Source organism: Clinocottus analis, unplaced genomic scaffold (assembly GCF_023055335.1).
Source record: "Clinocottus analis isolate CAN_PGR_092001 unplaced genomic scaffold, fCliAna1.0.p SCAF_8, whole genome shotgun sequence".
Taxonomy (NCBI): Eukaryota; Metazoa; Chordata; class Actinopteri; order Perciformes; family Cottidae; genus Clinocottus; species Clinocottus analis.
The window spans coordinates 11,890,968-11,955,069 of NW_027176240.1; the positions used below are offsets into that span (position 1 = coordinate 11,890,968).

General features: G+C 38.8%; 2 protein-coding genes across 3 annotated transcripts; both read left to right on the top strand.

The window, feature by feature from the left end:
- Positions 1 to 6,954: 6,954 nt before the first annotated feature.
- Positions 6,955 to 27,948, top strand: mlip (muscular LMNA-interacting protein). Of its 2 annotated transcripts, XM_068567151.1 has the most exons (12): positions 6,955 to 7,108; positions 12,855 to 12,980; positions 18,382 to 18,519; positions 18,867 to 20,462; positions 20,911 to 20,982; positions 21,482 to 21,577; positions 21,655 to 21,738; positions 21,827 to 21,877; positions 22,740 to 22,787; positions 23,113 to 23,175; positions 23,294 to 23,419; positions 26,087 to 27,948. In XM_068567151.1, the coding sequence occupies exons 1-12, from the start codon at positions 7,079 to 7,081 to the stop codon at positions 26,285 to 26,287; spliced, it is 2,631 nt and encodes an 876-aa protein (XP_068423252.1). In that variant the 5' UTR covers positions 6,955 to 7,078; the 3' UTR covers positions 26,288 to 27,948. The 2 variants fall into 2 exon arrangements, with proteins under 2 accessions (XP_068423252.1, XP_068423253.1); XM_068567152.1 differs by lacking the exon at positions 6,955 to 7,108 and having other exon boundaries at positions 12,903 to 12,975.
- A 19,273-nt stretch (positions 27,949 to 47,221) lies between these two features.
- On the top strand, positions 47,222 to 52,226 carry fam83b (family with sequence similarity 83 member B). The gene is made up of 4 exons (XM_068568550.1): positions 47,222 to 47,671; positions 48,917 to 49,081; positions 49,731 to 49,855; positions 50,216 to 52,226. Exons 1-4 carry the CDS (start codon positions 47,222 to 47,224, stop codon positions 52,224 to 52,226), a joined length of 2,751 nt encoding a protein of 916 aa, XP_068424651.1.
- The last annotated feature ends 11,876 nt before the right edge of the window (positions 52,227 to 64,102 follow it).

Below are 64,102 nucleotides of genomic sequence, written 5' to 3' on the forward strand. Positions count from 1 at the left end.
GGCCATTCCAGGCTTCAGCTGGTTTTCAAACAAAGAGCGTCAGCAGGCAAGACCTCAACTGTTCCCGGCCAGCGAAGGTGTGTGTGGTCGCTCCGCCAGTGCAGAGCAGGAAGCAGAGGGGATTGAGCAACCTGAGGAGGTCTGTTTTCAAGTTTAGGTATATTAAACGGTTCATGTTGTTTATTTAGATTTCTTTTTGATATGGAGATGCATATTTTTATCTTCCACTGCAGACGTTCATCGACTGTAGTTCTGCTGCAGATTGCCACTTAATCTAGAACAATCACAATAACATGTCAAAAAAATCTTTAAAATGATGCTTGTTCATCTTTTTATTAGTCTCATGTTCATGTACATATGAATTTCAGGCTCCACGGCTGTATCTCGCAGACTGACTAGTACAACAGCCTTGAATTATCTCTAATCACCAGGACGATGGCGGCCGGCTGTCAGAGAGCGGTGCCTCACCGCGACGGTTTCGCCATCAGAGAGGTGAAAGCAAAGAGGGGAGGAAGTTACAGCGTCACAGCAGAGCTCTTAATGCGGGGACCGGTCTCCATGGAGACCCTGCCACCAACGTAAAGGCCTCCTCCACAACCGAGCATCTGAAGTCTTTGCTGACAGAGAGAGCCCTTCCTCAGAAATCAATCGTCTCCAATGTGCCATTAAGAGTAACCGAACACTGTCTCTTTCTTATATGTCTAATCCTCTCTGTGAGGTTGCACGAGATGCTGCTGCAAATTGATTGTGTGTATATATATGTATGTATGTGTGTGTGTGTGTGTGTGTGTGTGTGTGTCTAATGAAACACTTTCCTCTTAGTTACAGATCAAAGTGTCTGGCCAGAGAGGTAGTTTGGGAATCAGCATTGCTGGTGGGATTGGCTCTCTGCCTTTTAAAGACCACGATGAGGTAGGTGCTGGGGGAGAACATGTATGCGTGTTTTGTTGAAGATAATGAGAAGCAGCAGCCTTGAGCAACTAAATTCCTCCAAGTACCCATTTTAATTTACCAACAGGGAGTTTTGAACACAATCTTATTCCACAAGTCCCTCAGGCTAATGTGTCTACTTCCTTTCAGGGCATTTTTATTTCCAGAGTAAATAGAGGGGGGGCATCAGAAAAGGCTGGGGTCCATGTTGGAGATAGATTGCTGGAGGTAGGCTGGGAATCCTTTTTCTCATGTTTGCATCATACGCTCCTGTTCACCAACTGATAAATATACAACCCAGCATGTGCAATTATGTTGACTGAATGGAAATCACAAAGCACTTAACATTGGCTGTCAGAATGCCATTAATAAAACTTACTGGTGTTCCTCTTGTGACCAATAGAGGGCATCCTAGGACCAGCAGAGGACGCTCTGCTGGGACTCCCCTCAGTGATAAAGCCAATAAGAGGCAGCCAAATTGAAAACATGTAAAAAATAATATTTAGATTCACACATTGTTAGGTTAGTTGATTTAGAAATCCTCCTTTAGAGTCTGTAGTGCTATGTTCTATTTTGCGACTCAACCCTGCACCTCTGACTCCTGCTCCTACTCTCACTGACCCCTGATCATTTATTGTGACCCCGGTTCAAGGTCAATGGCCTCAATATGCAGGCAGCGACCCACCACGAGGCAGTCACCGCCCTCAGGAATGCTGGGAGCTGCATCAAGATGAAAGTACTCAGAGAAAAGCTGCTACCCAGAGAGGCGTGTGACCCAAATGAGCCTCGGGATCCCCGCGACATGACCGGGCGACAGCCGTGCAGCCAGCAGGGCGGATGCCAAGGAGACAAACAGCCCAAGATGGAGAACGCAGAGCACTGTTTGTCCAAAAAGATTGAGGCCGTTGTCTGCAACGGCAATGGCATTGTGGGTGGTTTACTCAAATCAAAGCACGAACAGAATAAAACTTTTCAAATGTTACTTTTGTTTTACAATGTGCCTAAAGCCATATGTGGATCACGCCTTCAAAATAAGTCTTTCTTTTACACTCATTTTCTCTATTGTCTTTTGGTGTTTCAGTCTGATTTGGAGTGCGAGTTGAACAGAAGCTTGTCTGGGATGAAGGCACAGGCCTTGATGAAAAATTATTCACTTCAAGGGGCGATACACACAATGACAGTAAGCAGATTTCATCCCTGAGTCGCATATACCACCGACAATATCATCTTACACCAAAAATCTATTTATTTTAGCAATCCCAGAGAGTCCCAGATGAAAACTTACTTATTTTCCTTCCCAATCCCGTTCCCTTCTCTGGCAATCATCTGACAGATCCCACGGATCATCCTCACTCATCCCTCTACCTCAGATGACGATGTGGAGCTCTTGACACAGATCTCCAGCAGAGAGGCGCTACACGAGTCTGACATTCCTGACAGACACGTGCACTGTCTCGACAGCGCTTTCTACCCACCTTGACTGCAGCGAAGAGGTATATATAGTATGGACACGGACCGTTATCACCCAGCTTTTTTTTCCTATGTTACTGTGGTGGATTAATGTAAAACAAGCTGTGGGAATGTGTTTTTTTTAAGCTTTTTGTCTTCAAGATTCAATTGCTGCTAATAGTATTTGGTGATATTAAGTCCATTTGCAAGAATGGCCTTTATTTTCATGACTAAAACGACAAGTTTTGCCTGTGCAACTACATAGAACAGAGACTGTAAAGCATGAACAGATTGCTCTCTAATGTCCAAATGAATTCCTAATATTAAAAACAGTCAATTTAACAATAAACACTGCTGGCTACCTCTACTTCACACCGCTGTGCTGTAAATTATAGATGTGCTGCTAAATAATGTCTACGTCAACGTGAAGCCCAATTTTATATGCACTCTGTTTTCTGAAAAGTCAAAGAGAACAAATATTTTGCTTGTCAAACCCCTTCTTTGTATTATTTCACACTTTTACATTCTCACAGTCTCAACACGTGATTGTTTATTGTTCACTTTCTCAATAAAGTACATCAATATTGCTCCAGAGATTTTTCTTTTCTTTGAGCTTTTCAATGCTGATATTTATAGCTGCATGGATGCCTGCAGAGTATACAGCAATTTAGTGAAAGAGCCCCACAAGGACCCTCACTTTGATTCATTTTTGTTCAGACAGGTGATTGTTTAAAAGATATTTTGAGGTTGTTATTTGCACCAAGTGTTCCTGCTATTGTGTCAACAACCCACTGTGTGTTTGGTCTTGGCCGCACAAATACCGTCAGGAATAGAACTTGTTTTATCAGTGATGCCCTGCATGAGGACTGTCTGCTGGGCGATAATAATCTGGGGAAACAACTTGTGGAAAAGAACATCCAGTGTGTGATATTTCATACTGAGTCGATTACCGCCTGGTCCTGCTCATACTGTGAGACTCGAGTCTTTGTGTCTCTCAAGAGGCCTTTGTGGATCTGAGGAGGGTGAGCACGGATCTGTTTGACAGTAATATAACAGGAATTCATGGACGTATTGAACTGAACCATGCAACTTTTGATTGAATTTATTGGTTGTAAATGATTTTGTGTAGATGAAGTTTTATGTAGTTTTAGTGTTGTAAATGTGTCACATACGTCTTGATAACTTTTAGAAGAAGCTATAAAAGTATAAATTGTAAATTGAATTTGTAAGATTGAAGGACAAACATTCTCTTGCTCAGCTTAACAGAATTAGGTGGGTTAGATTAACCCACAGCCTTTCTTTGTTTGGTATGATCAGTAGCTTCTGATACATACATTATGATGCATTTAAAGAGATATTTTAATGACATAGTTTTCTAGTGTATGCTGCAAAGGTGCTCCCCTTTAAGTGGAAGCTGATGATGTTCCTCTTTAACCTTCCTCTTGTGTTAGGGTCGACACCGACCCATTTTAGTTTTTAAAGGCATAAAAGAACCACATACAGTTTGTTTATTGCATTAAGGCTTTTTGACTTTATCAGTAACCTCTATTTTCACAAAATACCAAAAAAAAACAAAAAACGTTTCACTCAATCATAAAATGCTCTGGTTGAAATTAGGACCTTTGTGTTGTTAGGATCGGTTTTGACCCAGTTATAAAAATAAGATTATAAAGCAATAATTTAAGTCAAAACTTAAATGATAAGCGCACTGTCAGCCAACACACTGACAGCCAGCTCCTCTCCAAATCATGTGAGCTTTAGGGGATTCTCATTTTCTCAACACTAAGAGCATCACCTGTCATCCAATCACCGGCCCACTTTGCACATCGGTGAGCATGTGCAGGAATGTCTGTAGGAACTAAGGGTTTGGAAATGTCAGTTATTGTTCGGTTAGTTTGGCATATGCAAAAAGACTGCAGCTTCAATAAACAATGCAAAGAGAAAAAAGAAAGAAAAGGACGGCAGTTAAACACGTCAGCAGTGACTTAACGAACAGCTCTCTGTTAACTAAGCCGGTGGGAAAGCTCAATTGACCATGGAGTGTTTTTGTAGAGAGGATTGTCTCTGTGATGGTCATTTAAACAGACCAAGACAGAGATGAGGAGCACCAAGTGGTTTGTCTTTGAAGGACTTCTCTTTGGCTTTGCAAAATGAAAATGAACTGCTTGAATCAGTAAAAATCAGCGTAAAATATCCATGAAAAAGTACTTGGTGAGTCAAGATGTTCGTTTTATGTAAATGTTGTTAGGTAAACGTCCAAATTGTGACATCTTTAATCATTTATTTTGATGTTTATTCAATATTTTACATAATGATACCCAATGATAAAATCAAGCTACATACTAAATTGATGAATCCATTTTTTTTGTCTTCTCATTTGAATAAGAATACAAATTTACACTGTATATTCACACCCACACCATCGTGGCAACATGCGCCTGGAGAAATGTATTTTGCAACACCCATACATGGCCAATGTTTAGGCAGTAATCCTATTTTACACATGGACCTGCCAAGAATTCAGATCTATCAACTGATAGTGAATGCTCTCATGCCGGCTCGCCATTGACTGTCACATTTATATCTTGTTGCCTTTGCAAAAGCCTCGATGATCGACTGTTGGAGGATCACATGGTTTGAGTTTTGGTGCTGCTGCTCTCTGAGTAGAGTCATTGGTAAAGCTGCATATTCTGTTGGATTGTGAGTTTTAAGACGGGGGAAGAGATGTGTTGTGCTTTCATCTTTAGTCCCAACATGTTAGTCAAACACACATCCCTTTGTTCATGTTCTCTGGCTCTTCTTTTTCATTTGATTTAAATGAATGAATCACTAAATTTACATTATGTTTTGTTAACAAGAGTGGCTATGCTTCCTGCTGGGGTTAGAGCTCCGGGGGTAATTACTAGGGCTGTAAACCTACACCTATACGTTATTGAATATTTATAAAATAACTATTTTCAAAGAATTTTTTAATGGATGCTCATATTAAATATATATATATTTTTAAAAATGGAGTGCCTTCACGTACCCCATTTGAGAACCATGCAATAGTCCACTGGCCTCCACCTTGTCTTCCCCTCTCTTATGCACACATTCTGCGAACAATGTGGCACTATATCTTCATGTCTAATAATTTCAGTCCTTATCCAAATAAATATCAAGTCAAAATTCATTGAACAATTCACATTTTCTTTATCTAGTGAAATATTTAGCATCTATCGATATTTGTTGGTATTTAGCTTTGTTAAATCAACATTTTTACCGCGATCTTAATCAACGGCCATCTAACCACACCATAAATGACCAAAGCCTTTTTCTTCCTGCAACAGTTTCAAAATGAACTGAAAACATTTGTGCACTTCTCAACAGGTGGGCTGGCTGGCCCTCTGATTATTTCTCCTGCAGGTTCACGGGGGTCGACTCTCGTTCGACTGGCGAAGTGAAAGTGGCTCGCGGCTCAGTCCTTGTTAGCTTTTGAGCTAAATTTAATATTACAGTATCAGAGAATTTCCTTGGAGCTACATGTTAGAAATCAAAGCAAATAGATGTGACTTTTTGCACTTTTACAGATACTGGATCTTGATCAAGGGAAATGATTAAATGAACATCAAGTAGTGGTTTAAGGCTATAATATAATAATTGCTGCTATCAAAGACGTTTACATATTTAAGGAACATGTCAGATGCTTTTCATCACAAGCTCCTCATAATACCAAACTCCAGTGAGTTCACAACAGCAGAGGTAAACTCAAGAGGACCAGGCGGCGCTGTCGGTGTAAATCTTTGTTGTATGGTAATTTATTTCTGTGTGTGGGTTCCACAGTGAGACAGAGGGATTGGAGACAGACACCAGGGTAGAAATAGACGAGAACAGCTGTGACAGAAATGAAGAATGTAGTGTACTCAAAGGATTAGTGTCCACTTCAGAGGTCTGCTTTCACTCACGGATAAGGGAACAGAGAAGTCGATGCAGATTCAAACAAGCAAGTAAATTAATTTGTTTCAAGCACCCCGACAAGTCATTATTGGAAACATGCCTCTCCCTCTCTCTCATATATCAGACATGCAAGTTCAGACAGACTTTGTGCTAAAAATCTTTCATTAATGTTTGATATGATGATCATAAAGCGAAAAATAAGACACCAATGTTTGACTTTCGTGTGTTTCTATGACAACACACATTTTCTAGGCACGTTTTTCTCAATTTTTTATCAATACAATCATCTCCACCTCTCTTATTTATGATCTTTGCTCAGTCAGTCAAGATATTGGTCATGTTTTCAGCTGTATGTCAGTCATATTGTAGCAGTATATATTATATATGAAGGGCCCCTTGCTGGAGAGGTATACACAACCTTTGAGTTGTTTGGGGATTGGGGACGAAAAGTGTTCAACTTGAACCAGAAGTCCTTCCAGGGACACAGAGCTGGTTTGTTTGTAGCTCTAAGCGTAGACATTGCTGCTGGTGCCCAGCAGGCTGACTGCTGTCTGCAAGCTATTTGTGGCTATTATGTGGCTATAAAAGGAAATTGGCAGGGCGATACACACACCAACAGTAATACACTTTGAACTTTGCGAGTCGGGCTGAAAAGTGTGCATCTCGTTTTCTGTATCTGCTTTCATCCACATCTTAAGAATCGAGACATTTTCTAAATCGTGGACACACAACACTTCCGGATGGAGAGGCTTTTGAAGCAGAAATGGACAGTTTGAATAAGAGTTTGGGGAAGGTAAGAGGGTTTGGAAATACATGTAATTCTTTTGAAAAGTAATACAACGGTCTTTTCTTTCCTATTCCTGACCTTGAAAGTTACAATGTTTCTGGCTTTAGAGTTTTTAGATAAAGACTTTGACCTCATTAATCTGATCAATGTGTTAACATGTTGTGAAAATGGCTTCACACGTGTGTTTTTGACGTGGTATAGGTCATATAGAAACCTTTGTATAATGCAGTATACAACTATTCTTCCCAGGAAACTTTACCGATAAAAAACACTTAAGTAATTCTGAGATTTCAAACAAGCATCTCTATTGAATCACTCTGGCATTGTCTCCTTTAATATGCTGTTCTTAAAAATGACATGCATTGATTGCAATATGTGTATTCTTGTTGTCTTGACCTTGTGCATGAGACTGGGAATGAAAGCATTTGTTCGAGGTAGATAACCCAATGTGCTCGGTAGCAGCTGGCAGTGGGCTATATTTGCATGCCTTATCTAATGTGGAGGGAGGGGTAGTGTGTTTGTCTGTAATTAAACTCTTTACTCACTGACACGCCCAACTGTTTATGCTCTTACTGTGTCCCAACGTGAGCCGCTTGGATATGTATTTTCACAGATGTGGAGCACAGCGTTTTCAGATTTACAACAGCAGTTATGTCCTCCTTTCAAAGAGGAATAGCTCACGTGCTGAACTCAGCGTCATTAAGGGCAAACCGCAAATGTAGAGCGCTGCTTGAAGGTGAACTTGTGTTTTGTAGAGCAGCTTCTACAGAGGACACATAGGAGAAGGAATAATGTCCTTTGCATTTATTCAGTAGGGCGTTTCATTGTATTTATAAGTATATTGCATATATATATATATATATATATATATATATATATATATATATATATATATATATATATATATATATATATATATATATCACTTTCTGGTTGCTAACTGTTTATGCATGCCCCTTTTAAAGGTCCCGCATCGGGTGGTCTGCTTCAAAAAATGATTTAGTACTTCTTGTATTTGCTCTTCGGGACGAGTTTGACACGCCATGAAATAACTGTGTGAGTGAGAGCACTCACACAGTGCTCTGACATGTAGCACATGTGAGGCAGTGGTGGTTGGAAATGTGATCAGTGAGGACGTCATGACCTCAGCGACACTCAAAGCAATCAAACATTTAAGAGCTGGGGCTCCGACGGGCAAGGAGGAAACGCAAGCTTTGACCTTTCACAGTGTAAATTTACTCTGCTTTGACTACAGAGGACATGCAAACAAGGAGGTTGCATAAGAGCATGAAAACATAAACAAGTTTATATGATGGCACATGATTAGTTTAGCTGAGGCATTTGTTCTCGTTATCTATTTATAGCTGATTTCAGATACGCTGGTATTACTGAGTTAAATATCTTGGCCCTCCGAAGTGTAAGCGAACCTGCTCAAGCTCAGCAACTAGGTGCCTATTAACTAGGTGTTTATTAAATAAAAACTACTCATTATACGGGCAGAATGGCCCATGCCGGTGTGTTACATTCTTAATATATAAGTTTGCGAGTGTTAAGTATGGTGTAAATTCCAACTATTTCACATGCTATTGAGTATTTTAATCTATAATATTACGTTTTTTTAAACTCACCATGAATGTTATTTGGTAAAGTCAAATGTGTACATACCTTAAAACTGTATTGCACTCAGAGCTCCATATTTGGTTGAATAATTATTGATGATTTTGTCAGAAATGACTGCAGTTATTTTTATGCCCAGACAAACATATAAAACCAAGGTTTTTGACATGTTCTGGCAAATGTTGTTTTGACAGCTGATTAGACTACACATTGTCCCTATTGACTGATTTAAATCGAGATGTTATTTCTTCTTTGTGATTCTTATTCTGTCTTTTTTTTTTACAGTAGGATTTATTAATTTTTTGCCTTAAATGTCCATGAAGTCCCCAAAGATGATATATTAATTGATGTTTGTTGATTATTTTCTCAATTTATGTAAAATACCTCACTGTTTAATGTACTCAGATGAATCCTGTTTGTTTTATCCTAAAACGGATGCAATGTGCAGAATTGTCGATTTATAGAATTAAAAACAAAAAGATTGCATATGAGTCAGCTTTTCTTTCTTTGATGTCAACCCGCGAGCTAGAATAGGCGTGCTTTTGTTCTTTATCTATCCAGCAGATTAGCTTTTATTGCCAGTTCTGTAGCTCTTTCATTTATTTTATGTGAAAAGTTCAAGATGTCAAAAACACTTACCAAATATGCCTCCTTCTTGTGAACAGTGTTGTAATTGTCTAGAAAATGTGTGTAAAAAACAAAGTGCAGCAGTGTTTATAAACATCTTAAAATTATCTTCTTGCCGTATTAAACTAGGCTTTGTAATCTTGAGAAACTAGCAAGACTAAGCTGTATGTTTAAAGAAATTTCCATCTGAAAAACTTAACCCGGTAGTGCCAACTCTGAGCACAGACTCTAACAGTTGCAAAGTGGGCAACACCGACAGCTCGTCTCTTCAGGCCTCCTCTCCTAAAATGATCATTATGAACATAAACCACAAACATAGTTTGAGGAAGATTCCGGTGACATTCAACAAGTTCTTACCTGTGAAGAGGTTCTGGATAGTTTTATTTACTTTGTCAGAGCATTTGAGGACAAATGTTTAAAAAAATAAGACCAACTCTAGTTTTAACTTGCCACACATTATTATGTTGGACCCTGGCTTATGGAGGACAGAAAATGACTTAAGTATAAATAAATAAATTCATGAATAAATACAGCAATAAATAAAGAAATACTTAAATAAATGTATGAATAAACGCGGAGCTTGCGGCGCGAGGCTGCCGGTGACCGCTAGTGAAGCTTTGAGAGGCGGCATGTTAAGGACAGAAACTACAGAACAATACGTGCTTTCGCGTCTGGCTCAACTCGGCAAATAGTCCGGTAATGCTACGGAAGCGCGAGGACGGACCTAAATTATCGCCTTCAAAGTAAAAGCACCAAATTATTATAATTTTTTTTAAAGAAAAAAATGCAGTTAATGCATGATGAAATAATTAACGCCTTTAATTGATTGAAAAGTTAACCCGATATTAAAGCGTTAACTTGCCCAGCCCGAATTTATTTATTTATACTTAATTCATTTTCTGTCCTCTGTCCTGGCTGGCTGGCTGGACTGCAGTGGAACTCTGAGATGAAAGGGGAAAAATAAACGTTTGCCTATTCTTTGACATCAACCAGCAGAGGTTGTGCAATATCTTTTTAATAGAGTTTCAAGTGTGCGTTAATCTCCACTGATTATACAAGAAAATGTTCGAGGCCTTACCAGTTTTCATTTCGCACATAACCTGTCAACTGGAGAAAAGGATTGTGATTAGTAGGCAGCAGATGCACTTTGAGTGTGATTGCTCGAGTGAGAATAAATGGGAAACATTTCCTCATTTCCAGACTAAGAATTGCCATTGAACTCAAACAGCGGTGTGGCCACCTTAACAAATTGCAGCGTTGGTTGTGCGGTCCCTCCTCATTGAGCCCTCCTGGTGGAGTATGTATTGGTTATCTGCTTTATCATGTGTGTTTATTTTGATGTCAAGGAGGACTCTGATGTGACGAAAACACAAAATAAAAAGTAAAAAAAAAAAAGAAAATTGCAGTCCTTGCATTGCTTTACAATCTTTCTGCAATTTAAGCATTTACATCTTTATTTACTTTGAGATTATAACCACAGAGACATGTTGCTGTTTTTCATGTATGCGGCAAAGCTGTTATTGTTACCACAATTCACTGCTTGACCTCCTCATACATTTCAGCATGGGTTGCCCCAGTGAAAATCGACCCATAGTGTGAAAGCTGCAATGACACCGACTGAATGAAACAGGCTCAGGAAAAGCTGAGAGCTGGATGTCTAGATCACTTCTGCAGACACAGTACGGAGGTTTCAGAGACGGTTCTCCTTGTTGCAGATGTTGTGTTATAATGGTAACAACAAAGTAGTTTTTCTTTACGTTTACAGATGACATCACATGTCTGTTTGGCAATGAAAGTACTGATTATGGATAACTGCAGTTTGGATTTCAAATAAACCTACTATTAGTATTCAAAGGATAGAATGACATTCAGGGTGTTAAAGAATATGTCCAAAAATCCCAGGTGGTTGTGAGGAAAGAAGTACCCGAATCAATAAGATTTAATAAAAGAGATGATGAATTCGACAGATACAGCACCTGACTCAAGGCCCTTTAAATCTCAGCTGGAACCACAGACTGCACACAGTTAGCTGTCTCTCTACGTGATCGAAGGAAAGAGGCAGAACCAAGTTACGTTTTCAGTTTCAACACAACTCATTCACTTGGCTATTGATTCACATTTATGGCATGCAATTGGCTAAGAGTCACACAGGGGCGGAGTCTCTCTTTGGCTATGGCTCCATAACGTTCCTGTTTTCCGGTACCTGAAGTCCTCATGCCGCCCTCCTGTGTTTGCTAACAACATATTTGACCGAGAAAGAACTTGATATTCAGTTCTACAGGTTACAGTGCAATAGGAATTCTATATTCTGAGCTACAGTCATTCTCCATAAATCCCCATGCATTTAAAGTCTCCCCACTTCTGCAGCCGTTCAAATGCAAATAGGAGCCCCCCTCCTGTCCTGATAAAAACAGGAAGAAGTTCCCCAGACCACAAGTGGTCCAGTCGTTCCTTTTGTTCCTAAAACCAAATGCTCTCCTGTCGACACTCAACCCTTATCTGTGTGTAAATGACCTCTTCACTCTCCAGTGCAGACTTCATGTGACCTGATCAACACTATGGATATATTTTGCTTCAATACATTCCATGAATCACTATAAAGTAATGAAAAACATACAGTGACCTTCTTATGCATACAATTACATATCCTTCATAATAATATTCATTATTAATTATCATATCTCTCTTGTATTTTAATATGCACATTAAACAATTCTTTATTATATACGTGCAAGTCCAATATTCACACCCCACACTTTTACAATTCTACAAAACCCTACCGTGTTAAAAGCTGGGCATCAGTCAGGAGTTGCCGCAACGGCCTGCAGCCCAAATGTCTACACAGAGACCACTTTTAGAGAAAGTTAGTTCATCAACTTCAGCCTCCCAAACAATGATAACAACAGGTTTCTCCAGCGTGTGTAGATTGCTAACAAGGCGGCCCTTAGGGTCAGGCAACCCAACAGCGCTGCGGTGGCCAATCACAAAACCGATAAGGCAGACCTATTCAACCTGTTGAAGGGAACAAAAGACAGTAATTGTCGTGCAGTCGCGCTCTGCCCATTATTGACACTCCGTCGCACAACCCTGTTGAGAATCGCTGCAACGCCAAATCTGATGTGAATACCGCCTTCTGCCAACGTGGGCATGAGATGATTTAATTGCAACTCATTACTCCTCATTGAGTTTGGCAGAGGCAAGGCTTTAATCTACAGGCTGCTGAAGGGCCTGATCTGTGTGTTTGTGTGATTATGGCTCATGGGTGGCGGGATACATTTACACAACCCTGTGAGGCAGAAAGGAATAAGTTCTAAATCTAAAGTTCAGTGGTATTTAACCGTGAGAAGAGTGAGGAGACTCAAACAAGGACTTTGTGGAAAACGCAACAATATCCCAGAATACGTCTCATAATGATGTGTTTGTGCTCATCAGGAAAGTTACAGGGAACTTATTATAAAGAGCTTGGAACAAAAAAGATGATTTGTTCCTCTCCTGTCTGTTTTTACAGGTTTCAATAGGAGTGCCACCTAAGTCTTCTATTTTTACATTTGTGCCGGTGGTGCAGACGTTACCAATTAAAAGCATTGTTACAGAGAAGGAGAGATCTGAAGCTTTAACAGGAAAACCAAGTAAGGTACAGCAGCAGCACGTACACACACACACACACACACACACAGACACACACACACACACACACACACACACACACACACACACACACACACACACACACACACACACACACTATTTGTATCATAATCATTACTCTAATTACAAGGTGTTTATGCATGCTCTGACTTTGTAGGTAATTAAGCTGATTGACTTTTCGTCGCATTGCCACCTGATGCTCATACTGTTGTTTTCTGTCTTGCTGTGTTTGCAACCGGTAGACAAACTTGCTTATGTTTTATATTTTGGTGAAAATTCTCCAGTTTACCCCATGCATTTATTAACAGTCTTATGCAACGTACTAAGATTACCAGTTTAATGCACCCAGACGTCACTGTTGAAGAATGACAGCATACGAATATGACCATTTTATACTTATATTTGATGTGGAAGATATGCCTTTCTGTTCCTCACTTTTCTCAATTACATTTAAATATATTTTTTATGAAGCCTTTGAGCCTTGAGTTACAAATGATTGTAATTTCAATTTTGATAGTATTCATTCAAGCACTTTCAACAGTGAAGACAAAAAAACTTGATGAATAACGATTTTGACCCAAGTAATGAGTGTGACATAATAAAACTTCTCTTGAATAGAAAGTGAAATTAACACTATAATATTAGGGTTCATGAGCCAGACAATATAATTCGGCAATTTGTAGTCCCTTTTGAAGGACGCTAGTTTCTAGTGACCAATCATGTCAGTGGCGTGAGTGTTTAAGGGCAACACTTTGAGTCTGGGGAAGACTCAATCTCATTCTTACCATTTTAGCATATACACCACAGCTTAATTCTCAGCCAGTGGAACAGGTGTCAGTGTGACTCATCCTCAAGGAGAAATAAGATGAATAGATTCCCAAGATGTAATTATTTTTTCATTTGAGAATATATATACACACACACACATATATATATATATATATATATATATATATATATATGTACAAATAATGTTAGTTACATGCTTGAAGCTGTCAACATGGAAAAAAATAATCTTCCTTATCTTGAGTATTTTTTCTACAAAGGTTTTACCACAAGTGGGAATGAACATCATTGATATGATTTGACATCATCCAATTATTTTGTCTTCTCGACGCCTCACTGCACATATCAATACATCATGTCCTTTCAAGATGTGTGTATCAATATCAAACATAATCCTGAACAACCTCAAGGGATCAAACCAGATTTACTCTCTTTTTGCATGTAATATTTGGTTGATGATATGAAATGCTTGATAAGTAATTGTGGATCTATCAGATGTATTAGGTCACTGCATAATAGATCATTCTAAAGAAGACAGGTTTTCTTTTACTTTAAAAAAAAGTGAAATAAAATAACTGAGGCAAATACCAAACTTTTTCCCTAACTCTGATCTTAGGGTCAACTTAATGTAGGAACTTTAAAACTGCGACTACTTTAATAATTAATCCACCCAAACTACAAATGCTCAACAGAAAGTTATTGAAAGCAACTGTCCTGGGGGCAGATGTGGACCATCATTAGTGTCAATTGCAGGAGGAGTTTATGTGCTTTTAGATGTTCATCCAACATCAACATTACGGCAGCAGCACATCGCTGGGGGCCTCGGGAAAGAGGACTGCTTCTGCTGCCTAAAGTCAGACTTCAAAGGCGTTTTCAGTGGCACCATTTCTCAACCTCCCCCACTGCTTTTGCCAAAAAGAGAGACAAACCTTCATCTTATGAGCCAGCAACACACTCAAAACGCAGAACAACCCCGTGTTTCAGCATACATAGAGAGCATTATCTTTTATAGATGCACAATGTTATATTGTGTGATACTATGCATGACTTTGTGCTCATTCCTCTCTGCCATGTCTCAATTTGCACACAATTTCCAATTCATTGTTTTTTTCTTCTTCTAAAACTCTATCTCCATCTTTCTCTCATCGATGGGAAGACAGAATATTACATTATTAGTATTATAATGTTGCATTGTTATTGAACAACATGTAGTTTAAGCTGGAGCACATTTTATCAAGCCTACTTTATATCTTGAGGGGCCTTTTCATATAACCATAGAGCATATTTGATGACATGACATGTTGAAAATTTCCATCTTTAAAATAGAAGTACTAGAAGTAGTAAAAGTAGTTCCAGTAAAATGTCTGTGGACAGATGTTTTGACTGTGAGAGAGAATGACAATCATGCAAGATGCAATTGAAAATGTACAGAAAACTGAGATCAAATCATTGTTAAATAGAGTTTAACATTGGGGCTGGTTGGATCCCATTACAAGATAGTTTCCTACAATCTTGTGATGTTGAACCGGATCAGCAGCTCCTGGGCAGATGAAGCCCGATCCTCTGCCTCTCTCCTGATGGTGTACATATGTTGGAAGTTCACTTTTACCATCTTTTAAATGTAGGAGAATAGACATATAGAATAAAGTAGAAACTCTCAAGTAAAGTGATAGTATCTCAAAATTGTTCAATAGTTGTGTAAATGTTAGATTTAGTTACTTTCCGCTAATGATAAGTAGGACTATGTTATGTCAGTGTATGAGGACTCATTCATCGTTCTGAATCCATATTTTGTTGCGAAATATATTAAACTGTATGAATGCAAAAAGTGTATTTAACTCCCCTCTTACAAAACCTTTAGCGTTCTTTTCTTAATATAAAAAATGCCTTCTAGTTTGTGCTGCTGAGGTATGCTGATAAAGTCTCTTTATGATCACAGAACAGCACATTTGATAGTAAATCACATTATTGTAGATGTAGCAGTCTAATTATACACATAATATGCACGGGTTGCTGGGTTTAGTTCCCACGCTAACTCAAAGACATCAGCAGCCTGACGTTCACCTGCTGTGCAGAGTCAAGCTCGTGGAGAATATCTCTAAGCTGTCCAACTGATATGGATTTGCAACGGCAAACCTTATCTCAGTCATTGCAGTTGGACTAAAAAGTAACCTGTTTTTGCTCTGATACACTTATGGAGCGGAGTTGTGGCACATGGTCGATTTTGTGCTTTCTTACACCTGTTTTTTTTTCACTTCAACGCCTGACGGATAAGTAGCATTCCCTGTGGAGAGACAGACTGCATATTTAGTCACAAAACGGCAGAATGTGAAGGATTACCTTTGAGACAGCTGGCAGCTTAATACACCACTATAATTCAGAGCAGTCCTGTGCATCTCAATATCTGCTATTGAGAAGAAATAAATGGCTCTGGAGCCATATTTTTAAATTAGTAAGTATTTATGTAACCTTGAGTGGCCATTATCAGTTTGCATACTGAGTGGCCACCATTAATTTAAAATATGTGGTCCTACTATCAATCATCTTCCTGCTTCAAATGTGAGGATTTCTTTTTTGTTCACAACTTATGTGCATCACAGAGCTTCAAACAGACTAAATTAGTTAAAGTTGTAGCAGATATTTCCTCTCTGAAATAGCCCATCTTTTTAGAGGCATTTTGTTCAGTTCTGTGCCAGAAGACACATATCAGCTAATGAGAAACGAGCCGATTAAATCAATCAGAGCTTAATCATCCAGAACTTTGCCTGAAGCTAGAACCATACTAAATGTGATTAAATAGTCAAAATAATGAATTAATGCCAAAGTAGCCGTAATTTACCCAATTGCCTTATTGTGCATCTAAATTACTCTAATGAAAACTTTAATTTCATCCAGACGTCCAAAGTTCTCATGGCATTATTACATGTGCAGTCCTCAGACATGTCAATGGGTTTGAACATGAAAAACTGCATCTGATTTCAGTGCTAAATATATAACTGCTTTTCACACAATGTGTGACGGTAGTATTGAGCTGTCATTCATTTTAAATACAGTCCTAAGAACAAGAGTGATTCTGTCTGCCTTTCGCGTGTTTGATTACTGCTTATCTACAGTAAAGTAACAGAAAAGTACAGAGATCATTATATAATTAAAAAAGCAGGGTGTCATTATCATGTGGTGTTGTATATATTTTCAGGATCATAATTACCATAAACGTGGGAGTTCATTTCAATAATGATGCATGTCATATGAGTTTACTCTGTAGCTCCACGTAAATATCACTCATATGAATCTTAAACTTCAGATGGTTGTCATACAATATACCATTATATTCAATCATATCCTACAGGATGTACAGGAATGGCCTGGATTTATGTTTTGGTCAAATGATATACAATTTCAGTTACAATTATTCACAATAATTAGTTAAAGTAAGTTATGGGAAGTTAACATAAAGACTGGCAAGAAAAAAATCCAAATGAAGCATACCATTTTAAATAGTGAGCTGTCGAGGTGTTTACATAAATATATAATATAAAAAGCACCAATGACCAACAATAAAACCAATAATGCAAATAAATAAATACTCAACCTATAAACATACGTATATGTAAAGATGTCTCTCGATATGTATGGTGTGTAGGATGTATACTGAAAGTGATGAATGACATGATCATATTGAAAAGCAAATTTGTGCATTGACAACTGTTTAACTATCATCTATAATGGCAGCAGTGGATATGTTGGTGTTTAAGGGTTATTGACAGTGTTTGACTGAAGAAACTGTTTCACTGGAAGAACTGTCCAGTGCTTAGTTTGATTCTTCCCGCCCGCTGGCGGACTCTGAGGTGACGAAGACCTGGATGCAGGGCTGGCGGGCACCAAGGATTCTCTTGTTGTCGTCTGTTCCTGCTGTTCGGTAGCTGATCCAAACCACACATTGATGCTCTGCAGAGAGCCGACTATTCTTGTGATGTTGAACCGGATCAGCGGCTCCTGGGCAGATGAAGCCCGATCCTCTCCTAATGGTGTATATATGTTGGAAGTTCACTTCAGGTCCTGGGAGATGGTGGCTCCCAGAAACCTGAAGACTTCCACAGCAGACACAGTGCTGTCCAGAAAGGAACAGCACGTTATCTTTAGAACGAGCTTGGCTATTAGTTACCTCTGTTACTTTCTGCTTGCATTTTTTTTTTTTTTTTTTTACAGTGCCTGGCTATCAAAGCAGGTGGAAAGTAAGTAAGTTAACTATTTTCTAAAGTACTTAAATACTACATATTTATAGAGTGAGTCAAACATTTTGTTTCATTAGTTTTGGGACACCAGCAATGCTCAAATTTGCACTAATATTTAATCAAATTGATAGAATTTGGGAACAGGAGGAGCTTGCGTTAAATGACGGGTATTGGCAGGCCTCTCCTCAGTTGTCCAATCCTGCACATGCGGCTTGTACTACTCTGACGTCAGCATGTGAATTATATGTGGTGGTGAAACCAAGCACACCCCTGAGCTCAAAGAGGCTCGCTGAGGTTCACCTCGGGTTTTCTCAGGTTTCACTTGCTGACTTCCTGCTAAACATTTGCCTGATTTTCTCCTGTCAGAACGTCGCTGTGTCCCATGAGAAGACAACTGGGCCGACCATGTCGAGCAGGGAGATTTTACAAGCAGAGAAAGTCTTCATCAAAGACACGGCAGAGGGAGAAGCAGGAAACACAACCCAGACAGGGACAAAACTTCAAGTGAGTACAACATCAGCACTCTCAATGTCGTCTGAAAACTATGACGGAAAGCTTTGTTGTCACCAGTTAGAATATTAATATTTGCATGTGTCAAATAGTGTGTCTCTGGGGATCTTGATAAGGTAAATATGCACGTATCAAGTGTGCACATATCTGACATTGTCAGGAGATAAAATAAATGAATGCAACAGTCGATGATGGACATTTGTCGCTTTTCAAATGTATAATATTTTCTAATACTTCTGCACTACTTTTGATCACTCTGGCTTAGAAGAATATAAAGCTATTCACAGATACGAAACAATAACTACAGTTGCCATTTATACACTTTCTTGTTTGTTTTTCAGCCCTCACTGGATCACGTGAGCGTCTCTCAAACCAAAGTCTCTCCTTCAGTCGCTGTTCAATCTGAAAATACCCACGGCCACAGAGCTGCCAGGACAGCCTCCATGGAAACAGCTGTTGAAAAACACAGGGGCATTTCCCAACGGCAGTGTCATGGTACCTCTGGACTCACTGAGCTTAGCTCTGATTACTTTGTGAATAAAGCGCATGTGTCAAAAGACATAATGAGCCCCACACACTCCGCGGACATGTTCCCCACCCCGACTTCCTCCAGAGAGTCCATCCTCTCAGAATCCTCGGACGGAGAGAAGAGCTGGTCGGCTGTGCGGCTTTCCAATGTGACCTCTCCTGTTTCTTTCAGTCGAATTGCTTCCCCCTGCTCATCTGTCTGCTCTGGCATCTTCTCCCCTGCTGTGGTCCAGATCAAGAGGCACTTTCTTGCTCCTGGATCTAGTCTGGTTCACACGCCTTGTTTCTCATCCTGCGAGAGCTTGTCCTCTGTCTGTGGCCAATCCCCTCCTCCTCCTCCTCCTCCCCGGCACCGGCCTCCTCTCACCCGACTCTCCCTCCTCACAGCCATCCTAAGAAAAGGCCGGCTTCCTGTCCTGTCCTCGGCACTTCAGAGGCCTTACACCCCCTGCTGGCCTGTTAGCCCTGTGACCCTATCTTTCTGTAACGCATGCTCAGCAGCCTCCAGCGTGGCCTCCATTCCCCTTGACTTTTCTTCACAGTTCTCCTCATCAACATCTATAGATAGTCAGAGCCACGTTTACAGGGAGCCTAATAGATGCGTCACAGCTCCTCCACCTGTGCAGTCACATGAGCTCAGCAGAACATGCCCTGAAACCCAAGTGACAAGATGCTGCGAGCCAATTCGCTCATCCAGTGCGCCTCGATGGGAGAAGGTTGTTTCACCAGTCAGGACAGTGAAGAACACACTTCCCCGAGCTCCAACTCTATTTTGCTCCAACTTTAAATCTGTTTCTCCACCTAAGCATGAAGAAATTGACGATGCAATTTCCAAAAAGCTGCAGCAACAGATACACAAATGCCCTGAGCAGAAGCCCATCAACACTCACATGCACCTCAAGGGCCCTGCAGATAACAACCTTAAAAAACTCATCTCCCCATCCGCTAAAGTTATGTATGAGCAAAATCCCCAGAAATGGAGTCGTCCGCCAAATTCATCTCTCTCAAGGCTTCACTTGCTTTCTCAACAACTGAAATCTACACCTGTCTGCCTCCCTCCGCTTCAGCCCTCTCAATCACGCTCACCCCATGTCACAGATTTCTGTGACGCGGCATCATCACATGCACAAAACACCACAATGGGGTATGAGTCAGGGGGGAGCTGCCCTGATTCCAAAAGTGCCTCAGATGGTTTTCACAAGGCTAACTGTCTGTCTCCTTCCCGCTACACACCCATCGCTTTTCCCGGATGGCCGTCACCCACCAGCACCCTGACGCCTACGCCCTCTCCTGCTCCACCAATCAGAGACTTCACCCCGTCCCCTTCTTTCTCCATGCGCTCCACGCCCTCCCCAAGGCCGGGGAGTGGAATATCAGACTGCAGTGACAGGGAGGGTAAAAAAAGAAAGGTAGCCGCTCTGCTTGGCATATGCATGTTTAAACTAAGAATAATATTTATTATGCTCCCTGTGACATACTGTTGTCCCTCACTTATGGAGTTAAAAACAGATTCTGCTTATTGATAGCTGGATATCAAGTGCTGTTCTCAGTCCGAAGCTCTTTTTAGATTAATGTTTTATAGATCTTTGCTTCGCAGAGATATCAAACTGTTTGCAAAATGATTGACATATCCCACATGTCATATGTTGAAGCAGGAGGAAACCAATCCACAAAAAATTAATACGGAAGCTTTTTAAAACTCTGGTTTCTCGGTCAGACCTATATACTTAAAGCGACCTGAAGAAATGTAAAACTCATACATTTTCACAAGACATTCTCTAAAGTCTATCTAGTAAAATAAAACTATGTTAATTCATTCATATTAATTGTCTGATTTTCTCTCTCTCTGAACTGAAGACAAACAAGATTAAATTAAGCTACAAATCGCTCGCTGCAATTCCCACGAACATCCTTCTATTGGATCAGCAGGTGAGTCGACTTCTTTGACCCTAATCCCACAATTTCTTTATCCTGTTACACATCTACACATATGAAACCCTCAAGGAAGTTTGATGGAGGCAATAAAGCTATTTTTACTATGTGGAGCATTATGTGAGGAATATCTAAGTGTAATAAACTCCTGAGGTATAAAGCTTGAATTATGTATCATATCTCTAATGATCCAACTTTATAGAAGAATACATTTGTATTTGTACAGTATTTGAACAAAAACTTGTTGACAGGAATCTCATTTCATAAAGCAAGATGTATGTTTTTAAACCTTAAAAAAAACTAATCAGACTCGAAGAGGTTCAAACATGGCATATTGCTGTATTATCAGCGTTGTATACTTAGAGCTGGATAGCTATAATTTGTCTAGAGGGGTTTTTGCAATGTCGTCTCAGCTCAATGTGTAATCACTCACAGAAAGCAAAAGCAGCAGACGTGGCCGGGAACTCAATCTGTCCACTCTGCTTTGCATTGACAGGCAATAGATGAGCAGGTGGAGAGAGAAGTGAGTTCATGTGACAGTTTGGACACATGTGGAACATCTGACAGAGGTGTCGCAGACACCCACACTGAGGTATTGCTGCACACATCACTGTTGGTTTTCACTGCACAATTTATACAGCAGTCCGCTAACTTCAGTCATTTCCACAGATGTGTTCACCTGCTGAGCGCCGGCAACAGTCAGAGGAGCTTTATGCAGTTATTGATGAGATACTGGCTAATTCCATTCCAGCTGTGAGTTCATTTATATTAAAGGATTAAACATGTGCAAATGTTGAATTGTATTATTGATTAACATTTCATATTTTTTCAATCTTTTAAGAGCAAGTCACAGCAGCCCTCCAGGTCATTAACTACCAACGTTGGTCTGCAGGTACATTTTGATTCTTCATGTGATAAAATTCACAAGAGGATTTATATACCACTCTCATGCCGGTGTGCTTTTACAGAGAATGTGCTTGATATTTCATGTATTTTTACTTTAGAAAATGGTCCCATAAAATCAAAGTAGTATGTCATTTTTACATTTTGTTAAACAGTGACCTTTAGAGGTGCTAAGCTAAAATGACTGCTGACTCCAGATTCATATTATTTGGACATAAATAAGAGGAAAGCTATTCATTTAATTTCAGACATTCTTATTAGTAACTGTTTTTTACATTTACCTGACATATTCTAACATATTTTGTATCCTTTAAAACTTTAATGTAGTAAGTTTGACCAACATTTTCACACCCAATTTAAGTTGTAAAAATAACCGTTCACACCAGAACTGTCACACACAAAATATCGGTGGAATTGCGTCATCTCACGCTAGGGCATGTATATGTCTGTTGCTTTAGGAAATAACACATTTATTATTTGCTCTGGGACAGTTTTATCTACAACAACAATGTGAAACGATGTCATAAGCTGATAGTTTTAACATCAACAACAGCACAGTTATGGAACAGCTAACATAAAAAGTGCAATAATGTTGTAAATCATATAAGTAAAATAAAGTATTAAAAAAAAAACTGTACTAAGGTGCTCTGTACTGTTTTACTCAAACTGGACGTGAATAGTGACTGCTAATGACTCTGTAATCATTAGCACAATAAATGCAAGATATCTGTTCAGTATTCATCAAAGGTGAACACTCAAATGAAAATGCAAATAGATTTTTCCCACAACAGGAGGTTTATGTCTCCTCTCTTTGGTTTTTAAATATGTGTGTCTTTCTTTTTATCTTTTAGCAGAACAACTCATCATTTACTAAATCATTGGGACGTGAGACCAAATATGTGAGTAAGAGTTTTTTTGTCTGTTGAATTAAAGACAAACAATATGTTATTTACTCCCACTGGGCCAAAGTGACAAATCATTTTATTTTAGTATTCTTCAATCGCTGGATCGCCTATCAATACTCAAGTTGAAATAAATAGACGTCTTACTGACCAAATAAAATTTGGCACTGAACACTGCACTTCTTTGGGTCAGCAATACACCCGTCAAGTGAGAAGTGGATCTAAAGGAATCAAAGGACATAAGTACATGAATATAGAGACTCCTTCCATTCTATGAGATACTATGCTAAATTTATGTTTTTCTTCAACACTGTTCACTCAGGCATCTGTAGGCAGCTTGAACCCATCAACCGGTGTGGAAAGAAAGCTCATGAGTCCTAAAAAGGTATATATTCAATTATTATTTGATCAAGTGCAGGCTACTGCTGGATCTTCTACAACACGGATGATGTGAAAGAAGTAGGATTTAATTCCCACTCTGCTGTCAAAATCCTTCCGTCTAGACAAATCCCGGGATTATTCGCCCAATGACGGCCATTCCAAGACTGACAGTTGAGGATAAAGAAGAATTTTATTCAAACCCTTTGAGGCGGATTGTCATCAAGCAGACCTCGCCGGACAGCAAAAAGGTATACATGCTGGTTTAATAAGCTTATATCATAGTGCAGGAATCTGTGTCTGCGTATGTTTTCAAACCTATATAGTGATCACATTAGAAATAGTTAGGTAAACATTTTAGTTAAAGAGAAATGTCTCATGTTTTTCAAGATTGTTTCAACTGCTCCCGCTTTGACAAGGTTTGACAGCAGAAGCAATTCAAATGACTCAAGAAACTTTTCAAACTATAGCCCACTTAGCTGCCGTCCATCCATATGCCATGGTATGATCCAAAGATTAATAGCATTTTCCCCGTTAAATAGAACTGGTCAGCTAGGTCTGGGCAGACAGATCCATGACAATTTTATAATTCTCAAATATCTATCGGTTTTCGGTCTTTTTATTTTTATTTTTAATGCAGCAGAGTGCCGTACTCACACTCCTCAAAACTGCTTTCACAACACTCTTTACTTGCGTGAGTTTACATGCCAGATTATTTATGATAGTTCGCCACTGTTAGCTATTGTATTGTGTATTTGGGCGGCGTTCTAGGAAGCAGTGCTTGAGTGTAAGTTTCTGGGGCTTTTATTCTGAAGGGGGAAAACGGAAAGAGAGGTGCGGAGAAATGTTTCTAGTGATAAGAGAAAGACAAATAAAGCAGTTGCCGGCTTGACTGAACTAACAAAGTATCAAGTTGTTATTTTGTTATTATTATGCGCGTCTGACTTCGAGGTGCCGGTGCTACGACTTAAAAACTAGTGGCAGAGGCCCCGGCATCTCGTAGAATTAGTGGCAACTGCTCCAGGTGCCCCGGTATCTGAGGTGAGAACCGGAAGTAAACCGGAAGTGCCGCTACGTAATTAGTGGCTTCTGAGGTGGGAACCGGACATGCCTATCTGAGGTGCTGGTGTCACAGTTTGAGCTTGCACTCTCTCCATTGGATACCTTACATTTCTTGGCCTTCAGCTAGCCAGTATAGCTGAGTAGTCTCATCTTAAAAAAACAAAGTTTAAAGCCTTCAATAGAGAAAACAACACTCAAATAACATGAAACTAGTTGGCTCCCTTTGTTTAAGTCTTTTCAAAGCATATCTTGAAAATAAATAAACATCTCCAACAAAAAAGACACCAGGAGCAATCACCTGAGGGAGGATAAATGATTATGGGGCGATTCATCTGCCAAGCCTTTTATCATATAATGTCTGTTTTCTGCAGTTTACTGATGGTAAAATATGTCCATACATATCTTACCATCAGTCAAAAGGGATCCCGTATACAAACATAATTCCAAGCAGAACGTATTTTAGGTTTTTTTTTCAGGGTTTGGTAGAATTAAAGCAACATGCAAAGTAATTCATTATGCAATCTGCATGATGTAAGTACATTCACTCGCTCTGTTCTTTCTTCCTTTTGCTGTTGTCCTTGGCTACGCTGCCTCTTACCTGTTCTTTCAAAATCCTAATTGCGCCAGCATCTCAAGCCTCACTTCACAGTGTTTCTATATTTAAAAACTCAGCCACGTGTCTTCTGGGTTTAGTTCATATGGTACTGTTTTATTATGATCTCTGCAGAACTCACACCTCAACAATTACTTGTATATTTTTGTCACACATTATTTTGTTTATATCTCTCTATATATATTCCCGTTAGTGTTGGGCAAGCTACTTTTCTCTCTACTGATAAAAAGTTATTAATTACTTAGTTAATGTTATAGTATTAATTTACTTATAAGTTACGTTCCTCGTTATTTTACTATAATATTCTAGCTACACTTATCAGACTGGTTTGTTATAACTCAGTTTGAAGGAGATGTCGGTTGAGACAATATGTAATAATCACCACACCTGCTGATCGATATTCACCTTCATTGAGCCGTTTTTGCACTTCATGCTGCTGCAGATACTGTACATGTACCAAAATAGAAGGTGCACATGCAGGTGCCTGTACCGATTCTTTGCCTACCTCATTGCAGTTGGCATTTGTACCTTGCATTTCAGATCAGGGTGTAACGTTCACTGAGCTAAACCCGGCCTCTCTTTTCGGTTCACCGTCACACAATGGGATGTTTACCCAAAAGTTCACCAACGTTAATCTTGTCGCGATGCAATGATGCATACTGACATAACACTATGACATCATCGTTACCTCAGTTTACCTGGCAGATAAAAACAAATCACGTTTTATTAACGCAGCTTTACTTGGATTTATAGCTCACATATAATTATTGTTTTGGAAAAGATAATCGCTTCCAAAACTTGTTACTGGATAAAGGAATACTTTTACATTATTAATGAGTTACTATGTTACTGATCATTACGGATCCCTGTGTCATAAATCTGCTGAGAATATTTCTCAATTATTAGGTAAAGAATTAGGATTGACCATGAGTATTATTTTACAAGACAGTGACTGAAGACAAAGAAGAGAAGGAGATAAGATCAGTCAATTAATTTGAGAAAGACCAAATAGCAGAGAGAAGAACCTTTTTAAAAGTTTGACAACACCGATGTGATTCGCTTACAGAAACTGCACAGATTCAGATTGGTTAAATTAAATTGTGCGCCCTCTAATCAGCTGATGGAGTAATCGTTGGGACAATTAGAAACTGACAACGAACATGAGTGTAAAGAGTGTTTTCCTGACTGAACTTCCACTTGAACTTTATTAATCTTAAAACCAATGTGTCATTTTTTATTTCAGGTGGACAATAGGAAGCACAAAGAGGCAAGACAAGATTATTACACAAGTTCAAAAAGGCAAACGTTTGGAGAAGAGAGGATGCCAGAGAGAAGAGGTCCACTCTCAGTATTTGATCTGCAGATAACAGAGCCTGGCGACCAGAGGAATCCCACTTTCAGTCCAACTGGAGGGCGACAGGAGCTTTTTATGACTCATATGTAGAGCATTAACACTAAAGCATTAACTCTTTACCCCACAGTATTATTTTTTTTTAATGAATTACTAAGACACAATCAGTAAGTGACACTTTGCTAAGCTTCGTCCCCAGCTGCTAATGGAGCCCACACTGACACTAACCTGCACTCCCTGAATAAATATTATACATTTTTGGGAAAAAAAAAAACGTGATTTCAGAGATAAGCAAACAGAAAGTTATACAACATTATTTCAGAGAGAAGCAAATAGAAGTTTATACAACATACATTTGAACAGTGACGGGCCGTGGTTTTAGGCCTAGGTCTTCAATGAGTGCCGCATCACACATCACAGGCGGACTAGGGGGAGAAAAGTGTCCCGGGAGTTACTGTCACAGACAGACCCACTTAATACACGGCGCGTTCACACAGTCCACATGTGTGTTGACACCTGACCCGTGCAGCCACTCCACCAGTATCACCTGGAAAAAAAGGAGACACTGCTGTTGAGCAATGCGCAGGGCTTGGGACCGACCGACAAAGCCACTCTAATCCCCAGACTCCCCCGCCGAGCAACGCTCAATTATGCAGCGCCTCTCAGTCGGCTGGGCGCAGCGCGATGCGCGTGCTCGAACCTTCCCCTCTACCCCGCCCGCCAACAAGCAAGTCATAATCCACCAACAAGGTAGCTTTTTGGTGCTAGGTTAAAGCTCAAAGTTTCTAGTAGCTCTTAGTGCCCCACTGACCAATCACAGCGGCATGCTGGGCCACTGACCAATCATGATAGGGAAAATATTAAATTATAAAAAAGCTATAACTTTGTGATTCTGTTTAGGCCTGCAGTGAAGGCTTAGAAGGTCCTGACTGCACTTTAAGAATATAACCAGGAGGGCAAACATTTTGAAGTTGAAACAGAGAAAAGATAGAAGCTAAAGCTGCAGACCGGTGTAAAAGTGAACCACCATATCACCTGGCAATTGAGACAGAAAAACAAACACCACTGTTCCTTCAAAGATGGGTAGGCCTTTATTCACTATCAAAGTAGCATATGTATACATTATGTGAACCTTCACTAACTAGCTTAGTATATAACTACTGCTTACTTACGCCGCTTTTGTTAATTCCACAAGTTTTTAACGTAGAAATGTATTCGAATTTACATTTTTGAAAAACATGTAACTCCTTACAACCTCTCTGGGTAACTTTGAAGTATCAGTTTTACACAATGTTTAACTATGACAAGCACGAAATCCACATAACAAGCCTGAAAAATAAGAAATTCAAAAAGCATTGCTTGAGAGTCTCTGGAGCAGAACCGTACTTGCTGGAGCTGGTTGATGCGACGCTATCAGTCTGCATTCGAGGGTCACGACTCAGCGAAGCGTTAATTGGACCTGAATTATGGAATCCAAATAAGCGAATGCTTACCAATTTGTACAGCTCTTTGTGCAGACATCTATTGCTCGACAGACCTGCCATGTGTAGTTATTGAGATGGTTTTAGCAAACATTCAGCTGGTGCAAAACATCCAACAGCAAAGAGAGAAAGTTCAACGGCGATTTGACCAAAACAACATAAAAGTAATCAAAATCATGTTACTCATTCACCTCTAAGGAAAATAAAATGTATATGTTGTAATGATTGGAAGAAAGACTGAAATATTTAATAAAGGACATCGCATTTTACCAATGCACTGAGTTTTATCTCCATCTGTTATATGTCAACTTGCAGATTAGTAAAGAAAATCACAAGCTCATGACAGGATACATGTTCAATGATGCTTGATCAAAATGTATGGGGAAAAATGGGTATGCAGGCATTTCATTCACGGGTTGGATGATTCTTCATGTTCTCATTTGCTACAAAGCAAGAAAAGGCAAGTTTATTTCATGAAGCACATTTCAGAAACAATCATCTGTCTTAATTCAAGCCTCCCAAGATGAAACATGAAAAACATGGAGAAAAAGTGCAAAATAAACACATTATATATATATATATATATATATATATATATATATATATATATATATATATATATATATATATATATATATATATATATAAGTATACAATATACACAAATGGAACCTACTTGGGATTAAGATCATCCATTCAAAAATAAATATAGTTGTTCCATAAATATCCAATGCAATATAAGTGTGAGTTAAAATATTGTATACTTTCTATATTAAATCAAACACTGATGGCACATCGTTGTTTATGACCTTTTTTTAAAACCAAAAATTATTTTTATATTAGGGCGTACTTGGCCCTAACTAGTGTGTAACCTGCCAATATTTCAGAGGAGGTGAAATAGGTTTATAACCACTAGTCTACATCAAAATAAGCAATTTTGAAATTTATTTACAGGCGGATCATTTGATTCCTCTCTTGACGTTACCTACACATGTTTGTGTCAATGCTGTGATTAACATTTGATGTCCCTGTGCTGATCATTTTGATTGGCTTAAGCCCCCTGGAATCCTCAAAATACTTACGTATGTGTGGATGTCATCACAGCTGATTAGAAATCTTCAAAAAAAAAACCTGTTCAGCATTGAAAGGGTTCATGGAGGAAGGGGAGTTGGTACAGAGCAGATGACTGATGCAACCACAGCCTCCACTTCACAGCATAGAACAACAGCAAACATGTGATCACAATCAAAGTCAAGTATGTTGAGGCAGTGTTATAAAAATATCTTGAATGGCAGCTCTCTAATTGCCACGACCTTCAATTCAACAACTTGGAGAGCTGTCATTTTGTTGTTGGACTTGTAAGCTTAATTTATCTGTTTGGTATATTTTAAACATGGTTAATTTCAAAGAAGTTTAAATCTAGGTCTGTTTTGGTCAAAACAAATATCATAAACGGAATTGCTTGTTGGATTTGAGCTCTGGTTAGCCTAATTTTATATTTTGGGCTCAACAAACGTCAAATTACTGAATTAAGTGACTGACTGAATCATCGGCCTCATCAGGAACGGTGATGACTCTGCGTACAGAAGAAAGGTTAAACAGCTGGTCCTCTGGTGTGGTCAGAACAACGTGGAGCTGACCAAGTTCAAAACTGTAAAGATGACAGTGGACTTCAGGTGGAGCCCCCAACACTACCCACCCCCCTCCCTCACCATACAAAATAGCACTATGTCTGTGGTGGACACTTTCAGGTTTCTGGGATCCACAATCTCCCGTGATCTGAAGTGGGCCTCCAACATCAACACCATCCGCAAGAAGGCCCAGCAGAGGTTGAACTTCCTGTGTCAGCTCAGGAAGTTCAATCTGCCTCAGGAGCTGCTGATCCTGTTCTACTCCGCCATCATCCAGTCTGTCCTCTGCTCTTCCATCACTGTGTGGTTTGGATCAACCACCAAATAGGATAGAGACCGACTACAAAAGATAGTCAGGTGTACAGAGAGAACTAATGGTTACAGCTTAGCCTCCATCTTGGACTTGCATACCTCCAGAGTCAGGAAGCGAGAACACCAGACACAGAAACAGCTTCTTCCCGCTGGCCGTCACTCTAATGAACAGTTAATCTCCTCCATCTGCACTACTTGCACTAGTACGCTGACTAATGTTGTTTTTAATTGTATTTTTGTTTTTGTTTTCTGTCATGTCTTTTTTTTATATGTATCTTGTTTATTGTATATTGTGTATGCATATAAGTACGAAGAGCTACGTGAAACTGAAGTCAAATTCCACACGGCCAATAAAGCTGATTCTGATTCTGATAGATGTGTATTTGGATTACTGCTGCTGGCTGGAGAAGAGACCGTTTGACTCATATGTGGAATTATAAAAAAAATGACACTTCAATTAGGAGAGACCAGTCAAAAAAGAAAGGTTATTGTTAAATGTTACAACATGATATGTGATAATAAAGTCTCAGAGTCTTTGGCGCTTGGACTCTACAGGGTGACTGTAATTGAGGGCTGTCTGCCCGATCAGCAACAAGATAAAACCCCGTGCAGTCCATACCTGGTGGCAGCTGATGATGCTGATAGAATGATGAGTTGATGAACCTGATGGATCAGCGAAGACTAGATGGAGAGGTTGAGGGGTGCGTAACAACAGCATGAATGAACTGAAGGTAGAGAGACAGTCATGTTTAAACGAGACAGCAGCAAGATGAAAGACTAACAATGTAATTGTTTTGTTGTGCTTATTGAGTAGAGGAGACCAGAGGATCTAAACAGCTGGTCTCGAGACATGACAACAAGTAAACAATGAATGAGCACGTGTGAGAAGTGATTGCCAGATGTATGAGAAATAAATGACGGGCTTGCAAGAGTATGGTTTTTCGATTGAACTTACGTTATAGTGTAGCTTCATGTGATTCCAACCCGGGTAGGCACAAGCTCTTGCTCTTAGCCCCAGTTAAAGTTGCATTCCTCCTCGTGGGTGCCCAGATAACAGCAAAGGATCCATCAAGCAAATCTCAGACTTTCCAAGATAGCAATATTGAGATGTTGGTATCTACCTTTCTTGCCTTCTTACACCATGTGCACAAATCACAGCCTGCATCAAAGGACAAACATAATTAGCAAATCTGCAGCTGTTTCTCGCAGCATGACAGGTTGATTTCATGAAAGGATGAGGTGTTATTCTCATACACTAATTGTTCTGAAGCACGTTGAGTCTCTGTTGTAGTGCTCCCAGCCAGGGTTTGATACTGCTCTCTCTTGTTTATCAGATCAACTTTGACTTTCAAGTTTTTTTTCAAAGTTTTCACTTGTCTCTATTGAGTTTGGCTGTAGCAAAGTTTGCACTAGTCTGTGGATAATGTTAAAATTGTATTATTCAACCTCATGAATTAAGCCATTATCAACAGATTAAATCAGTACAACTTATCTGCACACAAGCAGAAAACTGTGCATATGAAATCAGGGATACAAAGACACATTCGTCTTGTTGCCGGAGGTGATTGTTCCGAGCAAAGAATAAACAAATCATAGTCGCTGACAAATTCAAGGTTGACATACTTTTATTTAATGTCAGGTACGTTTTCTGATATACTGAAAATATTCACCATGTACCCAACCAAGTAGAACATTTTTATAAGTTGTGCTAAAAATAAATAAGCCTGTCATTCGATGTATACAAATCCCACTCTTATAATTCTGCATATCATATAACCGTGAAGCTGAATTTTGTGTCTCCCTTTGTGAGACAAACAAACAACATGTATTCATGTGTGTGTGATGCCAATACGAGCCGTGCTTTGGGCCCAGAACAAATCAAATACTCTCCACCAGCAGGCACTAGGGGGGTATTACTTGAAGTCAGAACTGATTTCTGTCCTTGTCAGTCTGTGTTTAGCAGAGGGAAGAATAAGATTGAAAAATTACAACATTTCCCCTAAGAATCAAATAAATGTAAAAATGATTAAATAACATGCACTATTTCAATATTGATATGTGTCACAGTGGTTGCAGATTACAATGCACTTTGCTATAGTGCTTCCATCTGTATGTACAGGGCTTTATGAGCAGGAGAGAGGCAGACAGTCATAAAGGCGAGTCAATAAACCACGACACTCCAGTCCTCCCCGTGAGTCAGCCCGACACCCACTTTGCTCCGTTGTGACGAGCTTCAAAAGCGTAGGCTATCAACAATGGTAGGGACACATATTATAATTTATAATGAAAACACTATCTTGAATTATTGTGAATTATTCTTTATCAATTCAAGGTGTAAAAGAAAACACAAAAGATGACACTACAAAACATAAACAAAATGCAATGGAATATAATGCATTAGGATTCTCTATCAATCTGCATTGTTTTCAAGTATTGTTTCCCCTGTAGAAGAACTTTACTCATTTCATGGTCAACACACACAATTCAATATTTAGTCTCTCCCCTTTTTTGTGTCTTTAACCTCTTTTATGTGCACATGTCCATAAGCAAACCTGTTCTCACAGCAATGCTTCTTCTTTAGAGACTGACAACAACAAAGGTGAGGAACTAAAATGCATAACGAGATTAATTCATTTTTTGTGGTCACTGTGCTGCAGGGCTGACGGAGCAGGAATCACTTGGTTTAAAGTACTTGCACCTCAAGCTTCACACCAGCTGTGCCAGGCAGCTGCCTCTCAAGCATGAACGAGGGGAAACAGTCAACATCCCGCTCCTCCATCTACTAAAAAAACATGAGCTAGAAAGCCAAAACCACAAAACAAAGACATTCTCTCCTGGATTACCTCAAGACAGAAACCTTTTTAGACATGATGCTTTAAAAAAATACATACTGGAATGTTGGTGTTGTGTGTGTGTGTTTTGTTTGTGTTTTTTAGAACAGTGAATATTTTATTTTAACGGTTTATTAGTGAAATAACTCCAGAATGTGTGTGTGTGTGCTCTTGTGTGTAGTCTGCAGTTGGCTTTTAATTTAAGCCTTGTTCCATTTGTATTTGATGTCCTCTATCTCTGTTTGGATGGAGGCATGTTTTGTTTTGACTTGAACAGCAGGCACAACAGCAATGCTTTTCTGGAGGTTGAAGACACAGTGGGACATCTTGTGCTTACAGTCTCTCGTGTATGTGGGCGCTGAGTCAAGCAATACCGCAAATCTCTGTAGGCATTGGAACAATAAAGGGATTAGACTGCTCTTGGGAAGATTACTTTGTATGAAACTTGTAACATGCATTTTTAAAACACAGAAACAGAAAAAAAATACCTGCCGCTGATCCCAGCTGACATCGGGCAAAGGCAGGCTACACAAGGGACCGCTCGCCAGTCTATCACGTAGCTGACAACAATTAACGCTGACATCTACACCTATGGGCAATTTCAGAATCAACAATTAACCTAAACTGCATGTCTTTGGACTGTGGGAATAAACTGGAGAACCCAGAGGGAACCTACGCTGCCACACGGAGAACATGTAAACTCCACATAGAAGGCCCATCTAGCACGGGAATAGAACCGCGGGCCCCTCTGGCTGTGAGGTGATAGTGCGAGCCACCACAACACGGTGCAGCTCCTGTGTTATCTTGTTTTTGCAATAATTTAAAATCCCCAAATCTCAAAATCCCCAAATCCCATTGGCTTTTTATCGAGGGAACCAGTGCAACACTAACTTCCAGGGTTGACCTACAAAAATAGGTAATCTCTGCACAATTCTATGACAAGTTCAGGCTGATGGAGAGGTTATTAGTAGTTTGACAGGTGTTTGCTCATAAACCAAAGTAATGGACACATTGAAATGTCAACCTACTTATGATGTCTGAAAAATTGGAATGATTAGTTTGGTAGAGTAGAACAGATTGCATTTTCACTTCTCGCCAACACCAGCCTGATTGAACAGCTACTGTAACAAGCGTTTTTGGCCTGGAACCAAACTTGAAACGTGAAGCCAATGATTCAACATCAATCGCTTTCTCTATCTCACTTGCACACAGAAGAGACTGGTTACTGTACAAGGGATTTAGTGCAACAGTGCAATACATTAGTCTATATGTGCTCCAGTCTATTCGTCAGCCTATGAATCATAATCAAGTAACTCCTCCACTAACAGTAAATACTGAGCCACAGCAGGTGCCTTGAGACCGGCCTTCTATGTTTACCTCCTGCTTCACCATAGCAGCGTAATGTTGCAATAAAACTCTCACCCTGCATGAGAGCACACACAAACCTGCACCATAGCACACCTTGAGGTTTAAGGCTCCGAATAATGGGATAAAAAATATATAATTTTAAAGCATTAATTTGCAACCTTTTATTTAAAAAAACCACAGAGCTTACAGTCCGAATTCACAGTGCAAAAAATCTTAACAATAAAGAATTTCGAAAAAACAAAGAAATACAAATCAGAAAATTTAACAGGATTTGTTTGAACGTCAGAACTTTTTCTCTACACTCACAGACATGCATACTCAGACGCGCACATTCAAACAATCACAGACACACACACTCACAGACATGCACTCATAGACATGCATGCAGACACACACACACACATAAACACACACACACACAAACACATACAGACACACTCACAGACGTAGACACTCAGAACTCAGAGAACAAGAGATGATATTCCAGAAGTAACAACTCAATGTATCAACAGATAACTTACATGCTGTACTTTACCGAAACAAAGATTATTAATTAGATATCAAACTACAAATCCCAGCAACACTTCCTCTGCATGAAGCCACAGTATATCGGCCTGTTCAACGCAGGTCGGCGTTCGGCACCTCAGAGAAGATATTAACGCGTTGCTTCTCTTGAAGCCTCCGCGGTATTTTAAAACGAAGACATTATCTGACCCAACAGCGTGGCTCAAACACGGAGAATGAACGACTAGCTAGCGAGCTAACGATAACAGTTAGCCTAGCTGCTAAGTTATTGTACACGCAACGCGGCTATGCAGTGACATACGAGAGGATTCAACGGGCTGCAGAACCTCCTGGACCTGCGGCGCTCCGCTCCTCTCAACTGTTTCGTTCAATACTCAAACATCTTCACGACTTAGTGAGTGCCGTAAAAATTGCGCGACACAACGAATCGATAATAAAATTTGTTGCCAACTTTTTTAATAAGCAATTTTCATGAATTTTATCAATTTGTTGTTGCAGCCCTATACTTTATTGCAACGTGTTTCAGAGCCCAGTTTCCTTTGTTGGTTTGCTGCGTTGCCGACATGAAAGGGGTTGTTGTACAAAGATAGACATTGGCAATGTCACAAAACCGTAGACTTCTTTATTGACAATACCGTGGACATCTGAGATACCCATTAAAGCTTGTATGCGGGCTTGTAAGACGCACATCTACTGTGAACAAAACAAATGAATGCTAGGAAATTGCATCAAGAGAATAATGTAATTTGAAAAAAATTTAATTTTCATTGACAGTGAAATATGGCAAAAACCAGCTGTGATCAGTGGAGAGCTTTGTGAGTGCACCTACAGGGTGCTCTAAGAGCACACATGCATGATTAGGCATTCGTGATGTGTTGTTCGTGAACGATTCGTTCATTTTGAACTAATCCTTACAAGGACTCAAGAGTAACGAGTCTTCTCAAAAAAAGATTTGTTCATGTTCTCATGGCCGCGCATCGGCCAAGGAAACAGAAATGATTCGTTGAACGCATGTCATGTGAAAAAGGATCCAAGGACTCATACAAAGGCCGAGTCGAATTATTGATCCAAAGACACGGTCAGGACTCCTGACCGTGTCTTTGGATCAATGATTCGCTCCTCTGCCAACCGTGTCTTTGGATCAATGATTCGTTTTTCTGCCGGAGACTTATATCCGGCAGAAGAACGAATCATTGATCAGAAGACACAATCACGATTTGTTCATCTGCTGGATAGGCAGATGAACGAATCGGCATAGGCTCAGCACTGGGAGCCAGCTATACAGTAATGATTCGTTCATTTTGGCGGGGTCTTCGGTACGGATCTTTGGATCATTTTTCACATGACCTGCATAGGCTCAGAAGAGGAAAGGATTTGTTTACCTCGCTCGTTCAGTTTCGCGTGGCTAGGTTCAGTAAGACGTGAATGATATTCGTTCACAAGTAATAATTACGTTATTTGACATCTTTTGTACTTCACTTACAGTTCAGCATAATTGTTTGCCGTGATAATTAAATGGTAGTGGGATAATAAATGACCCTTTTCAAATAATACAAACAGTCACGATACATTATTTTAATGCAGGAATTTTATGGTTTCAACAGTGTACTACAGCAAGAATTACACACATGGATTCAAACTACACTGTTGTGTAGCGTCCATGTTCAGTTATAGTGCACACAGAACTCTTTCTCCAGTTCATAAACCAGGATTGCAAACAAAATCTGTATGAAATATTGAACAACACAGTCGAGTTGGGAAACTCACTTGAAACATCACACAAGACTCAGCTTGTCTGTTGAAGAATGCCTCAACTTTACATTGAGGTACACAATGTCTCCACCGCAACTACGTGCAGCAATTTGCATCTGTGAGCACTACAGAAACCATACACATTCATACGCTTCACACAATAATTGTCTTGATATTGTATACAACCTCTACACTTGCATTAACCTTTAAAGAATTACAGTCAGGCAGTTAAAGCTGCAGTGCACAATATGTCAACAGGAGAGGAGGCTGAGGTACGAGATACAACCTCGGATTTTTACACCTTTACAAGTTCGGTGGTGCAACTCAGCATTATCTGTCTCCTATATAATACAAATACATGTTTTAATCGAAACATGATGACTCCTGGATTATTGTTTTAATAACATAACAAGAAAACACAACCACCCCAATACTGAATGTTCATGTCAGGATTGAAGGAGGCCCTAAAATGCAGACAACTGTTAAAGTGATTTTATACACCCAAAAAACACAGGACAGGCTTCCAACAGGCGAGGAACAAACAGAAACGAGTACCTAAAACAGGCCATGGAACGGACAGGAAATAAACGGGGATCAGACTTACAGGACTCAAACAGGACAAATACATAATCTTCACGCAGTCCAATATGACAAGAGAACAGGTGGAAGGTGATTGGATACAGCAGGAAACAATAAGGGACTAGTGCAGACAATCAACAGAAAATAGGCTCTCTCCTCCGCTCCCTTGTGTGTGAGTTGGCTCGTTCGTTAGAGCTGCGCCTCGCCTGGAATCCACACGAGAGCAGACGGCCGCAGCAGGAGGCGTTCATTAAAAACTGTGGTCAAGTCGGACAGTTTTCAGCTGCCTTCTAAGTATTAACAGGAAGTTACAGAAAAAATAAATTCCTGTTAGTTCCGATCTTTAGTCTACTTGTAGTTTACAGATCACGTTTGGATTTATTCACATGTGATTATTAATATCTATATTTATGGAGAAACGTCTGTGTAGCTGCATCCTTCGTTCTTTTTATGTCTGCCTGTAAAATACATTATTACTGGTTTTGATACTTGTTATACAAATACGATTTTGTATTGTAAACCACACAAGATATGTTTTTAGATTAAACCTGAGACTAATAGTCAACAATTGAGCGTTAAGTACACATAAAATAAAGGTTTTCTACAACACCTGGTGTTCGCTGTTAGATCTAAGAGCCAGTCAGCTCTCTGATGTGGCGACAGCCACGCGTTTCCCATCATGCACTGGGCCACGCAGTCGGTGAAGAGCTACTGTGGCATCTGGCTCTGAAATCGACGGCCGCCTTGCTTTCATGAGAGTATCGTTGACCGGGTGCATGTCTGAGCAAGTAGGAACAAAGTCAGATACAAATCTAACTGGCATCCTTTGTGCACCAATCGTTGGTGATCAGTTATTATTTTTTGTGATTGTGATCAGTTGTGCGCAGCACTGGCTCGTGTCCAACAAGCCTAATTCACAGGGGTAGGAAGTGCAGGGAACACACAGGACACACATACGCAAGACAAGGACTTCAAAATAAAACAGGAAACAAGACTAACCCACATCATGACAGTTCCTTTGTTTTTCAGATATGTTCTCTTTGAAAACAACATCTGCTCATCACAACTTAGAAATGTTTTTTTCATGGTAATGTAGACACTCAAAGCACTTGTTTTTTGTCCATTTTTTGATTTTGGACTGTTTTGCACACTTGTTTTTTCAGATTGAATTCACCAAAGGTAAGCATAATGCAGCATCCGCTGCAGAATAAACGTTTTTCATGGCTTTTGACAGTATTCTCTGATTTATGGACTGACATAAAGATATATCTAAAATTCCCTCAATAGAAACCTTTGATTCATGTCAACAAAATGAAACCCAAAAATGTAACCTGGCTTTATCTGATGTTTGATCTGGACCTGTATGCAAATTATAGCAGAATGCCTCATTTCCATAATCAAACAAAACAAATCAGAAAACTTTTAATAAAAATAATTGCCTTAATGTAAATCATCTACTGGAGAACACATGGGATTTCAACCAAAGTCTTTGCTTGACCTTGAAGTTTAAAGTGCTCCTGATGCCTAAATCTAACCACAGGACTCCAGATGTGTCCTGAACTTTGTTTGCTCACCGTCCATCTTAGCATCACCCTCTTAAGTGTTTCAATTTGGGCAGGAAATGGTGGTCCAGAAAAGAATCATATTAAAAACCTCTCATAACAAAACTTGTGCAGTCTTTAGGATTATCAACTGTGTGTTATGATTCACTTAAGATGGCTGATGACTATTCCCTCAGCTTTACTGTTCTATTTTAATTACCGTAACTGTGTTAAACCAGTTTTAATTATCTTCTTCAAAAGGAGCAGAATGACCCTACTACACACCTGTTATTACAGGTGTGTTACCGCCCAGTTACACACCTGTTTCTTCTTCCAGTATACCTTCTCCTAAACTCTTGTTCTCGAACTCTCACCAAATACAACACAGAGGTTTACTGGGCATTGGCAGCTCGGTCTCCTAAAAAAGATGTTCCCTTATTAAGAAACCGCATTGTCACCTTTCGAGGGAACTTTATTCTGTTTTGAATTACTACCTCTGCTTAGACTATTCATAATTGTGACATGAGATTACACTGCTGGAGGAGACAAAACATTCTGCTACTCTTCTCTCCTTGTTCTCTAAGCATAAGCAAGTACAATTGTTGAACCGCAAGTTTTTTTTTTAATGATTTTCACTGCCCACCACTATTATATATATTATATATATATATATATATATATATATATATATATATATATATATATATATATATATATATATATATATGTAGTATGTCTTATGTATTGGGACAAACTAAATATATGTTTCTGGTATACTAATAAAAGGGCAGTATAGGTATACACAGCACAGTAATTAAGACCGAGCAAATATTTGAATGTGGACACATTTGGGTTGCCAAATATGTCATAAAAAGCAACTCACAAATAGCAATTATTGCATTTTAGGCAACTCAAAAGTATCAGTAAAAACAAAATGCTTCCGCTGATCAAGGATTTTCCTTCACTGAATGCAACTTTATTATCCTCGTGCTTTAATCACAGGCATTTATTGGGTTACAGTGGAGCAACAAAGCAGCCTTTCATTCTCATTCAGCGATGTAGCTGTATTGCTTAGCTATCAAAGGGGAGATGCTGCACATGGTCCACACATATGAGTCATGACCCATTTTTGAACAAGGATATTACAATTAACAATGGATAGTCACATGTTCATTCAGTCTATTATTGGGCTATATTAATATAGAGGCAATACAATATTTATTAATTTCATCAAATCTTTTAAACTCCATTATACGCATGTATCATGAACATGAGACTCCTTTAATATGAGTACTTTCTTTCTTTGTTTAATTTGTCTTTTTACTAATACTTATTGGAATGAAGCACCTCCATTTCCTCATCAAATTATATACACGTCAAAGGTGTTCTCCCATGATCAAGGGTTCTGACAATTACACGATACAAAGTCATAATCATGGGATAGTAAAACAGAAATAGGGAGGACAGGGAAGTCAGCTGTCAGTAAAGTGATCAAGAAGTTAAATATATGTCTCATCGTCTTTGGAATATTCTTGTCTAACAATATTTGAAGTTACTTTTAACCTTTTAACTGACTATGACAATATTTACTATATTTACTATATATATATATATATATATATATATATATATATATATATATATATATATATATATATATATATATATATATAATACAACCGTAAGTAAACAAGAACCAAGAACATTAGTAAGAATATTGGTTCCATGGTTATTCATAATGATTTTTCATCCGTGCCACTGCACAAAATCCGACTTAAGGCAGCACTCAGGCCACCGCGCACCAACCAAGACCTGGAAGCTCCAACAGGAGGAGCAGGAGGAGCAGGATTCTCAGCGCCCGAGCACAAAGTCTCCTCTCGCTGTGAGCAGAGCTTTGCCCCGCTGCGACACCGGTCTCTTCTGGGGAGGCAACACCGACACCACGCTGCTGGATGCCCGGACCGTATTGTTGGGCCGACTCCTAATATCAAAAGCCCAAATCAATTAAATATTGAGACACCAATAAAAGATGTAGAACTTGACATATGATATACTGTGACTCGATATTTGATTTGATTTGGGCTTCTGACATTAGAAGTTAGATGTGCTGACAAGTTTCCAATGTTTTTATGTGTTTTTTGTTGAAGAGCAACAATACAACAGTGCAACTAGCATCCTCAGCACAAATCATATATAAATCTGATGATTAAACCGACATTATTTGCTACAACTGCAGAAGCTTTAGAATAACCTGAAGTTCATATTCCTATGGTAAATGCAGACGGTCACTTTTAAGATACAACAAATCCATTATGTATTGCCTCCCCCCATAACATATAAATAAATGTCAAACTTTGATATGGTTTTAAAACAGTTTTACACTATTGTCCATTATGTGCACATTGTTCCTTTATTGTTTCTCTCCCTCACTCTCTTCCAGACAGAATAAAGATAACATAATGATATATACTTTTTGTTTGATTCAAGAACTTGGGCAACCTTGACTGCTCCCTTTTTTTAAAGCTAACTTTGTGCACTTTAAAGAGCACAACGTTTAGTGTTGAATGTTTGTGTCCTTGTCGCGGGCAACTGCCCAAGCGTTTTGCATATAAGAGGTTGTGATCTGCAAGGGAGTTAACGCCTCATTATGCTTTAAACAAAAGATTATATAGGGTGGCAGATTGAAAAACTGCACAGCTGTTTATAGTCTTATGATACGAACAAAGACACAAAGTTGTTGGTGAACGATATGGAAAGAATTGGGATGCAACAGAAGATGAAATCTTGGCCACCTAACAGATACTAACACTTTTCCCTTTCAATTAAGTCATCAACATCTCCAGCAACTTTGTACAGACCCTAAACCCTTTGAAAGCTTCAAGAACTGCAGTGCGGATGGATGAGAGTAGAATAGGAGTATCTCATTGACAAACTGTGGGTGCACAGACACATACAGATGGACTTACTCTCTGAGCTGCTTTGATGTTCAGCTCTCTAACAACTGTTCCCAATTGGAGAGCAGTCTAGTCTCAAAGCATGAGCCTTCACACTGTTTGAACTCACCTTTCCGATTAGAACAATAATAAAATACATTCATTTCACTGGCGACTGACTTTCACTATTGCTTTTAAATGTCATGTTTATATGTGATATGTCACATAGATAAGCTCTCAAAGTTGAACCCTTGTGAGGATTGTGGAGGGAACACAACATTATTTTTTGTAATGCCCACTTTTCAGATACTTATTGGATAAAAAGAGGAATTTGTCACACTACAAACATGTTATTCTTAATTATTTCAATGATGTGACCCAAGAGATCAAAGTGTGAAAAGAAGTAAAGCAAAAATATTTCCACTCATAAAAGAGTATAGACTGTCTTAATGATGAATCTAATACATTTATTTGAGCTTGGACATTTTTTGTTTTTGTGCGTGTGTGTAGAATTTATTTCCAATAAGCGCTTGATTTTTCTGTAAAATATAATTGTCAAAACAATTCTGAGGTCTGATATTTGTGATTGTCTTCTGTATCATGGCAGTAACATTTGCTTAATGTGGCCACTCGACATTTATTCTATGACTTATTTGTTCCACAGACTAAAATTCAAATTAGACAAACCATCAAACAAGGTATTATCAGCCATGTGTAATAAACTGGAAACTATCTTCCTGACTATATATTTGCACCCCAGCAGAGGCTTTCAGGTCCAGCATTTACAGTTAAACCTGTAATTTACATCCAATATTATGATCTTAAGGTTCTGTGCTCTGACCTCATAGTTCTCTGCTCCGACCCTTTAATGCATGGGGGGACAAACATTGGCCCGCAGAGTATTATATATATATATATATATATATATATATATATATATATATATATATATATATATATATATATATATATATAAAGCGGAATTAGTAGTTGTTTCCATGGTGGATGACAGAAATGGTAACTGTTTTTACGGAGATGAGCCATAGAGATAAGTCACGGCCCCTTTCAGGCACGAGTAACATTTGCGACGCGTTTGGTGTGAACGCAGCTTTACAATGCTAGGCCCGGCCCATCTGTCAAATCTTTTAACTCATTGTGGCCCCTAAGCCAAAAGGTTTGCCCACCCTTGCTTTAATGTAACCTTTTATGAACATGCTATTATGTTGCTTAGATTTAAATTACATTTTTATGAACGCATGATAAAGGTATAAACAAACTGTGAAATTATTTGGATTTTACCTTCAGTGTGTGTGTCATCGTGGTAAAATGAGGTCCTGGAGACATACTGCTGTGGGGACTACAAGAGGACAGGTGTTTATACTACTGTCTGTGTGTCTGAGGACAGATTTTGTCCCTGCAATAGTGTTGTAACCGTGAAAGATGTGGTCACAGAGCTTTACCGCTGTAATGCTGAGATCAAAAGGAAAGTTGAGTTTGCAGATGGGCATGGTAAGAGCAAGAGGGGTGAAGGAGTCATTAGCCCCCACTTTACGTCCGCGGTTTAATTTGGCACTGCAGCTGGCACGATCCCATTATGATGGCCTCTACTTACAATTCTGCATCTACTCAATGTGTTGCTCAGACCCTGTGAGATATTTTTCAAAGAAAATCCAAAATATTTGATTTTACTGTTAGACACCAAACAACTTGAACCCGAAGCCCTGTTGAAATGAACTACACGATTATCAAATGCCTATGTGATTGGTCCGTCCCCATGGTATTCTGAGTTCATTCAATGATCACTGTCATGCTAATGTTAATCAAAATGTCAGTCTTGCATTTGATTTACAAGAAGCGGTTCATGATGACAGAACCGCATGCCACTTGCTCAGACTTGAAAGCAGGAATCAAGATCTGCCTGAGGAGCTGATCACGACGACTGCACAAAGCAGAGAATGGGTGTCACAAACGGTGACTCACACGGAGGCCGCTTCGGGATAAGAAACTCCCTGTGACTTGTAACGCTTGTACGTTATTTTATCTACACACACCCAGATTCAAGACACAACTAAACAAAGGCACAGATATCTGGTTTTTCATGGCTCTTTACAGGTAAAGCCACAGTGGAACCACCACAGGTGTTTGTACCTGAGAAAGGAACAGTGTCTTCATATCCATGTTACATATCACGCCCTGTGTAAAAGAATACCATGGCTACATATTGTTTACTGTGAAATCCTTATCAATAACTAACTAATTGGAAAGATGGAGGTCAAAATTGAATGATTAAAGGAAATTAAAGCAAATTTGCTTTTACCATTTTTTTTTAGCTCATTAAATTATGTTGCCTTAGTTATTGCATACATTTTGACAATGTGATGAATTATATTTCCTGACTATCTCATTTACAGGTTATCATATGATACAAAAGAATGGGCAGGAACAGAATACATTAGCCTCCTTGCTTACAGTAATTAAAGTAAGTGTACCTGCCATGGCTAGATTTAATTATTGATAAAAAAAAAAAGAAGAAGAAAAGCCGTCATGCACAAATGAATTGATAATCTGTTAATTGTTAATGAATTGTCTTTCAACAGTTTGTGGCCTCAGTCAACCACACTAATCGGTGTCTCCTCTGATTCAGTTCACTGTTGCTGGATTTAAACAAAAGCTTTTATTTGTAATATTTTACTCTATTGGGGGTTTGAAGAAAGAGTTTGACATGGCCAGTAATTTGGAAAATATGCTTTTTGCAGCCACCACCTGCGCCTGGTTAACTTAGCTAAGCATACAGACTGTAAACAGTCGGGAAGCATCAAGCTGGGCTCTAACAGAATCATATAATTGTGTTTTTCACTTTCAGTTTTCGTGGTTGAAGGGTTTTGATACTCCGGGTTGGCTTTACCCTCATATTCAACATACCAAAAATAATTTTAACTGATCTTCTGATCTAACTCTCGGTGCATATCTGTTTCCTAACATGCCAAACTATTCCTTTGAGTATTCTTATTAATGATTAAACTAAATGTTTTAGCTCTTCCTCAAACTCCAGCTGAAATGCATTTGTGAAAAGCACCTGCAGTGTGTATTTGCATGCATAGGCTTTTAGTGATGATGTCATTGTGCACATGCATGGCCAGTGGGAGGACTATCCTCAGGATAGTTTACATTCAAACCTTGAAAAGGCCAACATTATACAAATACAAGTATTTATGCATTAAAAATTTAAAAAAAGACTAAAAACATGGTGGATCAATTTGTTCAGTTAAACATATTAGATTTCTGGTAGTATCTGAATCTAAATGCAATATGATAACAGTTGAAGGTAAAAGTTTGAAAGTTATTTGTATGTCCTTAAGAAAATGTGTTGAACAAAAAAAGAAACATAATGAAATACGAATTGTGCTTTTCTTTGGCAGAGTTTCCTGAAGTCTTTACAAAAGAAAACTTTGCTTTCACAGAGCGTTGTAAATGTTTGCAGTCTGAATGTCATCAATGTTTATCATAACTATGTACAAGTATGAATGTGAAAAAATAGAATTTAATCTAATTCATCTACGCATAAAAAACCAAGAAAACCAATAAAAAAAAATATATATATATATGGTGTAGTATATTAGTTATGTTTGGCATCCTGAAAAAGCACTCGCGTCAGGTTTTTATACAAAGTCAAATGAACATCAAACATGACTTAAAGATTAACAATGACATAATTTTTCCATATGTGTAATGGCAGCTCAAAAAGGTCAAGCTGAACCTCTAAGTGTCTATAGCTTGAAGGGAATAAGTGTTGTCATCTGCTCTTGTGTGATTGCAGCTATTTCCTGTGAGGATGCAGGTGTTACACATTAAACAGTGTCTCAAGAATAAAAGCCGACCAGACAGGGTGGAGTATGCCAAAGGTCACCAATATTAGTTCATGAATGCAAACATGTCTTATTCAGTCAATCAAAGAAATCAAAGAAATGGCAGAAAACTCACTAAATCTTCTTCCTTCCATCTCCCTCCAACATCAGAAGTGTGTCTTTGCTCCCTACAGATTCAGCCCCATCTGAAGTAAGATGAAAAAGACTAATGATCTTTGGTTTATTTAAGTTTATTTTTTATTTCCCTATAACTTCTCTTTGAAAAATGTCATTTGAAATGTCACCTGGTACAGTCATGAACCACAAAGTAAGAGGGTATTGAAGTAAAGTCCTGAACCATTGTGTACATTTCACAGCAACAGAAAGAACGCCTTGATGAGGTCCAGTAGCTTAACCCTTAGTGTCATTATCTTGATTTTCGTCAGTGTGCACTTTGTCCCTGAAGGGAAGAGGGGAGTGGCTAAATGTCTCAAACAGGTTTATGGCTGCCTGTGAGCAGGTTTCGAGCCAGACCATTTGCATGTCAAAACTGGAATCCACACCCTCCATCTGCAGACTGCTTATCATGTTGAGACAGCTCCTCGTCTTTGTTTCTTCCAGCTGGCAGTTCCTCCGAGTATTGAACATAATCTGAACATAAATCTAAGAGGAATATTCTGGGAGCAGTCGAGAGGATTTTCACAAAGTTCACAATTCAAATGTAAGTGACTGTTGTTGAACATATGAGAGTTGTGTCAGTAAGGATCAGTGTGGATCAGTCAGAATACTAAGCGCCTCAGCTTTCAAATGAATTCTCTGAACAGTGGGAGGTGTAAGATACAATGTAAATATGCTGTTGTAGGTTATGATTAAACATGCTGAAGTAACAGCAGATCAATCTTTCTTTTACAGCTTATCTATCGATCAAAGGATCGCTTTCATTCAAAACTTATAGTAGGAAGTGTATAAATATGACGGTACGAGCACCGCACCAGGGTCTATAAAAGAGCCCGGCTGGAAAGCAAGAGGAAAGGACAACTGTTCTCATCATAGTAGTAAAAGAAAAAAGTGTGGAGCTGCTATGAAAATCTGACATTCATCTTTTTGTTTTGCTGTCTTGACATTCAGATAAATCCGGCATGACAGACAACAGCTTCTTTCAATCTTTAAAATGTCAGCTGTTTCTTTCTGACTGCAATGCATGACTGCCTTTATAGAGTGATGTTTGATTTATAATATCAAGCATTATATTATGTCAAGGTGTTTCAAATACTGCAAAAATAGTGAAAATGAAATCATAAAACAGTTTCTAGCTCCTATGAGTGAAAAAAAAAGGTTTTCGCTTACTTAACCTGACTTTGTACATTTTCATAGAGAGATTAATTCATGTGCACACACTCTGGATTCTATTTTTAATTTGTGTCAAGAAATTACTTAAAAGATGGTCACAAGGTTTTACTTTGTTAAAGAATTATAATTTAATAGCCCCTAAAAAGCATCTTGCAGAACGTTTTATTTTATCCCACCTTAACTTTGATGCAACTTACTTTGCAAGTGCACCAAAAAAAAAATTCTCACGCTTCGTCCAGACTGTGAACAGGTCTGGTGTCTTAATGTGATGAGTCAGTTTTCATGATGTGGCTTGTCAGAAACAAACGTTTTTAAAAAAAAAAATCTATAGTATTACTCGGCACATAATGTGCTGTGTACTAATGGAAATAATTGGGTTTTTAATATAACATATTAAAAATATAGGCCTCGTGTTCACACAATCCCAATTTAAACAAACAGTGTAACCGTTACAAAAAGTTAACCCTGTCCTGTTATGCTACTGAGAAACCATGAAGAGACTGATAAACTAGCTGGTAATAGACAAGTAGTTCCTCAATAACTTTGAATCATTTGGTTTATTTAGATATTCTGCAGATATCTAAACATTAATGTATTTATCTATTTGGTTCTATTATTATGAACTTTAAAGGCTGTGATTCAGTGTAACTCAGAACTACGGGTGTATTTATCAGGCTACATACTATAAAAAAACAGAGGCGCGGTTGTGTTTTAGGGCAGTTCTCCATATTTACCCTACGTTTACAACAATATGACCTTTCTGTACAGTTTCCTTTGTCTCATTACGCCCATTGTAATAATGTTTGTTCTCTGATTCTCTTACATCACGTTATTGATTTTCTTTATCATTGACAGGTCCTGCTGAAAGCGTCGACAGCGATGGAGACCCCAGAGTTTTCCCTGCTGTCCTCATTGAGGGGAGAGTCCCAATCAGAGGAATTCATTCAACCGCACTATAAGGAGTCCTATCGCCTGGCCATCGATTGCCTGGCCAGCGGTGGCAGAGACAGTTACCAGGAGTTCCTCAAGGGAGAACGTATCGGGAGCTTCCTCTCGGAGGAAGAGCTGCTCTTCATCACTGAAAAAGCAGAAAAACTCCCACCTAAAAACCATACTCAGGAAAACATTGATTCCCCGGACGACCAGTCATCTTCAGGGACTTACTGGCCTGCCCACTCGGATGTGGAAACGCCAGACTTGGACTTGGGTTGGCCGAATGCCATGCAAGAAAAACTACAGACGAATATAGATCTGCTCTTTCATCCACCAAGAGAAAACAACCCCACCATCAAAGAGGTGATCCGGAAGCATATTCAAGATGCAAGACAGGTAATCAAGACTACCTGGAACAATATGCTAATAAGACAGAACCCATGAAAAGGTTTGATGTTCAAATGGATGACACTTTATTATAGAGCAGCAAATTGACTCAGACGTTCTGTTTCTCCACTGTGTTTAGCTCAAGCTCTTCTTAAGTATTTCGTAAGCATCGGTTACCGCCAGGGAATGTCCTCAGACTTTTGTAGCTCTGAATTTCCAGTTGCAAGGAGTGTCAGCTTGGAGTTGTTGTGGTCGAAATCTGGTTTAGCAACTTCTCTATGTAAGAAGAAAGTGTAGGAACAATATATAGAAGGCGGATTACATTATTAACACCTCAGTGGGTTAGACAATGGTATCTTGATAAATCAAACTAGTTTTGGAGCTCAAATAGTTAGTAGATAATTTATATTCTGCTACATCTGTACAGTTTTGTTACTTCTGCACTGCTGCTCTTAATTAAACCAACTGCCACAGCAAAACAGTGACAAGAGCGTTCTGGAGAGAAGTAAATATCTGCTTAAAAAGAGCAAACTAAATCATTTTCTCTTTTCAACCTAATGACAATCAGCACAGTGAAAAGTAATTCAAATGAAATGCAGATATATGTCATGGGACTCTGGAGCAGCTGGAAGGTCTATCTCTGAATTTCTATTCATTTAAATATTAAATTTGTTTTGAAAGAAGCACATATGATTAGGAATGACGAACACTTCTCATGGTTCATCGTAAAGGACAGAAACCTCCTCCACAGGAAATTAAACGAGTGAAAGAAAGGAGTTTAAATAGCTTGAAATGTTGTCGGACTGATTATCAAAGAAATTAAAGAGCTCATTACATGACACTAGAACAGCACTGCACATTATCTTGATGGACTTTCATCACAGTTCATTCAAAGTGAAATGAGAGAGAAACACTTTTAATCTGGTCCTTGAATACTCCACAAGTGACAGATATGATTTTGGGATCAATAAATGTTATACTTGGCTAATTGACTTCTCCAAATTTATCTCAGAAAATTGTGCGACTTTATGCTTCGTCTGTCTCCGTCTAGTATAACAACTTTTTGTCATTGGCATCACTTTGAGGTTTGTATCTGTTTGTAGTTGTCCGATTTACATTTATTATTCATGTTTGTAAATAACGACTGTGTTTGTTCTTAAATAGGTCACAGGTTTATAAGTGTAAACTAGTTAAATGCGCTCTTGTCTCCGGTACATTGAACTGATCATGCTTTATTCTGCTTTGTCCTTGCAGGTCATTGCCATTGCGATGGACATGTTTACTGATGTCGATATATTCAAAGAAGCTGTTGATGCCTCTATACGAGGAGTCCCAGTCTACGTGCTTTTGGATGGTTTCCATTTAAAAAGTTTCCTCGCAATGGCTGAAAATCAAGATGTCAAAATTCATCAACTCAGAGTAAGTACATGATTTGAAAACATCCATTTCATTTTCAGAATTTGAATTGATTTAATTGATTCTAACAAGCATTACGGGTACATTTTGAAAAGTAATTCCTATTTAATGTTTTTCTTATCGCTTTTTAATTAAGCACCAAGCCTCACAAGAAGCAACGTTTTTAAGCAAAACTAATTAATAATAAGTAGTTTAACCTCATAACATACTGTCTGTTCACTTCCTTGCCAAGAGTTATGTAAGAAGATTGAAGCCACTGTTTTGTTTGCACACTAAATATGAAAACAATTAGCATTGTTTTATACACTTACATCTTTGACTATAACTGTGAATTTACATGCATACAAAAGGTACAAATGTCGGGAACATGCAACATATCACATGCAGTGGGCCTATATTTGTGCTTATGTGCGGGCGACGCTCATGCACGCCAAGCACTCTTAATGCTACTGCAGTGGCGTGTGCTTTCTTTTTGGACACAACACTACGGCTAGTTGTTGAGCGCTTCTCCACAGAAGTACAAAATAGACATGAGGGGCTCAACAAATACAACATATTTCAAAACTTTAGATAAATCTGCAGTACTTCAGTTTTCTTTCATTTTTTGGGTAGGGGGGTAGATTGACATACCTATTATCTTCTTTGACCACAGAACATGAGGGTGCGCACTGTGAAGGGTCCGGATTACCTCTGTCGATCAGGAGCAAAATTTCATGGAGCATTGGAGCAGAAGTTTCTGTTAGTCGACTGCCTCACAGCGATTTATGGCTCATACGGGTAAATACAACCTCGGTGGTTGAGACCACTGAGGCATAAACTAAATGCACTCATAAAGCAAAGCAATACACTTATTGACCCTCGCCACAAAATTGCTGTCAACATTTCTTATTGATGCTTTTAGAAAAACTTGATGGAACTTTCTGGAAAATGCAACACTTACAAAGAATCTCAATTAAACCTTAGAAAATAATGTTTTTCTTTCTGTTTTTAATGATTGTAGTTTGTCTAGTCTGTTTGTTGTTGTTGTTATTGCTTGAATTACATTCAACCTACATTTCTAAAGAGTGTTACACCACACATCAGTCTGACTTCTCTACTTTCGATAGATAAATAATCATATTTTTCGTGTGTTTGCAGCTTCACATGGTCATATGAAAAAATTAATCTGAGCATGGTGCAGGTGATCACAGGCCACCTGGTGAAGTCATACGACGAGGAGTTTCGAACCCTCTATGCCCGCTCGACTGTGCCAGCTGAACTCTGCCCTCAAGAAGCTTTGTTCCAACGCAATGGACCACAAGGACAAATTACTTTGCCAAACACGCAGTCTGCCCAAAAAATTGAGCGGAGGGACCAGTTGCGGCACACGCTTGACACAGTCTATCGGAAGACCTGCGAGAGGAAACTAGGAGCGAGAGATCTTGAGGGGAGGCTCTTTGAGGAGGAACCGAACAAGTTTGGGCTCTTCATTGAGAATGGGATCTCTGCTCAGAACCAGATGCCCCAATTTCAGTCTACAGAGTCGATGAACTTCATTAAAAGGCACAGCTATGCTGGGGAGAGACAAGATGAACATCTGATGCAGAACATCCGGCCCAGAGCGAGTAATTGGAATATCTCCAGAGAAACCGGGAACGGAACCAACCACTACCGCACAGACAATTACTTACAGGTGCCAAAAATACAGAGGGGTCAAAACATACGTCAGTCTTACAATGGCAATGACAAACAGATTATTTCCCTGCAGCAGAACATGCCGACGCTAGAGAATACATCCAAGTCCTTTATGCGCACATTAAGGATAGAGTCTTACCTCAAATGCCCTGACGTCCCATTCGGAGGAGACTCCTGTGACTATTTAGACCAGTTTGAACCACAGGACAAAGCTAACTCTTTCATGGCGGGAAGGATGAGGTCTTCCCTTGCTTTCAGGTCCACCATACCAGAGCAAATGGAGCCAAACCGACATCTTAACAACTCCTCCACTTGTGTCAACACCTCAGCAGCCCCAAACACTCCTTTGCATTACTCATCCATGCAGTGGAATCCAACTGCAGCAACAGAAAATAGGATAAGTAATGACGAGTACATGTATAAGAGGCAAGTTTCGCAGATTTTGAATGACAATCGGAACAATGCAAACTACGGTCAAAGTAGAAACTCTTACCAATCTTTGTACGCCAGCTTAGGCAGACCTACAGGTGGACACATGGTCACAAACCAGGACATCATGTCAGACAGTTGGCACAAAAGGCATAGCTTAGCAGACCCAAGATCAAACACTGAGTACAAGCATGAATCCTCGGATCACATGTATGGAGCTTTCGCAAGGACGCAAGTGAATAGAAGCACAGTAGGGATCAATGCACAGAGTGGAGGATACAGTTCAAATCTGAAAGATGATCACAGATCTGCTTCTCATCATGATGTCAAGAGCGCCACAGCCACAAGAGGCCATGGTACTCCCATTTGGCAGGAGCCGCCATCCAGGACTGTGTCCGCAGCAGCCCTGGATGTTGACAGCAAAGACTTAACAGCTAAATCCAACATACGCTCACAGCTCTTTCTAAAGAAGAGTTCCAATAAATTAAAATCGTTGCTGAACATACCAGAGAAGAAAGAAGATTCAGCAGGAGCACATGAAACACTGAGTCTGAAGTCAACTGGCAGCACAGACACCATAACAGCTGAGGATGAAGAGAGGATTTCATACAGAGGAGGAAAACTTCCCCATAGCGCAACCAATTCTGTCAGGTCCTCCTCGGAGCATCACAGGAAGCAGATAGAGGGCGGCAATCTAACCTCTTCAAAGCCTCATTTCAGAACAGAGGGGCACCAATATCCACTGCAAGTCTCTCTTCCTAAACTCACCACTCAGAAGAAACCCAGCGTTTTAGACAGAAGCGGGAGGCCCGTCCCTGACGTGGCCGGCTGGAGCAAAGAACAAGGCACGGAGACTCGCCTTTACAGCAGATTTGAGCCTTTCTGCTCGTTTGACAAGAAGCGCTCCCAGGAGAAACCCAAAAGCCTTCCGAGAGATGAGGCGGCCATCGAACACAACCTCACCCGTTCTGCAAGAGGGCACCATGAGAATAAGTTGGAGAAATTCATTCAACGAGTGGGCCATCTCATACACAAGAACAAGTAGCACATCTTCACAGGTCACTTCTTACCAATGCACATTTGAGTCATTATGTAAATATTCTTACAGTTGGTCTTAATTTCTGTGTTTACTTGTTTTTAGTACATAGTTTACATGTTGACCTTCACTTTTTGTTATTGTGTACAGATGCACTGATGAATGTTTTATATAAATACAGACATTTATATACAACACAATCGTAAACACTGTCTTTAAGTCTATCCTCGACTGGTGTCAACCTGAAGCAATATATTCAAACAAGAAGAAGCTGCAGATGCTTTAAATAGTAGCAGTGCCATAGGGAAAGGGAAAACACACCTGCAGTTGCAGTATATATATATATATATATATATATATATATATATATATATATAAATGTTTTGCTGCAACTGCAGGTGTGTTTGTGTACATCATACCAACGTGTTGTTATTGCTACTGTACACTGAGAGGATTACTGTCAACTGCCATTGAAAATACCATCAGCATAGAAGTTACCGCAAATCCACATGATGAAAAAAAAATCAACCTCAGACAAGTTGAATGCCATGGAAGTTGTAATTTGTAAAATAGACCAAATAGGATAAGCCAATGAAGGACATTTTCCTCTGTGCTAGACAACATACTGTTTTATTCTAAAAACAGACAAAAGAGTATTCTTTCTTGTACTGGTCAATTCTTAGATTTTCTTCTTTCTCCTTGCAAAATACACTTTGCAATAATGCCTCGTTTACATATTCAAACATCTAATTTTAGAAGACATGTAATACAAAAAGTAATTGCTTTAATGTAAGTGGGGAAGTTGCATGCTGCATTACATTTTGACCCTCTTCACCTGGGGTGCTTTTGCTGAAGGCAAAATGCAACATGCACTACATGGACAATAAAAAATGCAGTACACGTTCTCTAGGGATTCAAGTATTTCATCTTTTATCCTTCACTCAAGGGGACAGATGTATGAATTATTTACAGTTAGGTACACAGTATTACGACTGAGTATTGAGCTATTTTTACTATAGCATTAAAGGTGCTTGACACCCATTGCCACATTGCTTCTCTGGGTTTTGTCTAGGGATATTTGTGGTGGAAATAATGTGGATATTTTTAAAACAGCAGATCCTCTTCGAGTGCACTCTCTCTTGATAATGCTGATAAATGCTGATAAAAATGATTGATGGTGATTATTGTGTTTCTTCCTGTCTGACATTTACGGATGAATCATGTGAATTAAATCTAGTAGAGTTTAACTGTAAAGTTTTGTTAAGTTTTGCTTTGAAAAAATAAAAGTGTAACTAATACAGTTTGATTGTTGAAGGAGAAAACAACAGGAAATGGTCTGCACATTGGAATCAACTCCTTCAGGCTTTTAAAAGGGTTGTTTTGCCAAAACAAGTCTTCCAGGAAATTGATTATTAACAGAACATAAAACAAAAGTGGTAGCCGAAACACTTTAAATGACAACTACAGGCAAAACACACACTAAAGCATATGTCATAAAACAAACATTTAATGACCATGGTCACTCAACATTATTTACATAATTCTTCAAGATAGAAACCGTGGCTAAAGGTTAGAGTAACACATTTATGTTGATCGGAGTTATGTCTTTTTAGAATATATTGTTTGACAATACACATGATACAACCCAGCCATATGATGTTGTGTTGGGTGCACAACTCATTCTAGAAAAATACAGTGAGTGATTTACGTAAATAACTTTTTCTTGTTTACAGATATGTGGTAGAAAACAGTTAACCATCCAATACAGCACAAATATACATGTATCATATCAGAAATGAGTGAAAAGATACATTTTAACCTGTTACATAAAACATTTAAATAAAGATAGTAACAACCCTTTTACAGGGAAAAAAGGGAAGAACCCTTCAGGAGAGCAACAGGAGGATCCCTCTCCCCAGATGGACAGAAGCAGTAGATGTCACGTGACCAGAATGAGCAACGTAACACAGTTACAGCATATTACATGAATATGACAGAAACTATTCATATAATGAGCAGTAGACATAGACCACAATCCAGATAACCACGATCCATGTCAGAAGAAGGAGGTAGAGAGGAGGAGCATCAGCAATGAGACCCAGAGCAGGGGGTAGAATGGTGGGGCACGAGGTAGGAGGCAGGGCCCAGGAGACAGTGGGCAGGAGGCAGAAGCGAGGGCCAAGGATGCAGGAGGCAAGAAACAGGGCCTAGGAGGCAGGAGGCAGGACCGGCTCCAGACACAGGCACGGTTCATGGAAACCTGAGAGGCGAGAAAGCACAAAGACTCGGGGGAAGAAGTAGAGTTAGGAATGTGCATTGAAGAGAACATAAAACAACAACATTATTTTTGTCAAACAATCTATTACACCAGTTATATAGAGAAGAAAGTCAAATGAAGATTTGTGATTATATCATTTGTCAAATGTTGACAAGCCAACAGTTAAAACAATATCCAGCTGCCAGTCTTTTGTTGTCTGGAGTCTGTTACATTTTTATCATGCGACTTTATCGATAATATCTTATTGTTTTATAATATTATTTAATTATGTTTGAATATATGGACAAAAGGAAAACAAAGGTGTTTTGTAAAATCTGATTAAAAAAAATAAATAGCACTTCAAACTTCAGGTATACCTCTGATTGTAAAAAATATAGGACATTATCCTCAAAATTTCTCTTCAGTTCATTTAATCTTTCTTCCTTTCTTACACACACACACACACACACACACACACACACACACACACACACACACACAGGTGCAATATCAGGTTTGCACCTGTGTTCATTGTAGTGCAATACATAGGTGTTCTTTATCTATAGTCATAATCTGTTCTGTGTATATTAGCATGTATGCCTCAGGGATGGATATCATAGATATCGCCCTTTTCCATCCTATCCATTATGTTTAGAGATATAATTCATATCCTTCTTGTAAACTGACTCCCTTGCAAAGGATTTATGTTTGATAAACTGAGTTATGTATCAACATTAGTGGTGAAAATAAGTATCAGGTGCAGGTACATTTTAACAATGTCATGATTTTTTTCACGTGTAGTCTTGCAAAATGTAGTAATAGTGAGGAATGTAAATATATAAGTGTTTGAAAGATAAGTTTTTACAGCAACATACATGCATATGATGGAGGGAACTACCTCTATGCTGCTTATGATACATCATTAAAAATGATAATGACAAAATTTGTTTTAATCAATTAAAATACAATCTTTTATTGCTGAATCATTTGAATTATGCACCTTTATGAAGAAAAAAACACTATAAATCACAATAACAAAGTAAAAGGGTAACATTTAGATTTTTGTAGTGGTGATTTCAGTGCTAGCTTGTTGCTCCGTTGCTGCGAACTAAACACTCAACAAAATCACGACTGTTTGCCGTCCTGGCTCCTCGATGGAGGAATGAGCTCCCCATTGACATCAGGACAGCAGAAAACGTCTACATCTTCCGCCGCAAACTAAAAACTCATCTCTTTCGACTACACCTTGAATAAAGACAATGACAGCAGCACTTAGGCAGCACTTAGATGGCTTTTACTGATAGCACTTTGTAGTTTGACTTTATTTAAGAAATTGTATTCTCTTGATTCCTGTTTCTAGTTTGTACTTACGGTTAAATGCACTTATTGTAAGTCGCTTTGGATAAAAGCGTCAGCTAAATGACATGTAATGTAATGGTTGAAATGATGTTTGTGATGATGTGGAAAAAAGCCTGGAGCCTTAAAGAGCAGCTACTCTAATGAAACAACAAAGGGATCTGTATCTGCCAATATGGATCATCAATGGTCATCAATAGTATCAGTGTAAAAAAAACAACAACACAACAATCAGAAAAACTATAAAAACTATATTTTTTTTGTGCGGATCCTACTTATGATCAGATTCATGAATCTGATCCGTGATGCAATGCAAACCATGAGATTAATGATCTATTGCACCACTAATCAACCTCAGATGAACAGGTGCCCTCGCTGCCCCATATTGAATCTTATCCCGGACTCCCTCCTCTCTTCTCTGTCTTGGAGCAAGAAGAAATACATCAGCAATATATTCACTGACAACGGTGTCAGTATTATGTGATGCAATGCAGCGATCAGACGTCCTCCTGCGGCTCCTCCCGGTAGCTAGAGATGCTCTCGCTTTGATGGCAGTCTGGAGCTCTGCTCAAAATGTGAGACTGTAAACTTCTTCTATTCATCGAAAGCACATCTTCCACATCCTGATACTGATCTTGACAACGCTGACGGCCTTCCAGGAGCCTCATTGAAATGCAGCTCAAATCACCACTGAGGTGCATGGATGTGATTGCATTCTTTTCCCACATGAGGTTGAGGAGGGAAGTGAAGCACCTCCCACTGCCACAGCCTCTGTCTCTGACCACTGCATGCTTTGGGAAATGTAGTAGGCAGCTGTTTCTGCAGTGGAGATTATTTCAAAAGGACTTATAATAGAGAGTGTCTTTTGATAATAGCACAAAGTTTTAAATAGTCCCAAATATTTATGCAAATTGAGGTTTTTGTAAGCTCTGTTTCTGATGACATTTTGAGTTGAGTTACTTCCCTTGATGACGTTTGTTTCAAATTACAGATACAGATCCACAGAGTTTCTGGGTATTGACAACATTTTTTATTTTTGTGACAGCTAAGTGTCAAATGATGTCATGCCGGCGTTTGAGACAATGACTAATGGCCCCGGTATATTTACTGCCTGAGTATCTTTACATTTTTAAAATATTTTTACATTAGCCTATAAAATGATTATTATGCTTAGGCCCTGTGATAGACTGTCAACTTTGTCCAGGGTTTATTTCACCCCATGGCAGCTGGGAACAGCTCCAGGGCCTCGCGACCCTAAACAGGATAAGCGGTTCGGATGGATGGATGCTTTAACAGATTCTACAGTTTCATATACAGTGCATCCGGAAAGTTGACTTTTTTCACATTTTGCTACGTTACATATGCCAAAATGGATTCAATTCACTTTTTTCCTCAACATTCTACACACAACACCCCCTTATAATGACAAAGTGAAATTGTTTTAGAAAACTTTAGCAAATATTTTAAAAATCAGTATGAAAATATAACATGTACATAGGTATTCAGTGCCTTTGCCATGACACTCAAACTTGAGCTCAGGTGCATCATGTTTCCACTGATCATCCTTGAGATGTTCCTACAGCTGTATTGGAGTTTATTGTGCTAAATTTAGTTGATGGGAAATGATTTAGAAAGGCACACACCTGTCTATATAAGGTTTCACAGTTAACATTGCATGTTAGAGCACAAACCAAGCCATGAAGTCCAAATAATTATCTGTAGACCTCCAAGACAGAATTGTATCGAGGCACAGATCTGGCGAAGGGTGCAGAAACCTTTCTGCAGAATTGGAGGTCCCAATGTGCACAGTGGCCTCCATCATCCGCAAATAGAAGAAGTTTGGAACCACAAGGACTCTTCTTAGAGATGGCCGACCAGCCAAACTGAGCGATCAGGATCCTTTTCTGCGGTACGCCTATGAGTCTCATGAGAGAGCCTGAACGTTTGTATTGTTCTGATGATCGTTGTGTACCTAACTGGGAACCTAATATGAAAAGATAGAGCACACTCTTTATTTGAAATGACAAGAATGAGTTAGCGTCTTAACTCCACCTAAATGCTTTTGGTTTCATTTCTGAAGTATGTAACATGTTTATGTTTTCATTATCACATGCATTAAACAACAATGCGATTTATCAAATGTATACGTTTTCAAAATGGCGGTCTTACCTATTTAAGATAATGTACGGTATCTTATTTCTACACAGACTTATTCAATGTTATTATTATCATTATTATTACATATAAAGAAATGATAGTAAAGGAAAGGGTTTCTAAAATGTTTTAAATTAATGGTTGTACACTTCGGTTATAATTACATGGAAAGCTTTAGTGAATTACTTTATTGTTCATAATTTGACTGTATGGCAGATTACATAATTTAGATACACATTACCATGTCTGTTGGGCAGTGGGCCCATCAGAGAAAAACCTTCATGGAGGCAAATAAGGTGGTGAACAAACGCATCTGGAATGACCGACACAAACACGACAATGGACAAAATGTCTTCACTTCACGTAAGTAGAGGCTTAAAGTATTATTCCAACTGAGAATAAAGACAATTTTGCTTATTATTGATCCTCGTTCAATGCTCAGTGGAGAAGAACACTTGGCTTTAATCAAAGCTGAGTCATATCTGTCATCTTTTCCCTGCCGTGCTACTTTAGCAGGATCGTATTGATCAATGGCAAACACAGGGAAACAACTTTCATGTAAGTGGCTTCAATCACAGATAATCATTGATAAGCAACAAAAAACACAAAAGGAGAGCAGGAAATTAATTAGCTCTGCTTTTGGAAGGTGAAACTAATTCAACAGGCGTTTCCTTGTTGTCTATTTCAATTTATTTTGGGGACAGAATCCTGATAATATTCATATGAAACAATAAATTAAAAAAAGACACTGATGAAAGCATGAAAAAGGTTTAACTCATGTGTATATATACACATAGAGTAGCAAGGCTTTTCTTCAGACTACCTCTGCATCATTTAGCCAGTTTGACACAAACATAGGAATAACAAACAAATATAAAGACTTTGTTTCATATCAGACATGAACAACAACAATAGACTGCATGTTGACAGTAAAATATATGAACACCATTCAATCCTGTCATGTGTTCAAATGAAGATGAAAACCAAAATAAAAAAAAATCAATGAAATCTAAAGATTGAGTCTAGTCCTCTTACTTAGAAAAAAATATAACCTGTAGTGTCATGGCAACCATGTACGGTCAATAAGTGAAATGTGAGTCGTTAAATTGAATTGATGATTGTTGATGAATCAGGGTTTCACAGCTGTGTGCAATTATTAATGCAAATATTCATATATTTAGTTGCAGAACAAACTGCAATCCTTCTGCCTCTAGTCCTGCTGGGACGCATCACCAAAGGGACGTTTGTCTGCTGTGTTGGTCTTTGTTCGGCTTTTGTTGTGAGTATAAATTGGATGAAAGGAACAAAGATCCGCAAGAGTGGAGCCATATTTTATTGCTCTGGCTTATACTGACAAGTAAATATAACAATTACTGCCTAGCTCAAACCAATCTGAGCTTTAAGGAATAGCTAAACATTTTGGGAAATACAATTATCTTTGATGAGCATTAGACAAGAAGATTGATACTACTCTCATATTTGTCAATGAAATTACAACCAGCTAGCTCGATTGGTATGAGCACTGTAAATAAGAAAATAACACGTCTAAAGCTCTCTAATTAACACATTATAAGTTAAATATTAATTTAGTCCATAACTTTAATTGTATCGTGCTTCTCATTCAATTCTGGGCAAGAATTAAATAAATATACTGCAGCAAAAAGTAATGGAAAAGAAGTTGACACTTCCAGCATCTGAAATAGTATTAAACAAACTTAAGAACTTGACAAAATCTAGGGACAAAAAGAACAGATAAAGAGACCAAGCTGAAACATTAAGAAGCCCTATTCATTTTGTCTTGCATGACATGTCTTTCTCTGAGGCTCATGTGAAAAGAACATCTGCAGATTTAGTGGAGTGCAGTTGAAGAGGATAGTGCAGTCTGGATGTGTGTTCAGGTATGAACAACCAACCGTTTTTATTCCTAAATACTGCAGCTTGGTCAATACCCCTCAGCATCAGGGACACACAGAGGACCCCTTTAGTGAAAGGGAAGATAAACAGACTTTGAATGCAGAGTGTAAGGATCTGTTGAGAGACTAGTGTTTTTGTTCAGTATCAAACTAACAGTTCAATATTTTGTCACCTGAGTTGAGTGTTTTTGACTCAGTAGTAACACCACAAGTCAAGTTAACATCGTTTTTGTTTCTTCAATCTAATTTGAGACGGAAGTTTATTTTTTGAAAAGACACTATCAAAAATTGACACCTGTTGACACTAACTGAGTGGAGAGTGTGAATGTGTTGCAAAAACAATGATGATAAGATGGAATATATCATTCAATATGGTGTCAAATTTTACACTGCTCGAAAAAATGAAAAGAACACTTTGAAAACACATCAGATCTCAATCTGTGGAAAGAAAAAAATGTTGGATATCTATTCTGATATGGATAATTTAATATCTTGGGCATGAAAGGATGACACATCCTTTGATGGAAATAAAGGTTTCAGCCTACAGAGTGCTTGATTTCAAAGACACCGTGAAAGTCAAAGTGAAAAGATGATGTGGCAGGCTAGTCCATTTTGCCAAAATTCCATTTCTGCAACTCAAAATGATTCTCAATATCTTGTGTGACCCCCACGTGCTTGTATGACAACGTCGCGGCATGCTCCTAATGAGACAACGGATGGTGTCTTGTGGGATGTCCTCCCAGATCGGTTTAAGGGCATCAGGGAGCTCCTGTAAAGTCTGAGGAGCAACCTGGCGGCGTCTGATGGACATAAACATATTGTCCCAGAAGTGTTCTATCGGGTTTAGGTCAGGTGATCGCGAGGGCCATTCAAGTGCATGAATTCCTTCATCCTCAGATACTACCTGCTATGGGCGGACTGGGGGAAAAAAGTGGCCCGGGAGTTACTGTCCCGCCTATCTAATACACGACACGACGTGTATTAGGTGACGATGACACGACACAACGTGTAATAGGTGACGATGTGTCACGATGCTGCGAGAGAAAAGAAGACTACAGTGGCACTTGGCGGATCGTGTGTGTGTGTGTGAGGGTGTGGTGTGGTGTGGAAAGTGCATAACAAAACAATAAGTTAGGTAATAAAACCTAAAGTAACTCTGCGGCCCTGGTGCATTAAAGTCACATGGGAATAAAAAGCAATTTCAGTATACCCCTTTAAAGGATTTACGTGTTGGTGGCATGCTCTTAAATCACTCTCAAAAACATCTTTGTCTCTGAGCGAGAGACGCAACGTCCCCTTGGTAACGGGCCGCACAGAAAGAATGAAAAAAAAAAGACGAAGAAGAAAAATCAAGGCCGGTTTTGTTTTGAAAAATGACCGGATACATCCGTCTGTGCGTCTGAGCCTCTCACTCTTGACACATGTCAGATGCTACGCGATAACGTTGCCCCAAAAATGAAACTTAAATGTACATTTCAAGTCTGCCGGAGTGCCGGTGTTCTGGAATAAAATAAAAGCAGAATGTCTTGAAATTGCCAAAAAGCTCTGAAAACCTGTGTGGAAACCACGAGTGTGAATACAGATTGCAAGGAGTAGTATAAAACTCAGTCAGTGATTCTTCAACTTTAAGTTTTAAAGTCAATTTAACATGTTCTGTGAAGCACAGAATGGAGTCGTTGCCGGCGATGTCAGAGGGACGGCTGGCGGGTAATGGAGGTGGGCCGGTCCCAACCCCGTCGGCCCACCGTGGATCTTCCCAGTATCCCCTATGGCCAGTAAACCCCTGCTGCTTGCATACTTTCTACTATCAGAATGACCTCCAGCAGGCCACTTATGTGAATGTCTCTGCCCAGATAATCAGAAAAAACCTTCATGAAGGTGGTATTAGAAACTTTTATTTCCATCAAAAGATGTGGCGTCCTTTCGTTCCCAAGACATTAAACTGTCCATATCAGTATATGTATCCAGTGGATTTATGACTCATGTTGCTGAACATGCTTCTGTCTCCTACAATTGTAACAGAAAATAGGCGATTTAGCATTACAGTCGCAGTAAACCACACATTACTGCAATAATATCGTCTGAACTCATAAGGCGCTTTAAAATAACCCATTGGGAACATGTTTGGAAACTCAACCATAGGGGATGTGTGGTACATCAGACAAAAACAGTTGGAAACCACTACTCCAATATCACGGAGAAACAGAAGATGACACCATACATGGACAAACAAAACCTTCCATTTTGTGATTTGATTCATCTTGACCTCAAGGTTTAGCAGCCATTTATACAGTTTGGTCTAGTTTTTCTCACAGCTGGATTCCATCTCTTGTATGCTCTGAGACTTTATTCGCTTAAAACGATCAATAACATGGTTCTTTCCTTTAAAACCGTCGCCTAAACCTTCCTCTTGTGTTAGCCTTCTAGTGCCATCTACTATGTTAGCGGGTCGGTGGCGACCCGTGTCTTAAATAAGCTGTAAAATACACTAAAAACAATTTTCTATCATCCAATGTGTTTCTCATCTCTTAATTACCTTGTTAGGCTTCCTTATCCATAAAAATATTGGTTTTATTGATTTCAGTTTTGGCTCTAATTATTTCTTTATGATCTTATTTTTTATAACTGGGTCAAAACCGATCCTAACAACACAAAGGTAACAATTTCAACCAAAGCATTTTATAATTTAGTGAAACTTCTTTTTTGGTATTTTGTTGAAATAGAGGTTACTGACAAAGTCAAAAAAGCCTTGATGCGATAAACACATTTTATGTGGTTCTTTTAAGCCTTTAAAAACTAAAACGGGTTGGTGCCAACCCTAAAACAAGACGAAGGTTAAGAAACTCAGATGAATCCTTTTTTTTCGCTGTCAAACAACAAGACCCTGGCATACAGTGGGGTGTTGTGTGCAATTCATTATACCTGTTATTTTGCTTCTGCTTCCGGATTATTCATCTGCTTGTTACAGTGAAAAAGGTGGGAATATTGACATTAATGACACAAAAAAAAACAGTTTACCTTATTTACTCAAAAAGATATATGCTTACATTTTTCCAATATATTGGCAACATTGCTGTCTGTCTGTCTGTCTATATATAGTTATGCCATTCAGTAAATTTTCTGGCAATTTATCCAATTCATTTTAATAAAATGCACTGCTGCGTCGACAGCTGCAGCAACATGATGCACCTGTGTGAGATGGGCCAAGTTGTGCTATAGATGTGCACTGAATTGAATTTCAAATAGAAAAAGCTGCAGCTCATTATCGTGTCAAGTTGGCCACCGTTTACCGTGTCAATGACAGCCAATGTGATGCCATGGATATTGAAATCTTGAATTTGAGCTTGATTTTAATACAAAAATTGAAAATCTCCAGAGAGAGCGTTTCATATAGGGAACTGTAAACTATAAATAATTGACAACATTACACAGTCGGCACAGTGATGTAGCCCCCCTGTGGAATTTAATTTCAGCCACCCCTGCAGGTGAAGCATTTTTGGGAAACAATTACTATTTAGCATTAGTAAAGGATGAGTAAACAATGGATTCATCATTCATAAAGCATTGTCTCAACATGAACACTCATTAGTAATTCATAAACATATTTATAAATGTTTTATTCTTGATTAATAAGGTTGACTATTATGCATTTAATACTTAATACATTATGGATTCCTTATTTGTAAATAAAGTAGTATATATTACAAACCAATTAAGGATTCATAGAAGATGCACTAATTGTTAACGTGTGCTTTATGAACATGTTTCAATACTGCAATTCATAAATAATTTAGTTACGAGTCGTTAGTTAAGTATAAGTTAAGTATTGTGTGTGACCCATCTGAAGGGAGGACTATGCTTTACAAAGCACTAATAAATGACATTGAATGGCCATCAGTGTTTTAAAAAGCGAACACAAGTATCTTCTCAACAATAAAGGGAAATATAGACACAACATGAAGAGATAAAGAACATCGATATGATTGTGATGGAGCGATGCCAGTTGAATGCTTTATAAATGATGAATTAAGTGTTTATTCATGCTTTATTAATGCTAAAAAGTTATTATAAAGTGTTACCAAAACAATGTAATGCCCAGCACTATGCCATCAGTGATTTTGATATATTATAGACTATATAAAATGTAGTTTATGAACTAACACTTATATTGTATTGAATATTCATTAAATAACTATTTCAAAGGA

Excerpts from the sequence above, each read along its gene's own strand:
- mlip (XM_068567151.1), top strand. The coding sequence starts at position 7,079 with ATGGACAGTTTGAATAAGAGTTTGGGGAAG. Across the intron at positions 7,109-12,854 it reads TGAATAAGAGTTTGGGGAAG|GTTTCAATAGGAGTGCCACC; the intron begins GTAAGAGGGTTT and ends CTGTTTTTACAG. Across the intron at positions 21,578-21,654 it reads TCGCAGACACCCACACTGAG|ATGTGTTCACCTGCTGAGCG; the intron begins GTATTGCTGCAC and ends TCATTTCCACAG.
- fam83b (XM_068568550.1), top strand. The coding sequence starts at position 47,222 with ATGGAGACCCCAGAGTTTTCCCTGCTGTCCTCATTGAGGGGAGAGTCC. Across the intron at positions 47,672-48,916 it reads ATATTCAAGATGCAAGACAG|GTCATTGCCATTGCGATGGA; the intron begins GTAATCAAGACT and ends TTGTCCTTGCAG. Across the intron at positions 49,082-49,730 it reads TCAAAATTCATCAACTCAGA|AACATGAGGGTGCGCACTGT; the intron begins GTAAGTACATGA and ends CTTTGACCACAG.